We start from the raw sequence: 72089 nt of genomic DNA, 5'->3' as shown, positions 1-72089 counted from the left end.
ACTGTTAAACAATAGAATACCAACTGAAATTTATTAAATATTTTGGATGTTTTCTCACATTTTCAAATATATTGATTTCCTGCTCTGTTTTACCTGCATTGTGCCATATATTTCATGTTATAGCAGTCTCCAATGATGACCCTGCACATGTTATTTGTTTTAAGAACACTTTCACAACAGATTTGACATAATGTAAAGAAGGTACCAATGGGAGATTTCTAAGGATAGCTACCACACTCGACTGAAGGTTTAAGAATCTGAAGTGCCTTCCAAAATCTGAGAGGGAGGAGGTGTGGAGCATGCTTTCAGATCTCTTTAAAGAGCAACACTCTGATGCAGAAACTACAGAACCAGAACCATCAAAAAAGAAAATCAACCTTCTGCTGGTGGCATCTGACTCAGATGATGAAAATGAACTTGCGTCAGTCCTCTCTGCTTTGGATCGTTATCAAGCAGAACCCGTCATCAGTCTGGATGCATGTCTTCTGGAATGGTGGTTGAAGCATGAAGGGACATATGAATCTTTAGCGTATCTGGCACATAAATATCTTGCGATGCTGGCTACAACAGTGCCATGTGAATGCCTGTTCTCACTTTCAGGTGACATTGTAAACAATACATGGGCAGCATTATCTCCTGCAAATTGTAACCAAACTTATTTGTCTGAGCAATTGGCTGAAGTAGGACTGAGTGGACTTGTAGGTTCTAAAGTTTTACATTGTTTTATTTTTGAATGCAGTTATTTTTTGTACATAATTCTATATTTGTAAGTCCAACTTTCATTATAAAGAGGTTGCACTACAGTACTTGTATTAGGTGAACCGAAATATACTATTTCTTTTGTTTTTTACAGTGCAAGTATTTGTAATCAAAAATATAAAGTTAGCACTGTACACTTTGTATTCTGTGTTGTAACTGAAATCAGTACATATGAAAATGTAGAAAACATCCACAAATAGTTAAATAATGGTATTCTATTATTAACAGTGCAATTAATTGCTTGACAGCGCTAATATGTATAGAAAATTTGTCAGGTCGGATCACATACATATATTTTCCAGGTGCCCAAAAGTTGACATTGAAAAGTATGTGTTCAGATTAGATAAAATATTTGGAGCCCATACATTTTCAAAGTGATGCATATTAAAATGAGCTAGCACAGACTTTGCAGATTGTCCAATTATCTCCTCACTTTCTTGGTTACTTTATCAAGCAGTTAGTGACCCTGGTGCAATCTTACAAATTAGGCCACAGAATTAAGCAACCACCATTAGCCTCAGGTCCTGGATCAAATTCCAGTTTAGGTAATCACACTCTGCTGCCCCTTCCTCAGTTTCACTTTGGATGCAATGTTCATTACTTCCTGTCTTCATTTGACCATATAAAGTGTTGCAACAGTCCTCACCATGGTTGTACTGTTTGATTATGCAGATTGGATGAAGAAAGCACTTCAACAACACAAGCACTCAATTAATCACCCTGCTATATCCACATTATATTTACATATATATACATACACACTATAATCTATGAATCTATCTGGGAAGTATGTGAGGTCTTTCTAGTGAAAGGCAATATGGGTAAATCTTCAGCTGATGTAAATCCGGGTCAATGGAGCTGGTGTAAATGTAAGTCACTATCTTTATTATAGCCTCATTCAGCTTAGAACTTAAGCACATGCTTTATTTTAAGCATGTGGGCAGTTCCAATGGGACTATTTACTGGCTTAAAATGAAGCACGTGCTTACGTGCTTTGCTAGAATAGAGTCCTCCTACTGTGCAAATGTGACAAGTATTTATGCAAGGTATTTGCAGTTTCCTTCTGGGCCATTTCAAGAGTCAGCATTTCACAGATTTTAGGGTGAAAGCCAGTCCTCTTGGAATGACATTTAATGAAAATGGATGGATTTTTACTTCAAAAACACCAATTTTGAGTGCTCTTATGTCCTGAATATAAATACACGACATTGTTTCATCAGCTCACACACAAGCCTTCAGGTCTCTAGCTGACTAAGCCAAAACCCTATCCTCACCTGAATCAGACTATTTATTTTCTTCAATGCTAAGGCTTAAAATTGACTTATTGCCCCCAAACCCTCTTCAGATGCTATGCTGTTTCATGGCCCTTTTAAACTCTTCTGAGGAGAGTTTAAAACAATGCTCCTATAGAAGCACTGTTCAGGCCCTGATGTCTAGTAGCATTTGATTCCTCCCCTTATTTGTATTCTTGTCAGTGTCACATTTAATGCCACGGAGTGCACTTTTAAGGTAATAACAGGCCTGAAGTTTATGAAATAAAAGATTGATATCAGCTTCATAAAACTCCGGGGAAGCAATATCTTTCCTACATCTTGCCATTCCCTTAACTGCAGGCACCTTCACACAGTGTGGATGGAGAGAAGTGTTTTTAAAAAAGGAGATATCTCCAGACAGCCATGGGGTTTTAGAACCTAGTGTGGCATTAATTTCTTTATCGCTTTAATGCAAAGAAGTTACAGTTACTGCTTTCTGTATTTCACAGGTGGATTTCTTTCAAAGGCCTGGGAATACTTTATTTAAATGCCACTAGATTCTTAAATGCTTATGCTGTGTAACCAGTGGTTCATTGTTACCACCTCTTAAGAGGCCAGCCCAGGAAGTCATCATCCATCACTGCAGATGATGGAAGGGGAGGATGCACAAGATAATGAGCAGCCCTATATGTCTGGGTTTTCATGAGCACACCCATCACAATGTCATCTGAGCACCTTTTGCAAAATATAAGTGATGAGAACTGCATGATCTCAGTGATCTTTCTAGACATGGGTCACAGTTGCTAAATATAGAGCCAGGTCCAAATATTCAGGCTCAGGGTGTGTTTTGACCCATTAATAGACCTAGATCTATCTCTAGATTTCACAATCAACTCTGAGTGCTGATTCAAACCTCCCTCAGGATGGAGGGAGATGTTTGGATCTAGGATTTTTGGGGGGGGTCCATCATTAGTCTATTCTAGTTCTACCAGATTAGCCATAGAGATTCACCCACCAAGATTCTCAGCTGCATCCAAACTCCCCTGGGTATGGCCGGAGAGTGGGGGGATACAGGCATTGCTCTCCTAACCCACTTTTCTGCCCCCGAAGGCTGTAGAGGCCAGGGCCCCGTTCTCACTCCTGCCAGCTGTAACAGCTCCCTAGGGAATGTTACCAGCCAAGAACTGGACCAGCGCTGAATATTCTAGCTACACTCTCTCTTTGGCTGCTCTTCTTGTATACAGAATATATGTGTGTGTGTGTGTGTGTGTGTGTGTGTGTAAAGCTTTACTGACATTATGTCACCTGAGGATTCTCCCACATCAGGGAAGTCTCCAGATGCCTTATTAGGGCATCTTTAGAGTCCATTTGCACCACCACAGCAGTGCAATAAGGACTATGCTGGGGCCAAAGATCTGTCCCTAAAGACTCTCATTTTAGCTGAACCATTTCATCCTTCCCCATCTGTCACCACACTCATTTTAGAAAGCTAGAGGACTGACATAGGCACATTTAAGCTTAGGGAAATCTTTTTTATAATCTTGCTTAGTTCGTGTCTTACCTTTCGTAAGAGATCTTAAACAGACAAAAAAGCCATTGTATTTCAGCCCTCTGAAAATAGTGGGAGTTTTCTTATTTTTTAAATGCTGGCAATTTTGGTAAAGTCGCTTAACTGAACAGACAAAATGGGGAGCGGGGGAAGAATCCTGGGGATGGATTTTACAGCGCTAGAACATACGGGTAATTCCACCAATTTGTCAGTGTTTGAAAAAAGCAACTGGGAAGTAACAGACATTTCACAAAGGACTGGTTGATAATAAAGGCCCAAATCTCTCTGCCCATATTTTCAGAACAACATGCAGTCAACTTTTGTGAGCACATCATGCCCAGTACAGGCCAAAGCCATGGCCTAATGAGTTCAGAGGGAGTTCCTCCTTAGAGTTCACAGGGCTGTGGATCAGAAATGTTCACCTAACATTGAGTTTCTACACATGCATATTCAGAGTAGAGCCCATCAGGAATTTCTTGACAAAAATGTTTCTGCATTTAAAAATGCCAATCTGTTGAAGTTGAAACTTCTTGCAGGAAAGGGGTACATGCTAATTAATTTTTCAACTAAATGAAGTTTTGTAGTTATTAAAATGGAATATTTCAGATACATCAACTTTTTTGAGGGAGGGGGTTTGGTTCACCAAAATTTGGTATTTTCATCCCATTTGTGATGGGAATGTTTGTTGATATCTCAAAAATTTTCATCGGACAGGAGAAATGGTTCCCACCCATCCCTAATTCAGATCCTGGCACACAGATATTGCAGTGGTGGATGACAGTACAACAGCAACCTAAGATGGTAGAGAAATGTATGACTTGCACATCAAGTGTTGAAAAGGCACAGTGCGATGAGTGCAAAAGAGCATGCTTTCATGCTTTTTGAGTTCACATGCAACAGCGGGAGACTTGCCAAAGTAAAAGTTCATGGCTTCATAGATATTAGAGCACAGTAATCTAGTCTGAACTCTTGGCCATAGAATTGCACCCATTAATTCCCGTGCTGAGCCCACTAACCTGCAGGATTTGCTACAGGTACCAAGGAACAATGAACTAATGAGAATGACTAACAAGCAGTGTGAGAAATGCCTTTCATCCCAAACGATCCCACAGCACTTTGCGAAGAAGAATCACTACATCCACCCCTGACTTGTATCCATCTCTGGAGTGTCATGATGTGGTTTACCGACCCCTGCCTAAGACTAAAGGAGTAATGCAGCAGCATTGGACCAAGAAGGCCCCACCCCCCCCCCAGCAACTGCAGAGCATATAGCAAACCAAGGGCCTGCTTAAAAAGGAGACTGACAGGCAAGCAGGGGGAGAATGAAGGTGAAACTGGCTGCAGGCAGCAGCTTCTGGGACAGAGGGATCTACAGGGAGAGGGTCTGGCCTAGGGAGGGGGACCCAACTGGGAGGCCAAGGGCCTGACCCCCTTTTCTCTCCCCATCTTCTCCCTGACAAGGGGGAGACAAGTGGACACTGGAAAGTGAGGGAAGATCCAAGGGACTGTTTGAACTCTTGAGAGTATGGGAGCAACCCTCTGCTGAGAGAGAAGCCGAGCACATAGACCATACCCCAACCTGGGAAGAGAACGGTGGGAGGAAGCCGAGCTTTTGTACCAGCGAGAGGGAACCAGCTAGGACAAGTGGAAAGGGAGGGCCCATCTCCCTCTACCCTTCACCCTCCTACAGCAGATGTGGAGAACCCAGGGAACAGTGGAGTGTAACTCAGCCACCAGGTCTTCAGGCTGCCTGGCAAGGCCATCCCAAGACTCTGACTATTGAGCCACAGCCTGCCGGCCCCAAGTGAACCCCATTACAGGTGTTAAGCAGAAGTTCTTTAGCAGCACAGGTTTCAGGACTTGGAGTATGTGATGGGGTGCTCCAGTCACCAATGGGCTGGCATCTCCTCCTGATCACTCTGGGGATTAGCTCTTGACCCCATTCCCTAGGTGCTAAGTTTCTAATCTGCCAGGGGGTGCCCTCCCCCAGTTCTGCCCAGGCCCTGCCCCCACTCCATCTCTTCCCCCAAGGCCCCACCCCCATCCTGCTTCTTTCCACCCTCACCCTTCATAATGCTATCTAGCTTTTTATAGCATGTTTCAGCGGTAGATCTCACACACTTTACAAAGATCAGTCCCATTATCCCCAATTTACACACAGGTAAACTGAGGCCTAGAGATGACATGACTTGCCCAAGATAACCCAGCAGGCCAGGAATAGAATCCAGGGCTTCTGAATCCCATTCCCGTGCTCTGTCCCCTAGGTGGCACTGTTACTTGTCACCATGGGAAAGAGAAGCGGGACAATAGTAGAAACATGGTGTGAGAGTTTATCAATTTATTTTTTGACTCTGCCCAGAGCATGTCTAGAAGACACTATGGTGAAAATATTGGTTACCTGTCCACATTAACTATTCCATCATTGTTACACTGGTGGTAGTGCAATAGCATGCAGTTTTCACAGAAATACCAATGCAGACAAGGGACACATTACTTGCATTATCTAGGACTAAGGTGGTCATCTTTAGTTCAAGGCCAGATTTATGTATATGAAGAACCAGGATTTTAGTTATGCCCCTGCAGATGTTTGTTATTAATAACAAAGATCATATTGGTTCCTTTTGGCCTGGAATCTGTGAATCTACAATTGACTTAGTGATTGCATCTGCAAGCTGATTCGTTGCCAAATGATGGCACAGCTGGTTGGCGAGGGTGTTTTAAGTGAGGTGCCACATGGCAGCCAGCAGACGTCCATGGAAATGCTGGAAACTGGTTCCCATATGTAACTGGAGACTGGCTAATAAACAAAGACAACTTCACTTCATGCTGATGGCCTGGCTTTATTCTACTAATGGAAGAAAGAAATCCATCGTGCTGTTGAGTTATTTATATTTATTTATTGATGGAGGATGGCTGAAAAGACACCAGTACTGTGAGAGGATAGGAAATTGTCTCTTGGTAAAGATTAAAACCGTGATTTGGGATATTGCATCTGTTCCTGGAACTGGTCTAATTAAAAAAATTCAATTAAAGATCTACAAAAAAGATCTATGTGTCTAGTCATCAGTCATACATTATTAAAATAGTTCAGTAGGCCGTTTGCAGTACTTCTGTCCTTGTGCTGGTTACTTTAAAGAGGACAAAGTCAAGGACCTTAGGCATTTTGTAAAGGAAAGTTTGTGAAACCTAGTATCGACAGATTTGTTTTCATAATAATTTCTTTTGTTCATTAAAGATTTTTAAAAAAATTCTCATAACTAGCAAATGGACCAAACCCCTGAATCTGAACTCCTTGAATTTCAAAATTCCTGGATCCTAAAGTTTAGATTCTGTATTGCATCAAGAATTGAAAGGAGCCTAATTTTTCAGGTTCAGATATGGCAAAATCTCATTGAAGCACCATCTCTCAATAGATTTTGACTCAACGTGGCAGACGTCACAGGAGATCAAGTTGCTCCTAAACATATCTGCCATGCTACATTTCCAGGCAAGATTTTCACTATGGGGGGGGGGAAGGGGAGGAGAATGTTGCATCCTGAAACCTAACCTTGATTTGGCCCCAATCCTGAACCCTCTAGCCAGCCTGCACTTAATCTGGTTCTGATGCATCTTCCTCAGGTCACTTTTAGTTTAAATATTCCACACACCGTGTCTAACCAAAATGTAAAAGGTTAAATACTATGGTGATGAGCACCATAGAAATGTATACATATAAAATAATTCCTTAAGTAACAGTCCTATAGAATGTATTCAAAAGTGATTTTAAAAAAAGAGAGAAAAGTTCCGATCATCCTATGAGTTTTAATGAACTATTTATGTCTCAGCCACAGAATTCCATCGGATAGCATGGAATGATTAACATGGTCTATTACATTCTTTAGGTTTTAAAAGTCATTTCTATAAAATGCCATCTGTTTCATCTCTATCAAGTTCTATAAGATTTTTCCATAAAGATTAAAAAAAAATCAAACGTGCTAGAGCCAGAAAGTGAAAGTAATTAAAAAGGCCAAGATGATTGACATTTAAAACGTAAAGCAGCAGCACAAATGCTGAAGTGTAAGTTAGATTTTAAAGATTCTTCCAGCTTTGCTAATCTACGGTATTATATGGAACATGACAGAATGTTTCTTTAAAAAAAAAATTGTTTTAACCTGCCTGTTCCTTTTTCTTTGATCCCACTCTCTGATCCCATCTGTTGCCTGTTTTAGGGAACTTCAGTCCTTTAAAATGATCTTCTCTTAGATACTGAATTCAAAAAGCATCTGTTGAGTAGGGGAAGTAAGCAAGGCCAGTTGGAAAATGCTAACTTTTCATGGGAAAATACTTTTAAAAAGAAATATCTTGTGAACATTTTTCAGTTTTTTAATGGGGAAAAAGAAGAAGAAGAAGCCAAAAGCCCAAAACAAATTCAGATTTTGAAAACCATTTTTGCCAAAGCTTTTCAGGTTTTGGTTTCTGAAAACTGGAAACTTTCAACTAAAATTAATATTTCTGATTTGGTTAAACAAAAAAGCTATTTTTCATAGAAAAAATATTTTTACCAAAACATTCAGACATCTGCAGACTGAAGTACATTAGAGTTCTTTGTCTTTGGACTAGAGAAATGTTTATGGACTGTCTGTTCTGATTATTTATTTAAGGTTATATTATTATTATGTTTGCACCAAAGGCCTCTGTCAGGAACAAGTCCCTTTTGCTAGTTGCTGTACATTGGGAAGTCGCAGCCTTGCTCTTTGTGGTGAGCACATCGCTCTTCACATTAATGCTAGGGGAGCTTGTGTGAAACAAATAGTTTCTCTTGTTTTTATCTTTACATCCACTTCACAGCACATACACTGGAGCCTTCTCTAAGTTGCAGGAGCATCTCTCTGCTCTGACTGGCATTCATAGCCCTGCTCTGCTGTGTGAGGAGTGACAACTCTCCAGCCACCTCCTGCATCTTAACATAAAGAAGAACCATTAGGAGAAACATTTGGACGCTAGCACACCACAGCCAGACACTGGAGATCTAGAGAACTGGAACACCTATACAGTCAAAGAATTTTCAGCCCAGTGACCCTATATCCTCCCCACACCTGATTTTCACTGGGTTGAGGAAGTAGACCACCATGTATTAGGACAGATCCAAAAGCCAGGTACTTGAAGCCAGTGAGTTCACACTTAAGGACACAAGCCCTTGCAGTATCAAAGCTGAATGGCTGCTCAGTCTAGCCCATAGAGACCATCTTTGCCCTGAAACACTTGCAATCTAGGTATGGGGTGGAATGAGTTTGGGAGAGGAAGAGAGACAAGGATGGAAGGCTCATTTCAGGATTTTGTTTCCATTATTTAGACTGTGGTGTATAAAGAAGATGATTCAAGCAAAGCTGAGATATCCTTTGGACCATAGAAACTGGAGATACAGTGGGGAGAGGGGAGAAAGATCTGAGCCATGGACTCTAATACCATGCTTTGGTCAATTAAAAAAAACTGTATAGATTAAAATAAGGATTATTTTTTTAGCAGTAAAAAGACTCACTATCTATTATTGTCATCCGGTGATAGCCAGAAGCCATCATGCCAGATGTCTTTTCTTTTACAGTATTTAGTGAAATTAAACTGTCAGTCTTCATTTCACCGATGTATCATGCTGCACTTAACAGAGTTTGAATTCAAAGTAATTCTCTTGGCATTGCAGTCTCATTTTGGATTGGAATCTTTTGATGCTACCTAGGATACTGCATGTGAAACATCAGGGCAAATGATGGCTGGCAAGTGACACAGGATTATTTTTTGGCCAAGAAATACTCCCATTAGAAAGATGGAAAATCATCCAGCTCCTAAAGCTCTGTTTTCTCATTACAGAAGGAGAGAAAGCCAGACTGCTCAAAGATTAAGCCTCAGCCAGAAATGAGAGAGAATTTTACACGGGGGCAAATTCATCCCTGGTGTCTCTCCATAAAACTCAGCAGAGTAATGCCCAAGATAACTTTGGCCCATTGTGTCTTCTTAAAAAAGGCAACAGAAAATAAGGGTTTAGATTGTCCGGGAGTATAAACTCCCTTCCCTAAATCTACCATACATTTAGCGGCACTGATGCAGTAGGGTAATAGTGACACAAAATGTTACTTAATTCTCTGATCCAGGAACAGGGTGACTCAAGCAACTGGTAACTGGATATGGATCTTAATGTCTGGAGATAGATTTAGACAAGTGTATCCCCACAGTCCAAGTTAGGGAGATCTTTAATCTGAATGGTTTGCAATTTACTTGGGAAGAAATAAAACACTTAAGCCAAACACTGTAGGGAAAAGGTCTTCTGTGTTAAACTCCCAGTTGGCATAGAACTCATCACACTGAAATGGACACTATCACTCTTAGCTCAGAACTGGCCACAGCTTCCATCACTACTCTCCACATTCCACACACATTACAAAAAACCCTTTGAAGGGCATTAAGACTGATAGGTTGTTGGTTCAAATCCTGTACAGGTCGGTACTGACTATTAATCATTACTGTCTAATGACTTCTTGGCAAACCACAAAATGTGTTATTAGTCAAAAACTCATTCCACATCATTTCAAGTGTAAATAGTGGACTCACCACTGGCGTGTCCCTTGTGGCAATGCATGGCACAGCTGGCCCTCCTCCTCCTCCAGAAATCCCTTGTCAGGGATTTCTCTGGTCCTGCCTCTTCTCATTATTTGGCCCTCCAGCCAGATCACTGACAGTCTCCCCACCACACCCTTCTGGGGTAACAAAATCCAACAAATAACTGTCCAGTGTGTGCACAAAAGGTCTTCAGCCCCATGGTCTTCACACCCTTCTCTGAGTCATCCTTATCCCCTTCTCATGAGCTTCACACTAGGACCCTCCAGCAAGCCTGAGATCCTGTGGGTCCTGCAGGACCTGCTGCCATAATAGGGAGAGTGGGTAAAATCTTTGTTGCAGGCGGGATCAGGTGGCCAAAAACCCAGACTGCGGTAATTTGCGGAAAAGCACTAAATCTCTCGTCAATTTGTCATAAATAGAATTTCAGCAATGTAAAGCAAGCTTTTCTTTTTTGTAAATAAAGGGTTTTATACTTAAATTTAAGCAAGGGATAGAAAGAGATTTGATGTCTATTATAACAGGAGTTAAAAAAAATTCATGGTTTAAGCAAGATTTGTTTTATTCTCTTAGTGGTAAAAATTGTGTCTGAATTTCATATATCTATATTTTAACTAGCTTTTTTCAGTAGCATGCGAGAATCTGTTTCTCCTGCAGGATTTGCACGACGTATGGTTTTTGCAGGTGGGAATAGGATAAAAATGCAAGAAAGAATGTGGGAGTGGGTTTTGGGGGGTGGGATGGAAGCAGGGCTAAAAAAAAATAGTCCCCCGGAGGGCTCTACTTCACACCACCTTACCAGAGGCTGGTAAAGGAACACAGGGCTGTCATCTACAGTGGATTTCAGTCCAGGGACTTTAGGACAGGCAGTCAGTGTTCACTCTGCCAGACTTCTTGCTGCTGCCTAGCTAGACTTGTTCCTGTCGACATGCCTCTCTAAGTTCACCTTTCTCTCAGGGCCAGGACTCGCACGGCTCCTCCCTGGAATCCCCAGTAAGTTCCAAACCAAAATCAGGCTTCACTTTGCATCCCTTCTCCACTTCAGGGGTCTCTCCCTGAAAGTCCAGATGCTGCCCTATAACCAGGGCTCCCCAACAGACCCTGCTCTAGCCACTCCATGTCTCTCCTGGCCTCTTGCCAGACTTTGCTACTTAGGAGAGGATTCCCCAACTCTCCCCCAGGGCTTCGTCCTTGACGTTGTCAGTCTCTTCACTTTCTAGCCTTAGACAATGACTGCAGAGCTTCTCCCTACTGCCCTTGTCTGCTCCACATCTCCTGCCTGTATAGCAGCCACACAGCTTCTCTTCCAGCTGGGACTCATCTTTAATCAGGGCTGGCCTACCCTCCAGATGCAGCCCAGTGGGTTAATTGGCCTCTCAAGCCCACATGAACCCCTTTGAAGCCAGAATGGTATATATACCCCATCACACCAAGATTCCTGCTCTACTAATTTTTAAAGGCCAGTGTCACACACTGGGGTCTAAGGGGATTGAGCACTGTGCATGGGGGGAAATGTTTCTTCTCTATTCTCTGAAGCATAAGGATTGATAACCCTTGTAAATGTTCTCTTTGCTAGTGCAATTGCTGGTGGTATTCATACTCATCAAAGTGTCTAATCCTTTTCCGAGTTTTCTGCCTCCATATTATTCTCAGTTCACAGGTTAATTTTAGATGACACTCAGTGACTGCCAGCTCCATCCCTAAGCTCTCCAAAGCTCTCCAGCAGTCACCAGTCCATCGGGATTCCAGCGGGAGGCTGCCTATGCCCTATAGAAATTCGGGTATAACTAGTACTACTGCTTGTTCAGCCAGGAGGTAATAACACTGCTACTATGTCTGTTACTTTTGGCTTTCCCTCGGCGTCACACACACACAAAACCCTAAAACCATGGTTTCGTATGTGACATATTTAACCAGTGGCTTTCCACTGACTTCACTGGGCTTAAGATCAGGTCTCAGGGGACCAGAGACAATACTAATGTACAGTAGAGAATCATCCTGCACTGAGAGAGGAATGGATTAAGGGGCAGATTTTCAAAGTGTCTTACAGGTTTAGGAGCACGAACCTTATAGACTTAGAATGGGACTTCTCTTCCTCCACAGACTTTAAGGCCAGAAGGGACCAACATGATCATCTAGTCTGACCTCCTGCACGTTGCAGGCCGCAGAACCTTATCCACCCACTCTTGTAATAGGCCCATAACCTCAAGCTGGGTTACTGAAGTTCTTAAATCTTGATTTAAGGACATCTATCAAGGTTCCTTCCCCACTCTGAACTGTAGGGTACAGATGTGGGGACCTGCATGAAAGATCCCCTAAGCTTATTCTTACCACCTTAGATTAAAAAATTCCTTAAGGTACAAACTTTGCCTTGTCCTTGAACCCTATGCTGCCACCACCAAGCATGTTAAACAAAGAACAGGGAGAGAGCCCACTTGGAGATGTCTTCCCCCCCAAAATATCCCCCCAAGCCCTACACCCCCTTTCCTGGGGAAGGCTTGATAAAAATCCTCACCAATTTGCATAGGCGAACACAGACCCAAACCCTTGGATCTTAAGAACAATGAAAAAGCAATCAGGATCTTAAAAGAAGAATTTTAACTGAAGAAAAAGTAAAAGAATCACCTCTGTAAAATCAGGATGGTAAATACCTTACAGGGTAATCAGATTCAAAACATAGAGAATCCCTCTAGGCAAAAACTGAAGTTACAAAAAGACACAAAAACAGGAATATACATTCCATTCAGCACAGCTTATTTACCAGCCATTTAAACAAAAGGAAATCTAATGTATTTCTAACTAGATTACTTGCTAACAAGTTCTAATACTCCATTCCTGTTCTGTTCCCGACAAAAGCATCACACAGACAGACAGACCCTTTGTTCACCCCCCCGCCCCCGACTCCAGCTTTGAAAGTATCTTGTCTCCTCATTGGTCATTTTGGTCAGGTGCCAGTGAGGTTATCTTAGCTTCTTAAACCTTTACAGGTGAAAGGGTTTTGCCTCTGGCCAAGAGGGATTTTATAGTTCTGTATACAGAAAGGTGGTTACCCTTCCCTTTATATTTATGACAACATTGAATTACAGAGAATCCACCATTTACTCTAGTTCAAACTAACAAGTGACCAGAACCCCTTGCTATAGAAGACAAACATCCCTTCCCCACCAGGGTCTCTGCCAATCTGACCTGGAGTAAGATTTCCTCCCTGATACGACAGTCAGTTAGGGCCTGGGCATGTGAGTGAGAGCAGACACCCAGGAAAGAATTATGTGTTGTAACTCAGAACCCTCACCATCTAGTGTCCCATCTCGAGCCACTGAAGATATTTGCTAATAGCTGACACAGATGGATTGTATGCCATTGTAGGTAGTCCCTTCATAAGCTTACCAAGTTCAATCTTGAAGACGGTTAGGTGTTTTTCTCCCACAACTCCTCTTGGAAGGCTGTTCCAGAACTTCACTCCTCTGATGATTAGAAACCTTTGTCTAATTTCAAGCCTAAACTTGTTGATGGCCAGTTTATATCCATTTGTTCTTGTGCCAGCATTGACCCTTAACTTAAACAACTCCCTTCCTTCCCTTGTGTTTATCTCTCTGGTGTATCCCTTGGGGCTTTGACCATCTCCCCCTAAACTGGTCTCTTGCATCTCTCACATCTACAGTATCTTATTTATATTAGTCCACTTTTCTGATTGCACAGTAATACTTAACTCTGATATAGCCCCTTTCATCCAAAGCACTTCACAAAGGAAGATAAATAGTATCATCCTCGTATAGATGGGAAAATGGAGACACAGACATGGGACACACAAAGGTCACACAAAAGACCAATGGTCACAAAAAACCCCATGAAAAAGTGAAGAAGAAAAGCCAGCTCACGTGACTTCCCATCCAGTGACCACCACACTGCCTTCCCACACTGGTTGCTTAATATTGCATCTAACATTGGCCCTCACTATCTTCTCCTCTTGTATATCTATGCCAGTGTTATTTGGTGCATCTCATTCACATTAATGGAAATTGCACACGCATCAGGAGAAAACATCTAAACAATGTGGGTGGCACCAGATTTGTTTGTATGGCTGGGAGTTCATATAAATCAGCATTGTGACAGGAAGAAGGGAGTTAACAGATGAGCCTGCACTCTGATCACTCGGACACCCATTAGTTCCCCTGGAGAAAGTTGATTGGGGTCACTAAAGGTAATTAGCTAAGCAGGATACAAAGATATTGACCTTTCACTTATGACCTGAGCTCAGGTGATCAGGTAAATAATCATGTACATCTTAGAAAGAGTTAAGGTACTTGCCAAATTAGTGCAAATGAAATTAAAAGCTATAATGCAAGTAGGAATAAACAAAGAAACTTAAAGATTGTTTTAAAATGAGCTTTTCAGGGAGCCTGAAGCCTAGTATTTGGCTTGAGGCCAGTGTTAGTTAGCATAAGGCCACAACAAACATAATAAAACTTAGCATTACTAAGTAATCTTGCCTCAGAAGTATATATCTTATATACTGCCTCACAGTATATATCTTGTGATAAACTTTCCAGATTGAAAAGGCTTTATCTGGCCAGACCCCTTTACTGTATTGTATGGAGAATCTTCTATCTGTGCCAATTGTTTGAACCCCCAAATGGGTAGCAGGAATGGCAGATATGAACAAGAGGCTTAAACAAATAGAGTTTCAGAAATAGGTGGCGATAAGGAATACAAGCATAAAAGGCAATCAAACCTGACCCACAGCAGGATTTACGGATAGCAGGATGGTGACAACCTTAACACTCGCACCTTAAGGATGAGCTTAATATATGATGCAGATTCTGCTGTTCTTGTTTTTTCTAGTTCTGTGACTTTTGCTTATATGGAGTGTGGTATTAATAATACACAGAGTGTGTGTGTGTGTGTGTGTCTCATTAATCATCTTAATTAATCTCTAAGTAGCTAGAACGAAGATGTTATTAGTGATAAACGCATTTTGCACCCCAAATTAATCTTAAGGCTACAAGGAGCTGGAATATTCATGTAAAGCCACCAGTATCCATCCACCTCACGAAGTGCTTCTTTGCCTCCCCTGGCCATAAGGGACATAGACACAGTCAAAACCAATTAGTATAAATATGCCAATGAATGTGTGCAATTTGCTTTCTGTGGTGTTCTAGCCAGGAGGTACCTCAGTGCATTTAACGGGAAAGCTTCTACTGCTGTTGTCTGTGGGGTCAGATTGCCAGAGCCCTGCCTCAGCCTTTTACTCCCCTTCTGATCCCTGCTTAGATTGGATGCGTCTACACAGCAATTAAACACCCACAGCTGGCCCATGTCAGCTGACTCGGACTTGCAGGGCTGTAACATTGTTGTGTAGACACTCAGGCTGGAGTCTGGGCTCTGGGACGCTCCCTCCCACCCAACAGATCCCAGAGCCCAAGCACCAGCCCAAGCCTGAACATGTACATAGCAATTTTCAGCCCCATGAGCTTGAGTCACCTGATGCAGGCCAGCTGTGCCGTGGTTTCATTCCATGGTAGACATAGACATAGACATTTCATTCCATGGTAGACAAACCCATGATGACTTCCGCCCAATAGGGTTCGGAGAGAGGGCCTAGTACACCTCTGTGTTGGCAAGTGGGAGGCAGTGCTTAAAGCATGTGTGTGGTGGGGAGACCCAGACCCAGCTAAATCAATAAAAATCAAGCCAGGTCACTGAGGGGGTGCACTTAAACTCGATGCACACCCTTACGATGCACACCCTTACTTTTTTTCAGACCCAGGGGAGGGGGGGAGTGGAGATGGTGGTGAGGAGTGGGAGGGGCTATGACTCCACCACAAGTTGCCATAATAAAGGGGGAAGTAATTTACTCCCCACCAGAGCAATGGGGGAATAGGGAAGTAATTGTGACTCTCAGAATCACAGCTAATTGTCTAGTGCTGGTGCTGATGCTGATGCTGGTGCAGTGTAGCTACACACCACACCTTACTCAGGGCAGGTAGCAAAGCTACAGTTTGGCCCTGTTTGAAGAGCAGTGCCTCTTCTGTGTACCAACAAACACCACAGACCACTGCAGTTTGCCATGCTGTTAATCCAGCAATATTCAGAATTAAATTTACTTTTGGTGCGGGAAAAATAATCCAGAAAGCTCTGTTAGAAAACGGGTCACCAAAAAAAGGAGCCCATCCTCTAATTTATCGTTTCAGATCCATCCAGCACCCGAGACTGTAAGGCACTGGGTGCTCCCAAGAGACCAAGATTTTGCTTTTGGACATCGCCATTTTTGGTGCCCAATTTGAAATACTTTAAAGGGGGCTGATTGTCAGAGGTTAGGTGCTCAGCCCTTTCTGAAAATAATGCTGCCTTAAGCTGTCTTTATTTGGGCACCAAAAATGGAGACAATGCAACACTTTAAAAAATCTTGGCTGAAGGGAGTTAAGGACATTCAGGACCTTTCAGAAGCATTGAACAGCACATAAGATGAGTCAGTGGTGAGGAGATCTGGTCAAAAAACACTGTTTCCTCTTTGGCCCAATATTTGGGACCTTGAAGTGTTGTTTCCACTGAGATAAGAAATTGGTGACATAAGTCAGACACATTTTGTGTGACTTACAAAAAATGCCCACAAAGTCCTGCTTCCCTGAACATAGTAGTAACAAGCAACAGCTGGTATGCTTCTTCAGAAATCCCCAACTCTGCCACTCAAGCAAGCTCTGTGTCCAAGAAGCTATGACCCCCTGTTTCCTCTCAGGGTCGCGCTCAACAGCTCCTTCTCCTGGCTTTCCCACAAAGCCTGAAGCCACTAGCCACTGTCTCTGCAACCAGGGAAAGCCTTCAGTCCATACACCTCAGCTCTGACTTGCCATGCAACCAAGTGTCACAACTGGTAGCCCTCACTGTCCACAGTGTCTGTATTACATAGAGGGACTTAATTGCTCCTGCTATTGAGCCTGAAATGGAGTACATGGCACCTCCATTGATTTAACAATTTCTGGGACTTCCAACTTTCATTTATCCCATTAATACTGCACTGCCACTGACTTCTTACAGTTACAAGAAGTGGCCTGTTTTATGCAGACTTGCTCCCCATTCTTGTGAGTGAGAGAGTGACATTAAGAGTGAGGGAGAGAGAAATTTGTCCAGAGAGAGAAAAGAATTGGAGGTTGTGGAGAGAAGTGTTTGCATAAAAAGGGCAGGTAGCACTGCAGCTGTTTACCAAATAAATAAGTAATAAACAAATGACTGGGGAATTAAGAGGTTTCAATCTGAACTAATTCCCACACTAAAATTGTTATTTATGAATTAATTTTAACTAACCCGATCTGCTATGGCATATGTGTTTATAAATGACTCTTGGCTTGTTTTCCAAGCCAGAGCACAAACATTTTCACGTGCTCCAATTAAGCATCTGCATTCATTCATATTTCTTCCTAACCATATGCAGGAACAAAAAGTGGGGGAATGAAACACAATTCCTCAGCTCAGTCAATCAGTGCTGACAGTCAACAATTGAAAAAAGAAGCTGTCTCCAAGTTTGGATTGAATTAGTACCTATCAATGAAAGGCATTTGATTAGCTGTGAGCCATTGTTAATATTACCATTATCATACCATTGTTTCAGTCTATTGTTACACAGGAAGTTTCCTTCTGTTCACCCTAAATCAGGGAGCTCAAACTCAAATCACCATGAGGGCCATATGAGGACTAGTACATTGGCCCAAGGGCCGCATCACTGAAACCTTTTCATACAACGATACAAAAGCCCCCCCCCCAACTCCGGCCCCGCCCCACTCCACCCCTTCAATGAGGCCCTGCCCCTGCCCCGCCTCTTCCCACCCCTTCCATGCCCCCATTCCACCCCCTTCCTCAAATCCCCAACCTGGCCCCGCCTCTTCTCCATCTCCTCCCATGAGCGTGCCACATCCCCGCTCCTCCCCCCTCCCTCCGGGAAAGTCCTAAGTGCCGCCAAACAACTGTTTGGTGGCTGGAAGTGCTGGGAGGTAGGCAGACGAGCGGGAACGCGGCGCGTTGGGATGGGGGAGAGGTGGAGGGGCAGGGGGTGAGGGGATCTTGGCTGCTGGTGGAGTCAGTGCCGCATGTTGCAAGTTGCAATGGGGGAGGTTTAGATTGGATATTAGGAAAAACTTTTTCACTAAGAGGGTGGTAAAACACTGGAATGCGTTACCTAGGGAGGTGGTAGAATCTCCTTCCTTAGAGGTTTTTAAGGTCAGGCTTGACAAAGCCCTGGCTGGGATGATTTAACTGGGACTTGGTCCTGCTTTGAGCAGGGGGTTGGACTAGATGACCTTCTGGGGTCCCTTCCAACCCTGATATTCTATGATTCTATGATTCTATGTTTGAGACCCCTGCTCTAAATTGTTCTGTTTGCCTTCATTCTGTTGGCCAAGAGTTTTAAAAGTCACTTAAAGCCGCCCTAGGTATGTGTCAGCACTTTTCAAAAATCTGGCCCCTTTAAGGCATCTCAAGTGTGGCACCCAAAATCACTAGTCACTTTTGAAATTGTTTACCAGTACTTTCAGATACATTCCTTCACATAATACAAGAACCAGGGGTCACCCAATGAAATTAATAGGCATCAGGTTTAAAACAAACATAAGGAAGTACTTCACACAGTGCATTCTGGAACTTGTTGCCAGTGGATGTTGTGAAGGCCAAAATCATAACTGGGTTATGATCAGTTTTAGATATTGGATAAGTTCATGGAAGATAGGTCCATCAATGGCTATTCGGCAAAATGGTCAGCAACCCCATGCTCTAGGTATCCCTAAATCTCTGACTGTCAGAAGCTGGGACTGGATGACAGGGGATGGACCACTCAATAATTGCCCAGTTCTGTTCATTCCCTCTGAAGCATCTGGCACCAGCCATTGTCAGAGACAGGAAACTGGCCTAGATGGACCATTCGTCTGACCCATATGATTGTTCTTATATTCCATACCACACTCCAAACTGTTCTTGCCCCTTCTCCACCCTTTAGCTGATGGTGACTGCATTCAGACATATCCTATTGCTCCATGGCCAAAGATCTGATTTACTCATACATGGACCATCTCTATTCAGGAATGTATTTCCTGGTGAAATGTAAACGTAAGCATTAAGACTCTTACCCCAATGGATTATACTAAATGGCTTTTCTCCACGGGGCTGAACATACAGAACAGTCTCTTGTGATCTGACTTCTCTTTGAGTAGAAAGTGAAGCTAGTGGCAGATTTAGGTTTGCTGCCGGCCTGAGGCCCTGATTCAGAAAAGCAGCTAGATTCAGGCAAACAGAATCACATGTGTGAGTCCCATAGAATATGAATGGACTAAAGCATAAGTGCTTGCCTGCATCAAGTTTAAGCCCTGATGGTACCTCTGTTTGAAGGATTTGATCCTGCAAGCCACTGAAGTTGATGGCAATTTTGCCATCAACTTCAGTGGCAGCAGATTACATCCCCAACTGTACACTCCATACCATACCCCTCAAGTTCTTCCTGTTTTGTGATGGGCAGCCCCAGCCCTTTAACAGATGCTGAAAATCATAGGGGCAAAGGCTCTACAGACTTACTGGGATGAATTCCCCTAGTGTATTTCTCCTATTGTTTGAAATGTCTGTGCTCTCAGTAATTATTGCTTGACACCTTGCACATACACTCAGACATCCCAATAAACTAGCTGTTTCTAAAATGATAAACAAATGAATAAACTGCAGAGAGGATATTTGCAGTTAATTATTTACTTCTGGGGTTTTTTTTTATAATTTGTCTTTTGATTGCTAAGGCAATAGCAGCAAGCAACCACTTACTCCAGTCCAGCCTTAAGCACGGCTCGATGCTTGTGTGTAATTAGCAGAGGCCATATGTGCCCCAGATTATGCAGCTATATAATTGCATGTCTTGCCTTTTTTCTTTTTTAGATGCACTTTGGGATTCTGTGCTAATCCTTTCTGGTCAGTGCTCCCGAACTCAGAACTTTCTTTAGTGAAAGGGGCAGGGAAGATGTTCACCTTGACTGCAGTATTTGAAAGAGTCCATTTGGGATGACAGCTAAAGAAATTATAGAGGTTGTTAAATCAGAATGCAGTCCTTTCCCCCTGGAATGCAAAAAGACATAGCAACAATCCCAGGAAAGTGATATGCCCTGAATGTAAGGACACAGGGTCAGGTTTGAATGAACATTTCAAGGTGGTGTTGCTCCAGCTTCTCTTGTGACACGGGCATGCCTCAGAAAGGAGGATACAGTAGCTCCCATTCTACCCAGGACACACTCTGAGTTCCTGTGAATTCACATTTTTAGAAGCTTCTGGCTGAGTTTTAATGATCTCTTAAATGGGTGGAGTTTATAACCACAGGGACAAAAAATGTCTATATTTGATAAGAGGCATTTGTCATGAATGAAAACAACAGCCTATGCAATCACAGAACTGATTGGTGTCCTGATATTTAAACCACAGAGCATGACTTTTGGTTGTTGTTAAATAAAGGGTGAAATTCAAAGCTATGCGGAGGGCCAGCACTAGAACTATTCATTACTTAACTCCCATTTAAGCCCCGTTTTGAGGACTGGAGTGAGACACATCTGCACAGGCCTTGTTCTGGCCCTCTACACAGGGTGCTTTCCACCTAGAGTGAATTAAACCCAATCAAGGCAAAGACAAACTGAGCTGCCTTCAGCTCCCTGGAAAGAGTTTTTGCAGGCTGTCAAGGAAGGCAAAGGTTGCCCTGCTGCTGCCCATGTGTTCTGTGGATTAACGAAGGTACTCTGGTCTTCAGTGCTGTCAGTCCAACTATTTCACTAAAGCTAGGGACAGACTCGGGACTCTCCTCCTAGCATTGGCCAAAGTGGCCTTTGATTAGTCTGGAGGAGGAAGAGGTTCTTGTGACTGTAGGGAAAATCTTGCTTTGCCTCAAACATGCACACATCCTGCCCGAGTTCCATTAGGTGGCATCCACCGCCCCCCTTACGACTTTTTTTGGAGCGGGAGCTGGGGAAAGAAACTGTGCAGGGTTCTCTGATGGGTCTTCCCCATTGCCATGCTGCTATTATACCTTATCCCCTCCATTCCTGCTTTCTTCCAATGTCCTCCATAATGAGGGGACTCCTGTTTTTTGGGGGGGTTGCTCACTCTCCCCAGAAGGAGGTCATTGTTGTTCTGTGTTATGGCCCATTCGGGGGTCCTGCCACTTTCAACTAGCGGTCAAAAAGTTCTGAGGCTGCACTAATTACAGAGATCTTCTTAGGAACCTCCAAATTGGCCTTTTGTAAATCCAGGAGGAAGAAGCTTAGTCCTGGGGAGTCTGTCTGTGACTGTGGGGCCATTTTCCTTGCACTCATCTGGGCAGAATGCCACTAGGAGGCATCCACTGACTCCCTTGATCACTTCTCAGATCAGTGGCCACCCATGATCCAGGGCTCTCTGGTCAGCATCCCTCTCTGAGACCCTAGTAGTGACCGTTTGATCTCACTAACTTTCTCTGCACTTTTTGATTTTTAAATTTAACCCAATTACTTTTCTGCCTCTGGCCCGGTCCTGGGTGTGAGCCAATGTCATCCTTTGGGTGGTCCTCTCACCAATGACTGGTGGTCAAGTAGGCCAATCGCTTCCATAAGCACTACCTAGAAATTTAAATATAATACACATACAAGCACACATTACATACAGATAACGTAACATTCTATAGTTATGAAGCCCAAATGATAAAGCAAAAAATATCATGACAATTTTATCGTTCCGAATCTTCCAAAAGTTTCACCTGTGCTCCTACTGCCACGTGTTTTTAGTAGATTTAGGAAAACTTATCACAAGTCTATGGAAAAAAATATGTTAATGCTCCATGGCCTTTTCTCAAATGTTAATATATCCTCTGTTGGGAGATGACATCTTTTCCTTGCCATTGATTAACTCAATGATCTAATAGTTCTGGTTGATCACAACATTATTTGTAAAAAAGAAAAGGAGTACTTGTGGCACCTTAGAGACTAACAAATTTATTTGAGCATAAGCTTTTGTGAGCTACAGCTCACTTCATCGGATGCAACCGAATGCTTTTCCACCGAATGCATCCAATGAAGTGAGCTGTAGCTCACAAAAGCTTATGCTCAAATAAATTTGTTAGTCTCTAAGGTGCCACAAATACTCCTTTTCTTTTTTGCGAATACAGATTAACACGGCTGCTACTCTGAAACATTATTTGTATTACAGTTGTGCAGAGTTCCCAACTCAATTTCTGTCCCCACTGTGGTAGGTGCTGTACAAACACAATGAAAGACAGCCCCTGCCCAAAAGGCCTTGTAAACTAAACTGACGAAACAGATGAAGAGCAGGAGGGGAAACAATTGTCCAGAGACTTGCCGAAGGCCACACACAGAGAACAGATGAGTTGAGGAGCTAGGAATAGAATGCTGGTTTCCTGACTATCCGTTCAATGCTAACAACGCTGCCTCTCCATCTGTAAGCATCTGCAACTGCTACTATGATCCCTGACTACTAAGACGATGCCTTTTATCCTAGGTGCACTCCTTGAGGTCTTATTTCCCTCCACTTACGCCAATGTAAGTCTAGTGACTTCAATAGAATTACTCCTATTTTACATCAGCGTGAGATCTGAATCAGATCCTTGGTGCATCTGCTCTCTACGGGAGGGGATGTGCTCACACATTATGCATCCTGAGCCCCGAATTTGTCTAACAAGGATTTTCTCCTCCTGAATGGAAATAATTTTAATGTCGTCTTGGAAAATTATCCTTTTTACAGCCCGCTGGCACATTCTTGTGAAGAGAAATGTATATCCAGCTTCACGAAAGTATAAATTAGGGACATTAACTCCCTGCCTTATGAGCCGGCCCTGCATCTAGGCATCAAAGCATGTCAGTGCTATATAAAATACCAATGGAGAGAACAAGTTCTGCCTTAAAGTAACAGCCAGGATCTGACTTAGACTGAGAGGAGGAAATTTCATGTCTAGGCAGGACACTGTCCTGAATTCACACCCCTGCATTTTGACAGTTGGGGTCTCAGAGCAGTGTGTGGTCTTAACTATGCTATGCTGCCATGGTTAAAAAAAATATAGGGCAAGTTAATCAGTCTGCAGCAGTGAAGCTCTTCTGGGGCCAGACTTCCTCTTGTGCAAAGCCTAAATGAATGGCTTTTTGTTAGGGGTTTGCCTCATGGGATTAGACAGGGGATCCTCCTCTCTCCCAGCTTCATGGTGCACCCTGGAAACGCTCTGCAGTTGTTAATGGGGCCCCAGGGCTGCAGGAGTAGATGCAGGCTTTGTGTTCCCCCCCCGCCCCGCCATGGGCTATTCGCCAGTGGATCTGTATAGCATGTAGTCAGTGACCACATCCTCCTCTGTCTCCTGGGTATCTGCCCCTGCCCCCCGCCCCTGCCCCCCACAACATTGCCACAAAGAGGAGCATCGCGGTGGGACAAAGCAAGATGCTGATCACCTTCTGTAAGATCTGTAAGATCTGTGAGTGAACTTTTGATAGGAATTCTAGGCTAGATTCTTGCCTACTGCTGAGGATCCTACAGTACAAGTACAAGTGCTCATGGGCATGCAAAGGAGGGGAAAAAGTCCCTGGAGCCACTCTGTGCGAGACTCATCTCCAGACTCATCAACCTGAAGGCTGCTCTAGTTTATGCCAGCCCAGAGGGCAGAAACTGCATCTGGGGAATGATGCTGCAAAGAGGGCATTCCTCTAGCCACACACACTCTACATCAGCAACAGGGAGAGAAGTGATGCAAGAATTTCTTCCCCAGCTCTATTTCCCCTTGCACTGGATGAGGGAGTGGGAAGGGGGAATCCTACCACCCTTGAAAATCTGTCCAATCCATTGCCATGCTGGCTGCTAAGCCATTCAAAGCCCCTTCCATTTCCTTTCCACCCTCTGATGCCACGTTCAGCACCTCTAACAGCGCTGGCATTTTATGAACAATTCAGTCAGTCGCTTACACCTTCACTTCCTCCTTGATTCCTCTCCACGGTCTCTCGCTGTGTCCATGAAGGTGGAAGCCATGTGGCCATCCTCCTTTGCCATTATTGTTTCCTTTCGGCTCTTGCTGCATGTACGATGTGTTAACACCTTCACTGGATGGGGTGTTTTTGTTCTTCTTTGCCTTCCTGCAGGTCTCACTGCGCATTCTTTTTAGTGTTATTGGTCTGTGTCTGGTGTGTTCAGAGTCTAATCTCTAACCCAGACATTAAAGGTGGGGGTTTCAAAGGGATTTACAAGGAGTTAAACATCCAGTTGCAATGGGGATGGAGGGGACTCCTTTGAAAATCTCCTTTGAGAAATAATCTCTAGCCTTCACATAGACCTTTTATCTAGAGATCTGAAAGCACTTTACAAAGGAGGGATTGTTATTCCCATTGTATGGTAGGGAAAACAAGTGACTTCCTCCAATCACCGATCAGAGCAGCCTCCGTCCCAATAGAACCCAGGGCTCCTGGTGCCTTCCCGGCCCTCTGACTACTAAGTAACACTGCTACCAGTCAAAAAATGATGCCCAAAGTATCCCTAACTCTGCCATAGCAGGAACCAGCCCTCTTGACTGTCTACAGTGCATTTGGTGGTAAGAGGGGGCTCCCTACTCACTCTCAAGTCTTCCCCAAGAGAAACATAACGCTAAATGCTGAGATTTTCAAAGTCAACTAGGGGCTGTGGAGGCGCGATTTCAATTAATATTAATGGGAAGCTGGTATCAACATCTCCTATGCACTTTTGAAAATCTCAGGCAAAATGTGATGAGACTCTCCCACAAAATTGTCGGCAGAATTTCTTCCCATGTTTTAAATGATCTTGCTGGATTGTTCCTTGGATTATTAAATCCTGGTCTTAAAAGTTTTTAAGTGGATTTGGTATTTGTGAAAGTTGTTGCTCTGACAATGCTGGAGACTGAGGTTAGAGGTGGGTGAGACAGACCTACTCCAGAACAGTGAATAGCCCAGTGTTTGGAGTGCTCATCTGGGAGACTCAGATTCAAGTTGCTGTGTCTCCCACATCCCAAGTGAGTGCCCTAACCACAAAGCTATTGGGTATTCTTCGGTCTCTCTCCCGCTCCTTGATCAGAAATGCCATCCTGGGCCCAAGAAACCTTCCCTATGAATTGTTTGTTGAAACTGACCCTTTCACAGGAAAAATTGCAGTTTCGACAAAGTGGCATTTTTCGACAAAAAAACATTTTGTGGAAAGATTCTCAACCAGCTCTAACTAAGGTCTTCTTGATATCATGAAAGATTCAGATCCATATTTTGCAAGTGTCTAATACCACTATAATGGGTCCTGAATCATAGACCGCAGCAATACAAGCTTCCCCAGCTGTCCCCATCCATGCATCCCAGCTCACAACTGGAGGGACCATCTCTACCAGTGGAAAGACAGTTCCGTCTCCCTAGTCCTACAGGGAAAACTTCACCTCTGTCCCGAGATCCAGCATGAAGCCTGTACATCACTTAAATTCTATTGAAGCCGTCACAAATGGCTAACATGGGAGTTAAATAGAACTGGTTGAGAATTTTCCATCTGAATGATTTTTTTTTGTTTTTGAATAAAAATGCAGTTTCTGAAAAATCCAAATTTTTATAGGGAAATTTTGATTTTGCTAAAATTTTTTTAAATTTTCCTTCATGAAAACTGAAACAAAATATTTAATGTTGTGTCAGTTTGACCCAAATCTAAATATTTTGATCTGTTGAACTGATGCAAAATGTTCAAAACATCAAACAAAATTTTCCTGTGGTCGTCCTATGGGCCAGGTGCCATATATTTTTAGCCATCTGTATCTCTACCGTTGATCAGTAGAAGACTTCATTCTCTAGAACAGTAAATCTGGAACCTTTCTCTCACACTAAAAGTCCCCTTCATCTCCCAAGAAGCAGCACAATCTGCCTTCTGAATACGCAGCATGGTGTATCATGGGAGTCGCAAGGCTAAAGGTGCATCATGGGAGATGTAGTCCAGCCTGGGAACCAGCCAATAGGTAATAATGGGGGCATCGGACATCTGAACTACAACTCCCATGGGACAATGTGGCACCATAGGTGAATAAAGTTTAACATTGAATTTACTCAAAACTCCACATTTCGAGTCAGTTCAACAAACTGAAATGAAATGTTTTGATTCAGGAATATTGAAATATTTTTTCAGCAAAATTTCAAACAAAATGTTTCACCATTTACGAATCAATTTTTTTGGAGTTTTTCATTTTATGAAAAAGTTTATAATTTTTTTAAACTTTTCGTCCTGATTTGGGAAGAAAGCAAATGCTGAAATATCAGAACTTGCTGCAGGATGGAAGTTCTGATTGTTTCTCCGTTCTAAAGGGCACACAGGCCTTGTGTCTGATCTCTACATAGGGGTGAAGTTCAACTACAGTCATTTTTGGCCTCTTTGATGGGGCTGTCACTTAGCACCTATTGTGATGCAAGATGATGGTGTAGATAAGGCAGTGCACTGAAGATCTACCGCCAACTTTGACACCATCTTGCTGTATGATCACAGGCAAGTGAATTTATCTATCTGTGCTTCTAGCTTGCTGTCTCTTATGACACATTTACACAGGCTATAACAAATAAGGTCCTTGGGCCAGAGTTTCAAAGGTATTTCAGTGCCTAAAGATGAAGATAGGTGCCTATTGTGATTCTGAAAATTGTCTAACCAGGTTAGAGGTACCTAATTCCTATTGATTTCAAAAATCTGGCCCCTCATTTCAGCTTGGACTTCTAAAAATTATTGTAACATGAACAATAAATAATAAAAGCAATTGTGAAAAGGAGGCTTTTCAGACTTGGGCACCTCTCTAAGAACCTGACTAACACCATCAGCTTATTACAAGTAGGCCACCAAACAGCTGAATATTCCAGCCCTTGTAATAACATGCAGACACTCCTTTTTCAGAATGGGACCGCTTGCAAATGTCTCTTACTAGTGATTTATGTGCTACCAATCTTACTGCCATTGAAGACAATGGCAAAACTCCCATAAGAATCTTCCTTTGTGAGCACAGATGAATACTGTACATTAGAAAGAGGCTCAGAGTCAGGAACACGGGTGGTAGAAATCCACCATATACTGCTTATTGAAAAAAAAGAGAAATAATTATTTGTAGTGCTCTGCAAGGAAAACGCTGATATAACTCAGTAAGCCATAGACTAGGGCCTACTTATTACACATATATTAAGATCGATACAGGGATATTAAAGCATTTCCATCTAATATAGGAGACACACATAGTAATATAATTGAAATATATTTTCTGTCCATATGAGTAAGAAATAGAGAATTTCAATCACATAAGCCACAGAATGATGTTGTCACCATTAATTATCCAGCAAATGGGATTATTATTTTCTATTTAAGTGCCTTTTGTGTGTGTGCGCATGCACACATGCACTAGTGAAAGGTTTCAGATTTACAACTCGGGAGAATGAAGCCCTTTATTGAGCCACAGAACTGGAAGAGACAGCTGATGGCACAGCAGGATTCTCCCAAACTGCACTTTTCCTTAACCCTGTTATGGATGGACCATTTTTAGGGATGAGAGGTTAGTACCATCACATTGACCCTTTCAAATCTTTAGCCTCAACAAGGTTAACAGTTATATCAATGGTGATGGCTTTTCATGAAGTGAGTCTGTGTCCACTAGAAACTGGACTGAACCAGTAACATTTCACATAGACCATCAGACAGCTGTCTGGGGTAAGGACTTGCAATCATTACTGACGTGGGCTGGATTTGGATAGCAACCTAGAAATTTGCTGAATCCAGAACTAGGATTATTAAAGCCTGTGCCATGGGTATCACATTAATTTCATAAGTTTTTCCCCAGTGGAAGAGGCCACTGACTATCCACATACTGATCCCCTTAATGTTATTTTTTTATTATCCTTTTCCTGAACTTCATCAAGGCCCAGTTGCACCACCTTAAGATGTAGGAAGTAATGATCAAAACTGAACTCTTTTTACTCTCTATTAAGGGCTGTGCATATGACTAAAAAGATGAACTCCCTGTATAGTGAAGGGGCTAAAGGACAACACTTGACTAACCTAAGCATCCCCAAGCTGTGGCGGTGTTTGAAATCTAAACCAAGATTCAGATTGATTGACTTTTCTCTTGGGCATGGAGTGGATTGAGATATGGCATACCATGGCATCTCAGGAGATGTCCGGCACGGAAGTGACAACACAAGAGAACAGAGGCCGCAAGTTGTATCAGCCTGTGGTGCCCGCGCTCCAGCAAATTCAGGGCCCAGGGGGCCCAGCTCCACCAATGTTCGGAGCCAGATCTCTCCTCTGGCCCTGCCTGCTGACCCCACACACCGCCCCGGAGCGTCTTTGCTTGCCCTGAACAGTGGGCAGCTACCCTGCCACTCCGCACTGCGCTCCCTCGCCAGCCACTGCCGGTTACAAGGGAGTGGTGCCAGGGGCAGGCTGAGGTGGCTGCTGCACCTGTGAAAGGAGGAGGCACATGGCAGCCCCTCACTTCCCCACCAGGTGACTCCAAATTGACTCCGGGGCGGGTGGGGGCTTATCCTGGCTGGATCTCCTGAGCAGCAGCCTGGGGTAGCTTGGATGAGTGTCATGCTTGGGGACGCTGGGGAGGGCGAGGGCCCCCCCTCATTCTCTCCTCCCCTGAAGCTCACTGCTCCTGGTGAGGAGAGGGATGGGGGGAGTCCTCCTCTCTGGCCTCCCGCCCCAGCCCTGGGGCAGACTTCCTGCTGCACCCCAAACTCCTCATCCCTGGCCCAGCCCCATGCCCCACACCCCCTCCCACACCCTAACCCTCTGTCCCAGCCCAGAGCCCACACCCAGCATCCAATCTCCTTTCCAGAGCCCACACCCAGCCTCCAAATCTCCTCCTGCAACCAGCACCCCAAACCTCCTCCCTCACTCTTTCCTGCACCTCAACCCCCTACCCCAGCACCCAAACTTCCTCCCAGAGCCTGCACCCTGCACCCCAACCCCCTGCCCCAACCCAGAGCCTGCACCCAGCACCCAAATTCCATCCCAGAGCCCACACCTTCCCACACCCAAACTTCCTCCCAGAGCCTACACCCCAAACCCCCTCCTGCACCCAAACTCCCTCCCAGAGCCTTAGGCAGGTGTGTGTGGTGGGGCGCAGGACTTGGACCTGTTCTAGGCAAAATTATACAAACCTGCCGCCCCTGCAAGAGAACAGAGGTCAACCTTAAAAGGCCGAGGTTTCAATCAGCAATCAAGTTTGCCATAACTTCTACAATGTTAGGGACACGCCTCAAGAAGCACATGCATTACTTTAACTCCATAGTATTTGGAAAAGTAAAAGAACTCTGCTGCAATTTTAAAATTCTCTCTCTCTCTCTCTCCATTGTAGCAGTATCTGTATGCTCTATGGAAGTTCTAGATGCAGGTGTTTTCCTGTACACCACCTTATCCAGGGTGTGGAATAGCCATTTTACAAAGAATCCAGACACCTAAACTCTGGAGAGCCAATACAAAAGTTTCATAAGGCTAAATATGAGTTTGTTTTTCAAACGGGAAATGTAGGTTAGTGGTTAGAGTGGGGGCAGGAAACCAGGACTCCTGGATTTTCTCAGGGTTGTTCCACTGACTCACTGTCATATGACTTAACCTCCATGTGCCTGTTTACTCCTCTGTAAAATGGATATAATAGGCACATCCTTCAAAGAGACAGCGGGTGGGGAAGAGATCAGAGACTGAGGCTGTGTCTACACTACAGTTTATGTCGGTATAACTTATGTTACGGAGGGATGTGAATAAACCACCCCCCATAGCAACATAAGTTACACCGACATAAGCGCTCTTGTGCACAACGCTAGGTCAGCGAGCTTCCCCCTCCGACACAGCTTTTGCCATTTGCAGAGGTCGTTTTCGCTGCATCAGTACAGCTATGCCACTGCAGCACTGTATGTGTGCCCCAAAATAATTCTGGAAAAGTGCAACGAGGCCTGGAGGCTTGTCTACACTTACAGTGCTTAGTGAAGAATCTACCAAAGTCGACAAGGGAGATTCTCCCATCGGTATAGGTAATCCATCTCCCGAGAGAGGGTAGCTATCTCAACAGGAGAAGCCCTCCCATTGGCATAGTGCTGTCTATACCTGGGGTTAGATCAGTATAACTACATTGCTCAGGGGTGTGTAGTTATACCAACATAGTTTGGTAGTGTACACCATGCCTTAGTTGTATAATGCTACAGAAGAAATTAAATTATGAATGTCTTAACCACCATTTAGCCAGTGGACATTGGAGTCCTCTCAGATGTAGGGAACTAACTAAAACAAAGCCTATTTTAATTATGCCTACAGGCTCAATTAAAGAAAAAGGGGAACCGTAGGAATCAAAATTCTGTACTATTTCTCTTTGTGAGGCTGAAACTTTTGTCAACATAAACCTAGAATCAGAAAGGCAGCATAGATCCCTGGCTGAAGAAATGTACTGAAGCACATCAAAGATACGGAACCTACCTATACATAATGACTTTGGAAGATTACAAAGAGAGAGAGACCTGCCTGCTGCAGAGACATGAGGGGTGGATGTAGAGCATTTTGCCCTTGAAAGGCAATTGACTAAGGAACTTGTTAAGATCCTTGATGAGAGCAAAAGGGGGAAAACATTAAGCACATTTTCCTCTTGAGATATGTTCAGTATTAGTCTGTTTTTTCTGTTCATTTGTAAAGCCGTGTTTTCTGGCTTGAAATTGAACCCCAGCTGGCATCAGCATGCTGTGCAGTCAACTGTGGCATCTACTGTGCTTACACTTAAACCACTGTGATAACGCATGCATGCTCTATGCTTTCAATTGTACCTAATCAACAGGAAGTTACTGTTGTAGCCTCAGCCAATTATCCACAGAACTAAATACACTATAGAGCACATGTGAACACAGAGCTCGGCAAAGGCCAGGGACTGAGAATATCTACTACATATGCAATATCAAGGCTTGACACGTAGGAGGTGGCAAAACAATAATAATGAAAATATTAGTTGGCAATTCTTTAGGACTTTACATCCAAGCGTCTCAAACACTGGGCAAAATCCTGAAGCACTTACTCCTGCAAATTTCCCATTTACTTCAGTGGGAGATATAGACACTCAGCACTTCTAAAATTCAATCTGTTTATTTATGTGTATAAACATTCATTTATGTGGCTAATAGTCAGGTTGACTACTTTCCATCAACCCTTTTTTTTTCCAATGAAAAATGGCCTTTTATTCAAAAGAAAAATTTTAGACAGAAACTTTCCTCTTTTTCAAGAAAAGGATCTAAAAAAATTATTTGGGAGTTTTGAAAACTGATTTTTTTTGTTTAAAAAAACTGAAAAAAATTTGCATTAAAATAATATCTGCCATTTTTCAAACACCGCTAGACACCAATGTTTGGAATTTTTTGCCTATAGGTACACAGGGCAACTGTAGGAGAGACTAAGTAGAACTTATGACTTCTGGCCCTTTATCCTGTGCAAAAGATCATTACGCTTCTCCTGGACAAGTATGAGCATGCATGACTCCCAATAGTGTCCTTAGATGTTATGAACAAATATGGGGGAGAAGTTGTTATATACCGCAGTGATGATGAGAGCAGCAATTGCCCAGACAAAGAAATATTATAGGCAGCAGTAGACAGATAGATACTATTATACAAGTAGAAGAGAGCTGTTAGTGACAACAATTATATTGAACCTGAGAAATGTGTATCTAATGTTAGCAATGAACATGTCAGTTTCACTTTCCTGGGAGATGTATCTCTGCCCCACCAAGCCATGACACATGATTAGATGTGAGCCTAAGATTGACAAGGTTTGGGGTTAAAACAAAGCTTTAGAAGGCACTGCATTGTCTTGTTTTTTCTGCACTGTGGAATTGTTGCACAGGCAGGCACAGAGTCATAGAAATCAGAGGAGAAGATTCTTTAGCTCATCTCTCTCATCCCAGTGCTTGGCTATTCCTTCCAGTATATTTTCCAGAATAATATTAAAAGAGTCAGCAAGGCTCACACCACTTCTGCTCTTGGGAGATCACTGTTCAGAATCATGGATGTCATTGCTGGAAGGTTTTGCTTGATATTCAGTTCAATTTCTCTTGGCTCAATTTCATCCCAGTATGGAGTCAACAAGGAAGAAAAGAAAAGAAAAGAAAAAAGAAAAGAAAAGAAAAGAAAAGAAAAGAAAAGAAAAGAAAAGAGTAAGTGGGGGGGGATGAAGAGACATTGTACAAAAAGGAGAACAGTGTGAGGTTATCACAAATCTTTGAGCAATAAGGGACTGCCTCAGTGGCAGCCCAGAATCAATAGCAAATTTCCCTCTTAATTCTGAGTGCTATCTGTAGTGAAATGTGTCTTTTGATGCTTGTTTCATTAATCTTTATGGATTTAATCCCTTCTTAGGTTGTTAATTTCAAATTGATATTTAATCCATTTTAAAATCAATTTCTACCCATGTTAACTTACGTGGCAACACTTCAGTTTCAAACGTGTTCCACTGAAGGAAGACACACATACAAAAACACATACAAAAAATATTAATGCTGCCTTCTACCAAAGCCACATCCTTTCTCTTGTTGTTGTTGTTTTTGGACACTCCACCTTTACTGTGTTTTCTGGTGTTGCTTCCTCTAGAGACCTGAGATTGTTGGATAGAATTTTTAAAACCACCAGTAGGTAATAGTGAATGGTGTGAAGAATTTTTTTTCCAGTGAATACATTAGCAATTTGAATATTTGTATATGTATATATGTGTGTGTGTGCCCACATGCACATGTGAATATGCACAGACACATGAGTGTATTCTGTGTATATAGAAATATATGTATGTGTGAATAAATGCATATACAGATAGAGCTGGGTGATGGGTATCCTCTTGGCCAAGACTGGAGAGTGAATGATTAGGTTCTTTCTGGGGGTGCCTGGCTTTGGTGGGGAAACGGTGGGTGGTAGGAGTTTTATGTGAATACAGGAGGGTGATTTTTAAAGGACCATCATGCTTTTGGTTCACATCATTTTTGCTGCTTCGATCGCTTACTCTTTAACTTAATGATCTTTTCCACTGTCTGTCCCACTTACTATATATTGATTCCACACCAAGGTCCTGATTCAGCAAACTACTTAAGCACATGCTTAAGCCCATTCCTAGTCAGCAAAGAAATCAAGCATGCACTTAACTTTAAGTGTGTGCTTAAGTCCCAGTTAAGGACATATCTAACATTAAGCACTTACTTACATATTTTGCAGAGTCAGGGCCTAAGATCAGTCTTGTTGACTTGGAAAATGGCCAAAGATCTTCACAGGAAAAGATTGTAAACCAACAGAAAACCAAGACAAATTTACTATTTCCATGAAAATTATTGAAGCACTTTGATAGTGCTTTTGGCCTTGGAAATCAGTGGAAAGATTCACATTGCTACTGCTTCAGTGGGTGCTGGATTGGAGCCTTTAAATGTAAAACGAAAGAAATAGGTTTAAAAAAGAAACCACTAAGTCTCTGGAGAATAGATCAGGTGAAGACAGACAAGGAGCAATGAAAGATTGCCTGCACTGCCCAGCCTCGCCTTGGATGGATTCCCCATGCACATGTCCTGCTTTCTGACTTACTCTTTCAGTCTTGATCTTTCTGCTGGGACTATAAAAGATGTTAATTCGTACCCTCTGTGTTTGCGGAGATGTGGGCCTTTTGACACTGGGATCTGATAGAGACTCACCAACTCATTTCACAAAGGACAAAGGAGGGAATGACTCCTGGTCACTACAGACACACGTATTACTTGCTCCCTGTGGCTGCAAGGTGGGGAGCTCTGGGAATCTTGGCTTTGTTTTTTTCATGTTGTCTGAGATGCTTAGTGTTCCATCCATGCTGTTGTTGTTGGCTGAGTGTGCTTGGTTATAATGGAACATGCAGGATCTTCCTTTCAGATGTTATTAGAAAGTACAAAAGGCCATAGTGCATAGAGGTAAGTGTGTTTCTTCAAAAGACACAAGAATACAGACTACAACGCTGAATATTCATGTGCCAGATTGCTTGATAGTTACCACTTATTATCACTCACTTTTACGATCAAACCCTTGCCTCCCACATGGCCTTAAGAGAAATCAGTGAAGTCATTTACTGCACATGGACGAGAGATAGAGCTGAGCTGCAAAATCCAAATTGGGGCTTCTTCAACATTTGGGAAGTTTATGGATCTGAAGGTTTTGATTCAGCCCCATTATAAAGACATGGCCCATCTATGACATTCAGATCCAAATTCTAATTTTTGCATTACAATAGAGACTAGAGGCCCATTAAATGCGCAGAAACACATTATGTAGAAGACAGTCCCATCCCCAGAGAGCTTACAGTCTAAACAAAGGCAGACAAAGAAGCCCCATTTTACAAAGTGGAAATTGAGGCACACAGGTTAAATGATTTGCCTAAGGTCACACAAGGTGTCTGTGGCAAAGGTAGGAACGGAATACAGATCTCCCAGGTACCTTACCCACAAATCCGTATTTCCTCACATTTCACAAAAGAAGACTGTCAGCATCTGTTCAATTGCTGTTATGTTTCTGCAGGTGCTTGGAATTTTAGATGAGAATTTAGGTTTTTAACCCATAGTCAGCACCAGATGATATCTCAAGAAGATATAACCAACTAAACAGATGTTATCAAGAAAAAGAGAAGGGATTACTCTAAGGGCCGATTGCCTCTTTCAATGGGAAGTCTGCCTTTAGGGATTGCTATTATATCACATGCAGCATACCAGTAGCAGGGTGGTTTGAGCAGTAGTGGGTGAGCAGAAAGGCCAGCAGTAGCAATAGGCTTCCATGGAATAATGAGATAATGCTGTAGCAGCATTTCAACCCTTTGGGCGGGGATGGGAAGAAGGCAAGCTAAGAGACAGGCAGAGGAGCTACAGAATTATTTACTGTCCAGGGAATAAGAGGCCTTTTCTTAAACAGGCAGTGGAGCAGAACAGGCTGACTAAATTACAACCTTAGCCCCCAGCAGCAATCAAAGAACAAAAGAGGAAAAAAGGAAATGGAAAAAAACAGAGACAGAAATTTATGAAAAGCAGGTAACAACATGGGGAAGACAGCCAGGAACTCAAGAAAAGAAAATCGGAAGATAAACAAATTTAAAGGGAACCGAGAACAAGATAAAAAAGGAGAAGTCCTGGATACATACAAATGAAGGGTATTTTTATAAATATTGTGAAAATGGGACTGTGCAGCTGGAGGAAATGGAATTATGCAGGGAAATTCCCACCGATAGTTTTTTATTTAAATTCAGCTTATATTCAAACAAAAGCATCTTCAAACCCTTCTGACCTCAGGGGACCAGCCAATGCACTCCAAATCTAGGATCTGGCTGGGGATTTGTATTGTGGTGGCTAAAAAAGAAACAAGGAGAAGTACAGACAACAGGGATAAAACCACCACAAAGTTCCTTTCTTAACTGAGTATCAGAGAGGTAGCCGTGTTAGTCTGTATTCACAAAAACAACGAGGGGTCCGGTGGCACCTTAAAGACGAACCGATTTATTTGGGAATAAATGATGCCAGACTCTTCGCTTTTTTCTTAACTGACGAACTTAAATGTTTCCATAAAAGTTTGGTTCAACATTTAGTTAAATTGCACCTCTATTAGGTGGCCATGTGTCATTGATATATGGTCTCTTAAGAGATCTTTTGATCTGATCCAAATCTTGAGCTCCTTATTCAATTTTTACCCAACCCTGGGTTGCTATTGTAATAATATTACTACAGCTGCTTCTAATAATGTCTAATAATCAGCAGCTGCCCAAAGTCTTTCTAAAAGAGATGCTATAACTCAAACAGAAATTATGGATTTGATGCAGGAATTACTGGATACAATTGTCTGTCATGCCGGAGATGAGACTGGATGATCAGAATGGTCCCTTCTGGCCTTAGGAATCTATGGGAATTCTTTCAATGTGTGGATGCACTTGACCTTCTATTGAACAGGCTTTGGAAGTCTAGGGAGTGTGGCTGGATAGATCTGGACTCTTTGATTCCACTGCCATCACTTAGTTCCACTCCAACAACTGAATCTATTGAGACCTGTTATCTATAGTTAGTGGCTCCAGGGGAAAAAAGGTAACAAAATTGACAGTAAACACAGAGGGCCATACAATTCTCACCACCACCTAAGAGAATTTCCAAATACTGCTAGATTCATGGTCAACTCAGCTCCCTTCTACCTATCAGCCATCTCTGTAAGAAAAAGGAAGCAACTAGATGCTACTATATTTTGTCCCGTTGGATGCCAATCCCCAACAAGAAGCCTTGAAAAGGCTCCTAGCTATTTCCAATAAAGAAAATCTTTGAATATTTTCCATATCTTTATTTCTGTATATTTAGAATTAGCAGAAACTGGGAATGAAAAGCACACCAGCAAAAACTAGCAGAATGTATTCCCTACAGTTGTTAGCATCTGCCTAGTTTAAAAAAGAAAGATCCCGCTGCTTTCCAGACCAGAACTTTGGAACAATCAATCTCTGAAGAATCCATGCCAATTTTTACATACAATGACATTCACACTGGGACTGAACACTCAGTTGGGGGTAGTTCATGCTATTTTATTTATTCTTCACATGATTAAAAATACATCCAGCACAGACCTGCTCTGGGCACATGTACAGAAATGATAAAACATGACACAAAATTGACTAAGAATCAACTCAAATAAATTCCTTCACATCTGCAAATGAAACTCAACCTTTTCAAGTGACCAGCATCCAGCAAAAGCCTGAGTGAATAGATAAGGTTTGCAACATGCCCTGAAAGTTTAAAAAAACAAAACAAACAAACAAGCTTTGTCACACAGAGAGCGAGAAAATTTGATCACTGAAGGCCCTCTGATTGGAATAATTAGCATAATGAACAGAACCATTAAAGAGGAAAGATGGCCTCGTGGTTCTATTCTATCCTATATAGATTTTTATACTGAGCTCATCACCTTATTATCTGAACACCTTCCTGCTCATTAAACAACATGACTTATATCCATTACATGTTTTGTTTTCTCAATAAAGTACTGGAATAGATTCTGAAATACTGCTGCAGTGCTACATGGAAGTTGTACTTTGGATGTCTCAGGGTCTCATTCTCCTTTATAATTGAGGCTGCCTGGCTGGACTACACCTCCTATGATGCACCATGGTTTCCTCTCTCATGAGAGGAGACCATGCATCATGGCAGTTTGTATGACTATGGTGCATGATGGGAGATGAAGTCAGCTGGGGAGAACAGCCTAAAGAACTGTATCTCTCATCATTTACAATTGTAAGCTTTTCAGGGCAGGGTCTGTCTCTCCCTTGGACCAATATTGATCAGGGCCTCTAGGAGCTACATTAATATCAGTACTAACAGATAATCTACCACATACAAATGAGTTTGAACCAGCTTTGTGTGCACTCTTCCTCATAACTTTAACCATAAATCACACGACCACGTCAGGACATTAGTATTTCCAAGTAATCTCCAAAGCTGCTAACCAAAACACCAATGTCTGGGATAAATCATGCCAGGTTTCCTTTCCTAAGACCCTTTAGGTCTGGGCAAAGGCCCAGAGGCTTACTTTAACGTGTGGGACGTATTTCCTAGTGATTGATTGCTTCCTCAATAAATTAGGAAAATGCTTCTCCACTGGAACCAATGACTTAGTGAGAAGCTCTTGAAGCAGTAAATCCACTCCCCTGTCATTTTCTGGACAGTAATGGTATTGCTGTAATCATGGAAATATACGGGGCTACCCTTTGCATAGATAAGGAGGACTTGTGGCACTTTAGAGACCAACAAATTTATTTGAGCATAAGCTTACATCCTCCTTTAATGCAGAAGCTGCAATTGCTAAAGCAGCAGTTTGTGATGTGACGGGGAAAGAGTTTCTCACTCATGATTATCCATTACACCCATCTGGGACTTGAGCGCTGCCAGCTTTCCCTGAGCTTGGGAAACTACAGAGGTAATGCTGCCCAGGTTGCACCGAGATTCATTAGGAGATTCGCAACTCCTTTCAGCTCTTTTGGAAATTCGAGGTGCTTGTAACAAGTGTTTCTGAAATCCTCTGTTCTTCCCATGCTGAGACCACTAGAAACAAATTTAGCGAGGATGATGCAGCTATTATTGTATTTGGAGAGCGAGGTACCACAGACTGGAGAGGAACTGTCTTTTTGTTCTATTTGCACAGCACCTGGAATAACAGAATCCTGTTTCATGATTATGGCTCCTAGGTACTACAGTCAAACCATTAATAAATAATAATGTAGGGCATCAGATGGATGCCAGATGCATAGTTTGAGGACACCTGAAAAATTATCATCATATCAGCAAAGGGGATGAAAAAAAACCCAACACATTGGCAACAAAATTGCAAAGCATCAAAAAAAAACAAAAAACCTCATGTCCCCTCCTTGTGTTCCTGCCAAGGCAAAACTTACTGGGACAGATCCTCAGGTGGTGTAAATCAGTTGATATCAGTGGAGCTATACTCAGTCCCACCAGCTGAGAGATAAGGCCCATTGTCATCACTCCTACTGAGGTAGTACCTGCAGTTGCCAGTCAGGACTGGGCTCCTGTTATGTTAGATGATCTACAAGCACATAGGAAGCCACTGCATCCAAGATTTTTAAATCTATGATGAGGACACTGTGTTTTCATTTTCACCAGCATGAGGAAGCTATTGTCCCTTGGAAAAAAAAGGCCAAAATAATCTTGTATTCATTAAAAATCGAAATATACAGGGAAATGAATACAGTTTTAATCATCCTTATGTATAGGAATTAAGTCTGAATGAATCTGAGTGACTTTTAGTTCTTACGAAGGAGGCTGGCCTACGACAGTCCTGTCAAGTGAAACCCTCTAATTTCTCCCAGTCCCCACTCTGGAACAGGTACAGAACAGGATCTTTCTGTGCAAGCTTCCTGACAATCCCCTGCATGACCTGAAGGGACTTCCTCTAATAACTCCATTTTTAAGATCCCTCCCAGTCCTACAATTCTATGATTCTGTATTCAGCCTAAAAGTTCCCTTTCTTAATTTCACCACACTAAATAATTCCTCTATAAACTGTCCATGATCCAGTCCCCATAAAGATTAATATGTTCAAGAGTAGAGTTTTGAGTGTCTCAGGAGAAGATCTCTAATGCATACAATACACGTGGCCTTAGTCATCCACTAGTACCATACACTAATGTGCCTTGTGCTGCTTTTGTGACTAGTGCAATAAAGGAAACAAAATACACTGATTCTGCCTGTAGTGCAATGCCACTGATATATCTCACGCCAAGGGTTTGGTTTGGTTTGGTCCTTTGAAACATTTTAATCCATTTAGTTATTTTCTGCCATCCCCTTTTTCTTTTGCCTGAGAGAATAGCCCAAATCAATACGCAGGTCTGAATCCCCCACAAAATTTGAAGGATTTCTGATCCAAACTTCAATAAGACCTAAATCTCACATTTCATTTTTGTTTTTTTATTTGTATAAGTAAGTTCCTTGTCCCTCATGGTTGCAGGGGAGAGTTTGAAAATGTGAACTATAAGGGTTCACGAGGCAAAAGGCAAATAAAAATAACTCTAAATATACTTTTTTAACATTTCAGATTTTTAAGACAGTCTTGTTATTTGGGGGGGGGGGCAGACTCCTTATTTTTGAACAGTTGGCGTGGGCAATGCTGAAACCTGTGCTTCCAAACACCCATAAACTTCAGGGAAGTTTTACCAGCTGTAGATTGTAGTGATATGTTTATGAAAGACTGTAATTTGGAGACACTCCCTCATAAGTAGGGTGACCAGATGCCACGATTTTATAGGGACAGCCCAAATATTCAGGGCTTTGTCTTTTATAGGTGCCTATTACCTCTGACCCCCATCCTGATTTTTCACACTTGCTATCTAGTCACCCTACTCATAAGGGACAGTGTTGTGAGTGTGGGAATTGGAGAGGTTCCCTGGAGGCAAGGATTGGGAACACTGCATGGCTGTGTGCAGCAGCTCACTACAGAAGCTCTCTAGTTGGTTTTATTAAAGTTTTATTCCTTTCTCATTCATTGGTTTGTTATTTAATGAACACCCCGATCATTTCGTGGGTCAGACGTTTGTACCTTGGGTTCATCTCTTTAATGGACTGAGCAAAACTGTTGGATGCTAATCAGGAGTGGCAGAAGTGCCCTAAAAGTAGGGAGGGGGCCAGGTTCCTGAACCATTCTTCCGCCCTCTGAGGCCCCTGCCCTCACACTGCCCATTCACCACTGAGGCCCTTCCCTTGCACCGCCCCTTCCCCTGAGGCGCCGTTCCCATGCCACCCTTTCCCCCCCCAAACCCTGCCCCCCTGCTCACTCCTCTTCACCCCCTCCCCCCATTGCTCGCCCTTACGGTCAGTAAAAAGTGCGCCCTCCCCCACCCCATTCCATGCCCCTGATGCAAATGATCCAGCTCCTCAGACTTTGGTCAGCTCCCATCTCCAATCAGCCCATATTGCCAGCTTCCATTGCCCTCTTGTTCAATTTTCAAACAAGCTTCTCAATGCTTTCTCCCATGCTGCTCTTTCTTTATGCTTGGGAGGAGCTCCCTGTAAACATCTGCAAAGTCATCTCATGGTCCACCTTCAAATCCCTCCTCAAAACTCTCTTGTGCCACAATGCCTACAGAAAACACGACAATGGCGAGGCTGCTGGTGTCCTGAGACCACACTGACCAATACTGTCTCATTGTGTCCTTGTGCTCCCCATCTGGCTCTATCTATCTGTTATCTCTTGTCTTATACTTAGAATGTAAGCTTTTGGGGGCAGGGACTGTCTTTTTTTCTGTATTTGTACAACATCTAGCACAATGGATCCCCGGTCTATGACTGGGGCTCCTAGGCACTACAGTAATATCAATAAATTATGATTATTTTTATTACTTACTCCTATGATCTTTGTGTGGAGAAGCAAAAAGATGCATGTTAGGATATAGATATTCAGGCCTGTCTGTAAAGGCCTAGACTCTAAGAATTTAGGTGTATTCTTATCACTTGGCTAGTTCTAGAGGTATAAAAGAAATAATCAAAGTCACTGTCTGCCAGCGTAAGGTCCTTCTCTTACTGTGACAGTCTGAGGCCCTGTTCTTAGGCTGAGATCTCTGGCTAAACAACAGAGGCAGCCATAAGCTGGGAAGCGACTGGTCACCTCCTCACATTCCCAACTAGTCACATTGAAATAAGGTGCAATTGGGCTGTTAGGAATACAGTCCTGTCCTGATCATGCCTATCGCCTCCAGAGAAAGGGAAGTGCCTAAAAAATGTAAAAGGAAACTTAGTTTGATAGCATCCTGTCTGGCAAGAACTCACTTATCAATAGCTGGGATGTGAAATCCTCACTTCTGTATTGTTTTGTCATTATAGTTCCCACTTTGCTATTGTTTGTCTGTATAATCTCTGTCCGGTTCTGTGATTGTTCCTGTCTGCTGTATAATTAATTTTGCTGGGTGTAAACTAATTAAGGTGGTGGGATATAATTGGTTAAATAATCATGTTACAATATGTTAGGATTGGTTAGTTAAATTCAGGAAAATGACTGGTTAAGGTATAGCTAAGTAGAACTCAAGTTTTACTATATAGGCTGCAGTCAATCAGGAAGTGGGTGGGTGGGTGAAATGGGAACAGGGAATGGGGGTGGGGAAATTGGAATCATATTTAGCTAAAGGGGGAAATGGGAACAGGGACACAGGTAAGCCTCTGTGGTGTCAGAGCTGAGAAGGGGGACACTAAGGAAGGAAACTGGAATCATGCTTGCTGGAAGTTCATCCCAATAAACATCGAATTGTTTGCACCTTTGGACTTCGGGTATTGTTGCTCTCTCTTCATGTGAGAAGGACCAGGGAAGTAAGTGGGTGAAGGAATAAGCCCCCTCACAATGCATGTGGAACTGACCCTAAGAAGAAATAATGGAAACGCCTTTGTTTCTGTACTGATGTGTCAATTTAACTTAGAGTTCACCTGGAAGCAAATATATTAAAGAGAGAGAGAGAGAGATAAACCTGTCCACAGTTGCCAAAGGGAACCCAGGCAAACATCAGCTCAACCAGAAGTCCAACCAAGTGTGTCCCAGGTGATGGATTATAATGCAAGTCTATCCTGCAGAGCAAATTCATTTGCCCATTGATTGCTTTTCACTCCCTTCTACACACATTCTGCTTCCCCCCCGGAACAATCACTAACAATAATAACATGCAGCAACAGAAACAAATACATATTACTGGGGGGGTGAATGTGAGTTATAAGTGCAGTTGGGATTCCTTATGTATCCATCATACACCAATATCACCACCAGGCTCCTCCAACAGCAAACAGGTGCACTAGCATCTGTTGATGTTACAGTCAATGTGATCTGTAGTCAATTTCATCATTGCTAAGGCTGATTTGTTTTCCCTCTAACATAAAACCAAACACCCTTTCCCTATAAACACTTGGAGAATCTTTGGTCTCATTCAGCATGATAATTCCTATATGACTCACTGTCTACAATTCACTGTAGTACTGATGACATACCTGCAGTAAAGAGATCCTCAATGCCCTAGAACTCTGTCTGATGGCGCTGGAATACTGCCGTATGCACACTAGAGCTGGTTGAAACTCAAACTTTCCATTCTGGGGGAAATTACAAAATTTTGTTCTGATGTGGGATGAAAGGAAATTTTGAGAAACTGAAATTTTGAAATTTCCCAGAAAACAAAAATTGTTGGGGGAAAAATATGAAATTTCAAAATGCTCTTGTCAAAGAACTTCACTTTGATAAGACTAAAATGTGTCATTTTATAGTACCCTGAAATGCTATAGACATAGTGATGGCATTTAAATGAAGCAGTCTGATAACTTTTCATCAAAAATTTGATGGTGAATATGTTCTTGTGAAACATTTCCATTCAGTTGGAACAGCATTTTCCAGCGGTAAATGGTTCCACTGGAAAATCTTCAACTAGCTGTAATACATACACTCTTGTAGGCCTCCAAGAATTGAATGTAGTTCTGATGAGGGATAGGTCATATACCTGGCCCAACTTCAGAGCCAGAGCCATAGTGGGATGGAACAGGAGACATTTTTGTTCTGTCTTGGTGCTTGCAGTGGAAGTCCAAAGTTATACACTTTTATGTAAGATAGATAGATAGATAGATAACTTAAAAGTGTATACACACACAAACACACTTTTGAGAGAATAAAAATGAACTCATTGTAGGGCAAATATCTCAGATCAGTAAATGTTTCAGGCCTTAGGAGAGTCAGGAGCTGAAATGAAAGAGGAATGCTTGACCAGACTCACAAGCTTTTTAGGGATTGATCTTGTGTTGTACACTGCTCCAGAAAAAAAAAACAGGAATCCTGACAAACGTTGCTTTCATCCCAGCATTGGCTATCAAACTGAGAAGCTTGAGTGGGTAGCAACTTCGTAAGCCTATGGTAGAAGGCTTAACTCATCACAGCCCTCAAGGCTGGGCATAGAGTAGCAGGATCTTCCTGCTGATGGTCGCTCTGGTCCCTACTGTTATTTGCTTCTCCTCATGACTCAGCCCTCTGGCCTGGTCATTTACAGTCCTCCTCCACCTTCCTGGGGTAACAGAAAGTCCAACAAATAACTGTCCAAAGTCCTCAGAAAAGGTCTTCAGATCCAACACTGCCCCATAGTCCACACCCTTCTCTTAGGGCTTTCAGTCAGAGATTCATAGATTCCAAGGCCAGAAGGGACCATTGTAATCATCTAGCTTAACCTCCTGTATAAGACAGGCTAGAGAACTTCCCCCAAAATAATTCCTAGAGCAGATCATTTAGAAAAAACATTTAATCTTGATTGGAAAATTGTCAGTGATGGAGAATCCACCACAACCCTTGTTAATTTGTTCCACTAGTTAATCACTCTTGCTGTTAAAAAATTACAGCTTATTTCCACTCTGAATTTGTCTAGCTTCAGCCCATCAGATCATGTTATATCTTTCTTTATCTGTTAGTTTGAAGAGCCAATTATTAAATATTTATTCCATATGTAGATACTTACAGATCCCTTAACCATCTCTTTGTTAAGGTAAATAGATTGAGCTGTTTGAGTCTATCACTATCTGGAATGTTTTCTAATCCTTTAATCATTCTCATGGCTCTTCTGTGAACCCCCTCCAATTTATCACTCAGATCCCCAGACCTCAAACACTTGGGCTAAAAGGAGAATCTCCTCCAGTGCTGCCACAACAAAGCGTCAATGACATAAAGCTGAGCATTTTTTACTTCATCCACAAAAAGTAAGTAATTCTCTCTCTCTCCCACACACATATACACTGGCCTGGAACCATGGTTGGTTGCTGTGTCCACACTGCCACCTCCGGCAAAGTGGGGAACAGCAGCTTATAAGTCCTGTGGGTTCAAGCACCACTGGATGTCCCGCCCACAGAGGTCTTGACTGGCGGAGCCTACTGTGTTCCTTGATTGGCCCAGGCACACTATTTAAGGGCTAGGCAAAACATCTGCAGACTGCCTTTGCAGCTAGGGGGATCCCTGGTTGGCTGCTGCAAACAGATTTTGCTGGGCACTCCTGATCTCTTGCTTTTCTCCTGGCCCCAGACCTACTTCTGAGATCTAGCTTCATTTCTTGTTCCTGGTCCCTGGACCACTGCTCCGCTTCTGACTCTTGACCCTGCCTCAATTCCTGGTCCCCTGCTCCACACCGGACCTGCTTTGCCTTGCTCATGTTCCACTTCAGCTGACTTGGCTCCAACCCAGTGCAGCTCATCAACCTTGACTCCAACCTGACAGTGTGATATTAGTACAGGCTGCTGTTTCTGGCCTCAACCCTATAGACTGAACTCAGACCACGTCCCCCTCCAATCCTGGCCTGGATCTGTGCCCTGTACCTGGCATCTTGATACACACTACAATATATTCTCTTATTATCTGCATATTTTCTCCTGTACATAGTGAGGCCAGGCAGTGGCTTGATATATATCAGAGAACATGACACCATTCCCAAGAAGGATTACACTGAAGTGCAGGGATCACTCACATTCCGTGTTCACTTATCACATATTTCCTTGGGTAATGCCAAGTCAGTCAATATACATCTTGCACCCTAGCAAACAGATAGATCATGCTGCACTCTATAGAGCACACACGGAGGTTACTTTTCCTATGAAAAATGAGGATCATGTGCACCAGTCTGTTTATTAATAGCACACCCAGTGCCCTGTGTGACTGAGCAATAATAAAGTGTTATTTAAAAGCGAAGTGCAAACTTTGTAATGAATTATAATGTTTTCAAAGCATGTATAACAAAAATGATAAACGGACACTACCACATTGATCTCAGGGATGGGTTGTATGCAGCTCAGAGCGGAAGTTAGAAACACCCAAGAGCCAGGAACACCTTACAAGTCTTTTTTTTTTTGGCTGCTATCTGATTTGTGCATCAACTTCACCAGGGCAAGGGTACACTTCCTTGTAAGTTCACACTCCATTCCATTCCTAACGGTAGGTCTATTTTTTTCTCAAGGGCTAGTGTGTTAGCCCCAAAATCTTGGCCAACATCTAATTTATTATAATTCCCCCATCTAATTTCTCCTTGTGTGGATATGGTATTCATTGACTCTTCTCCTAAACTGGTATACAGCATAACTACTGATTAGCTACTGTGCTCCTGCCCAGCAGTGACTGCATTTTAGAGGTGAGTGAAGTGGTAGGTGACTTGTGTGCACGGTTTTGTCTAATACTTTGGGATCCTTCTTCATGAAAATTATGGGTCACTCCAATTATAGTCACTGGAAAAAGCCTTTTATAAATAAATGCAATATAGTATTGTGAACCACAGAGACTTGCCTACAGTCAACACAAGAACACAGGACTTCTGGTTTCCAGTTCCCAACTCCAACCACTTGACCATGCTGCTTTGACAGGAAAATTTCCTTACATATTTTGCATGGAAACAATGTACTGCACTTTTTATATGTAAATTGCAGAGAGGATGGGCATAAATGTTGCAGAAAATGTTCATTAATCAGGCCCCAAGTACCTATTCTTCAAAGAGCTTGCCGACAATGTTCTCTGAATAGCCAATCTTCTCCAAAGTCTCTCCTACTAAAGATCTTGAAAAATGTTTCTCTTATGGACAGTTTTCCCTGTAGATTTTCCTATTATTGTTGTTTTTTACATGCATTGGTATCGGTTTCTCCAACCTGTGAGCAGGCAAGAGCATAATAATCAGGTAGATAAGTTAGATTCTCAGGGAACCAGAATACGTGTGATTCTTTATCCTCTGATAACATATTGTTCTTGCAATTTTTTTTCCTTTTTCTGGTTATTGAAAAGTCATCTGCTTGCTTTTCAAATGCAGGCTTATTGAAATGTATATTTATCAAGTGCGCCATCCCCTAGTGATTTTCCTGTAGACTCTTCTATATTTTTCTTATTGTACACAAAAAGCGGCAATAAAAGAACATTAAGATTACTAAGTCATGCACTAAAAATATATTAGGAAATGCCAGAATTCAGGTTGCCTGTGCAACTTTAATTCAGGGCCCCAATGTGTATGCATTATGCTACAGTCTTTAACTACATGATCACACACTATTTTTCCCACAGGACCTCTCCCCATTCAGTTGACAGAGAAATCACAACATTATCAGGCACTTAAATACACACAGGCTTGGGAAGAATTAGATTTAATTATTAAATGTTGGTAACTGTTGATTTTACCACACACACACAAATAATGAAAGAATGTTTCCATTGACAATAATCAAAATTTACACAGATAGGCAAAATAAGAAAAAACAACACTTGAGAGCATAATTTAATTTAAAGCTATTTACTTTGTACATTTTGTTATGTGATATTGTCAATTTGTATATTAACGGTCGTAAAGCTTTAACTTTTTGAATATCAATGTCTGTCAAATAATTATTTTCTGACTTTCTCCTTTGTCAGGCCCCTATAACGTCCCAAAACTGTGGACATTTAAATTGATAAAAAAAATTAAAAATGCTGAAACCCTATAATTTCACAGAACTGAAAACTGAAATGGATAAAAATTGAAAAAAGCTTACAAATAAACATTGATAATATCTATCAAAATTATTAAAAAACAAAAATTGAATTCTGCCAAGCCTAACATTCAATAAGCTGTATTTAAAAAGCAAGTAGAACCACTGCTTCCCTCCCCAACTCCCAGACTGCGTCTTCTTTTGCAGTCAGCTCTAGCCCCAGTCTCCACTCCCCAGACTCCTTTTCCCAGTCTGCTCCCCCAGGTGCACCGGCAATGCCCTAAGCCTGTTTTTTTTCCCCTCCTTATTCATCCTCCATGCTGTTTCGGTGCCTGCAGTGGAGGGGAAGGAGGAGTCTCACTGAGACCACAGAAGAGACAGGCTCCCTGCTCTTGGATCCAGGGCATGGTCCCACCATGGGCCGGAGCAACAATAATAGGGAACATCTGGCTTCGCCACATAGCCTGAGGCTGGAGAGAGCACACACAGTCACTCTGGGAACAGTGCATGCACAGTCCAGTCACATGTAGGAGCTGTGTGGATGGAGCACGCGCAGCCAGGTCAGAGGCTCAAGGATGCTCAGAGAGAACAGAATCATCGGAGGTTTTATCTGTTGGACTCTAGCAGATCTCTACTGAGTATGTGTAAACTGAGATTTTTTTCAAAAGCTTGTAACTTGGCCCAATTGGGGGCAGAACGAAGGCAAAAGGCTCATGCACGATACAAAGGCCACTCCCTTGTTAACCTTACTCCAGAGCTTTCCAAAGAAAAAGTCACTGGAATTTTTTTAACAATGAAAAAACATTTTCCTCTGGCCTTATTCTCAGAAACTGTCACACCATTTTATCTGAAATTTTCCACAACAATTCAGCCTGCGGCAGACACAGAACATATCAGCCCAAATGGTTTGTCTGGTGAAGTTAAAAGCAATTGAAAACAGACTCTTCTAACAGGAAGTGTTGGGCAACCTTAACAGGCCATGCAAACTAGGCCCACCTATAATTATTATTAATCATGTTTAGTTCAGTAGTGTCTAAGGACCAACCAAGAATGGGACCCCACTGTACTAGGCCTGCACAAACACGGAGTATTAGACCATCTCTGTTTCAAAGAGCATACAGTGTAGACAAGAGAGATGCATGGTGGGGGAAGGAGTAGAACACATAAGCGGCGTGAGCAACGTGATCATATTACCACGATTTGCGGGAGGGGGTTGACTTTGGAGGGGATCCGCTAAATGGAAAGAAAAGGGAAGGGAAAGGTGGTGAGAGGCAGGGCTGGGGATGAACTGGGATGAAGCAAATGCAAGGAAAGGGGAGGGAGAGAGTTAGAGCAAACCACCAATCATCTCAACATAAGAACGTCTAGTCACAGCTGTAGAAGTTCTCTGACTGTCTGAAGATCCCTGCTTTGACTGCTTCTGCTCCTATCGTCTGGAGTCTCTGACTGGCTCCTCCCTGAAGTTTTTTCCCTGCAGAGGTATGAGGAAGCACCACACAGGACCTAGAGATCCCAGAGTGGTCCCCCAGTGGGCTGGTAGGGATCCTGTGGAGAGGAGGTACCCCCAGCTGGGCTCCATTTTATCCCTGAATCCCAGTGCCACAGTATCTGCTTTGGCTGCATCTATGGCTGCAATTCTCCAAAGTTGCACATAATTTTAGGTGAGCCAATCTTTAGTCTGATATTGATACAGAGGTAGACTAACAGTAATTAATGTGGTTTATTGCAGTTTTACTGATAGTGCCCACTAGAGGGAAGAGTTGTAACATGATGGCTTAGTGCATGTGATCCAGTCTCCCTCTAGTGGCTGACCCAATCAGCTGTAACAGTCTGCTACTTACTGACAGCTGATGGAGTTACTCCTTTAGCTCAGTTAGTAGGAGCTTGTGTTTTTGTCAATGAAGGTTCTGGTCTCCATATCATAGGTATGTCTGGGGCCATAATCTCATTATAGGTTTCAGAGTAGCAGCCGTGTTAGTCTGTATTTGCAAAAAGAAAAGGAGTACTTGTGGCACCTTAGAGACTAACAAATTTATTAGAGCATAAGCTTTCGTGAACTACAGCTCACTTCGAGCTGTAGCTCACGAAAGCTTATGCTCTAATAAATTTGTTAGTCTCTAAGGTGTCACAAGTACTCCTTTTCTTTTTGCGAATCTCATTATAGTCACACTTAGAAAAGGTTTCAGGAATATCTTCATTGCCAATGGGGGAAGTCAGAAAGAAGGGAATTTCCACAGGGTTTCTGCTTTCTAAAGTACAGGCTTTAAAACTTGTGGCTGTAACTTATGTTGATGCCTTCTTTAAGCAGAGAAGGACTCAAGTCACAAAGTTCAGCTTTGGCTCACTATACCAATCCAAGGGGTTGGCATAGTCCATTAGAGCTGGCCCCTCTTGCTTTGAAGATCCATAACCCAACTTCTCCATGGTTCAGGGTTGTTCAGATCCAGGATTTTGGTTAAGTGCCATCCCTCGTTTGAAGCAAACTTTGGTGTTATTGAGGAGAACTGACTGTGTCTGTGTATACTTCCACTGACTTAATGCTCAGGGAGTAGGCGTTGTGTACATACACAGGTCTAGAATCATTTGGTCAATATTTCCTTGATTAATGTCAACAATCACTTCAATCCAGGTAAGCCGCTTGCTCCTTGCTTGACAACCTTGCTACATCCTCTAATTCTGCTCAGGGATTGAACTAGGGGGAAATGTTAGTGGCACTCTTCCAAGCTCCACCCACTCGAGGAACCATACACAGTAGGTTGCGGACAAGTTCAAAATATGATCAGATGTGCTCTGCTGGGTTGTGCTGGAGCATATTACATGCTACCTCAGTCTTCATGGCAGGGACCATGCATTTGTATTTGTTTTTGTAAAGCACCTCACACACTTCTCTGTAAAGATAATAAAGGACAAGAAAATGCCCTTTGTAGATAAGTCACTCACTTTATATGCATCTTATCTACAGGCTGTTAGCGTCTGAGAGAACACAACCAAACATTGGAAGTTGTGCCACTCATTTAATGACAAACGCTATAATGAGGTTTCTGAAGCAGTAGCTTCTTGCTAAGTGAATGTAAATCACACCATGTTGTATCATTCCGATTAGCTCAGTTTGTGGAAGGTCTAACATTGTTCTCTAATACAAAGAAAGAATCCAGGCCTTGGAAGTCTCTGTGCTTACATAATTCTGTACAGGCTATCATGAGATATTTGCCAGACCCAGAGGCAAGCACATGCAGTCAAGCTACAGTGGGAATGCCCAGATACCATGGTGATGGGTACTTAGCTAGCTAGATCCCTCTTTAAAACCTGCCTTTGCCATGATGCCTACAAACACAACCATATGAGATTTGTTAAACTGGTGGCCACTACAATTCTTGAGATGACTGTGATTATGATTTATGCATATGCACCTGTCTTTACTTTTATCCTGCTAACTCCTCCCCACACCTTTGTCTGTATATTTACCTATTGCACATTGTCAAAATCCTAGACTGCAAACTTTCCAAGGCAGGGACTGTCTTTGTGTTACTTGTTTGTACAGTGTCTAGCACCATGAGGCCCTTTGTACTGGGGTCCTTGGGTCTTTCACTGCCATAGTAATACCCCACTCTTCCAAAGGGGAAACTGAGATTAAGTGACTTGTGCAAGATCACAGTGAAAGTCTGGGTCAGAGCTGGGAACAGAGGCAAGATCCCCTTGTGCCCCATTCTGTGCGTTCAGATACTGATAATGATCAGGGCTGTGGATCAGTGATGGGGAGTTGGATAGTGACAAAGTTGGAAATAAATCCCATGACTCCTAACTAGCTCTCTAAGGTACTACATGACCCCTATTACCCTAGTATCTGAGCACCTCCTAATTTTTTATGTATGTATCTTCACTATACCCCTGTAAGGTACTGCAGTGCTATTATCCCTGTTTTACAGATGGGAAACTTGAACATAGAGATGCTGCATGAATCACCTAACGTACAGGAAGCCTATACAGGAGCAAGGACTTGAACCAGGGTTTAAGCTACTGCCCTAAATATGGACCATCCTTCCTCTCTAATTGCCACTTCCTTGCTCTAATCACTAGACCCTACTCCTTTATATTTACCATGGTGACCTTATTTAGGCACTCCCTAAATGGGTAGAGGTTTTCATTACAAGAGGTTTAATTTGATCTCCAGGTAGATATTTCCACAAGCTCCCATATCTCTTATGTTCTAATGTTCTTATCTCATGCTCACAATTTCCAGTTTGCAGTATTCTTCTTCTGGCTTAATTTCCTCTCTGAGTTCCCCTTAGCCCTTGAGATTTCTGATTGAATGAGATCTCCTTAGTTTTAAGATTACCTGTCAGGGTTTTATCAACAGAGACCTTTCAATTTCTAGCACTTTCTTATTTCATGGATTTTGCCCTTAGATGCGATAAGATTCAGATTGGAATTTTTCAACAAGGGAAACAGCTGATTTTTATTACTGCAATTCATAGTCTTGCTGACAATTACAAATATTGAAGAAGAACTAGTAAGAGACACGATAGTTGTTGGTACAAGACACACCAATTGATCAGCACAGCTTCAGTTAGGCCCAGCTCCCACACTAGAAAAAGCTATAGAAAAAATGAGAATGCAAGAAACCATAAAGAAACACCAATATAACTTCCATGCTAGAAGCATATGGGAGAATGCATCAGACAATATTTACACAGTAAAAAGAAAAGACCCAATAAGACTAAATTTACAACATAACAGTGCACAACTAGAGAGTGGGAGACCAAAGAACCTTAAAAGAAGGAAAGCTTAGGAAAGCTGTGGAAGATGTGGCAAGATACCAACACAGCTGGCAACAATGTCCAACTAAGGAATGTAGGAGGATATCATAAAAATGGGACTATTTCATAGTAGCAGGCATGTCACCTAGAGTGATTGAAACAATCCAAGAGGGAGTATTATCAGATGACAATGAGACCATGTGTCTGGGGACAGTGTCCTCAGTAGAACAGACAACACCTTGATCCACAAGCATGAAATTAAAAACAGTCATAATTTTAAATTTAAAATTGATATGGAGGCAGCGGTCATGCAACTGCAAGAAAAGATTATAACTGATCCCGGGATGAAGATCTGCAAATACAAAATAAGATTCTACATGGGGCTAATAACAATATATTGGATGTTTGTGGCCAGTTCCTTGGGAAATTGGAGGAAGGATGGAATGCTCTTCAAGAAATAATATATGTAAGATATGGACTGACAATTCCTTTTCTAGGGTTGCCAGCAATACATGGATTATACCTAGCAATGAAACTGTAATGCAGTAGCAGCAAAAAGTAAACTATACAGGAGAGGTTTCCACATATCTTCACAGGGCTATGACCCCTGTCAGGGCAGTACAAAATAAAACCGATGCCATCAATGATTCCCTTCACTCTCACAGCTCCTCACCACATCTTTATGCCCTTGCTAGGGAAAGTAAAAGATTAATTAAAGAGAATGGAAGACCTGAGGGTTATTTTCCAGATAGAAGAACCCACTGGGTGGGTATATGGGTAAGGTTGTAATTCCAAAGCCCAATGGCAAAACTCTGGATTTGTGCCGACTTTACACACCTAAATGAAAACAGGTGCAGAGAAAGACACATGCTTCCTGCAATTGACTAGATGTTAGCGCAGTCATCAGAAAGCTAAGTCCTCTCAAAGTTAGATGATGCTGCAGGCCACGGGCAAATCCTTCTTGCTAAAGACTCTATACCGATACCTATATTTATCACCCCATTTGGAAAGTACTGTTTCAATCATCTTTCATTTGGCATATCTTCAGCACGAGCACATTTTCCAAATAGAATCTCCCAGATTGTGTCAGTTTTGCCTGGCATCCTTTGCCATGCAGCTGATGAGTAGGTTTATGGCAGAGATAAGAAATGAACATGATAAGCGACTACATGCCGTTTTGAGATGCTTCCAACAGGCCGACTTTACTCTGAATGAGAAATCTGAATTTGGAAAAGAGCAGATAAAATGTGTAGGACACATTATTAGCAAGCAGGGAATTCAGCCAGACTCAAATGAACTGAAGGCATACTTGCCTTACCTGAACCCAGAGATGTTTTTGCTGTAAGAAGATTCCTGAGCATGACAAATCACTTTGGGAAATTCTTACCAAATGTAGTCATTTTACAAATCCTTTAAAAGATCTCCTGAATAGTCACAATATACGGATCTATGGGAACACACAAAACACAACATATTTAATAAACTATAAAAATGACTGACATCCCCACCTGTTTTGACACAATATTGGGTGAACTATCCCACAACAGCAGCGACGTATCTTCATATGGTTTTGAAGCAGTGCTTACATAAAAGGAGCCAGAGGGAGACCAGAGACCTGTTGTGGTCATATCAAGAAGATCTAGAGGTATGTTCACATGAAAAAGGAAGTTCCAGCAGTCATTTGGGCCTGTGAATGGCTCAAAACATACCTGTTTGGCATGAATTTTAACACAGAAACAGACCACAAGCCCTTAGTTACATTACTGGGTTCAAAACCACTAGACCAGAGGTTCTTAAACTGTGGTCCACGGACCCCATTCAGGTGGTCCACAGATAGTTCCCTTTAAGGTGCGCACCTGGGCAGCCGCACACGAGACAATGAAAGACCACCCACCGAATTAGTGGAGCTGCGTAGTTGTGGCTCCACTAATTAGGTGCCTGGATCCTGGAGAAGACGCACATGCAAGGTGAAGTGGTGGCCTTCGAGGGAATAAGGTGTAAGTAGGAGGGGGCATTGGGATGAGAAGGGGGGTGGGGAGAATTTGGGACTTGCAGGGCTGCAGCAGTCAGAGAATGAGGCAACTTTCCCCAGCTCCAGGGCTACAGCTGCCGAGGAGAGATGGCCCTCCTTCCCAGCCTCAGCTCTGTGGCTGCTGTGGCGGGCGAGAGACCCCCTCCTTCCCAGCCCCAGCTCAGGGGGGGAGAGAGGGAGAGACCGCCCCTCCTTGCTACCCCAGCTCGGGGGCTGCCACAGTGGGGGAGAAAGGGCACATCCATTGCAGTAGAAAGGTAAGACTACTGATATTAAAATATGAGTTGTGTGCTTTCATTTGTAGAACAAAGAAGTTAATTATTATTAAGTTTTTTATATAGCATTTTTATCCAAAACGCTTTCCAACAATTAGCTAACTGTACGAACAACATTTGGAAAGATCATTAAGTGGTCTGCTGAGACCCTCAGCATTTTCAAGAGGTCCATGAAAAAAAGGTTTGAGAACCACTGCACTAGACGACCCTCTACCTAGGATTCTAAGTTTATGACTACAGCTAATGCAATTTCTTTCGACATTGAGCACGTACCAGGGAAAACACTCACAGCTGCAGATATTCTCCTTAGATCCCCAACTGAGCAGCCACCAGCAAAAGAAAAAAGGCTTTAGAGAAAAAGTTGTCACCATCCATATTGATCTTGTTCTGGCAGCAATTTCAACATCTGCCACCAGACTTCAGCAAATTAGAGATGAATCAGACTTGCCAAAAACTGACTCAACTTTGACAGAGGGTGGGATCAAAAGAGACAACTTCCAACAGATCTACTAACCTGTTGGCAGGACTGAAAACCTTCACATGGCTGATTGCCTGCTTTTGAAAGGACAGCACATTCTTGTCCCTATAATGCTTCAGAAAGAGATACTCCTCCAAAATCCACAAAGGACACCAAGGTATAAACAAGTGCAAGGCATGAGCCCAACAATCCATATGGCGGCCCAGTCTCAGTGGGTAAATTTGGACCTTAGTAGAGGGCCACAAGGTATGTAGTTTTGGCAAAATTCAATTTCTTTAAAAATTATTTTGACAGATAATATTGATATTTAAGCATTTTTTCTATTTTTATCAATTTAAATTTTCAGTTGTTTGATTTTAGGAGGCAGACAATAATTAGTTAAGGATGTGCATTGAGATTCAAAATGTAAAAGTTTTAAAACCATTAAATATACAAAATAAATATCCTTAAGTCAAACTCTAATTAGTTCTCAAGCAGATTTTTCTTACTTTACCTATCTAAATTTGGATTGTTATCCATTTTCATCAGTTTGTGTGTGTACAGTGAAATTGCTGTTTACTGACATGTATCAATTAAAAATCTAATCCTTCCAAGCCTAGAAATATGTAACAAAGGGTAGTGGGGAAGTCACCAGAAACATTACTCGCTACAAAGCCACCTGACAGATACTGGTGGCAAGTAGCCACAGATTTGTTTTTCTGGAAAGGACACAAATACATTATTGTAGCTGATTACTTCTCTGGATATAATGACTTGGTTATACTTACACAGACTTCACTGGAACAAATCATCCAGAAATCAAAGTCAATATTTGCAATAATGGAGTTCCTGAAGTCATTATACAGTATCTGATAACGGGCCTCAATTTAGTGCTGAAACATTCCTAGCATTTGCACAGGACCTTGATTTTGAACATTGGACTACTTTAACCCCAGCGCAACAGGAAAATAAAGCAAGCAGTGCCAACTTTTAAAAAAATTCCACAAAAATCAGTCAATTCCTGGCATATCAGTCAACACCGCTTGCATCTGGACTGTCTCCAACAGACTGTCAGATGGGAAAACAACTAAGAATGCCTTTACCTGTCACACCAATACAGCTTAAACCTAAGTGGCCTGATCTGAAGGAATTTTGAAAACAGGACACCAAAATAAAAATTCCGCAACAAAATTTCATTGTTCAGCACAGGACAAGAGTACTCCCTGAACTGAAACTAGGGAATAATGTTTGGCTCAAAAGCATGTAGACATTTGGAACTGTTTGAAAGGTGGCAGAAACTCCCACACCCTAGCGAGTGGAAACTCCAGAAGGACTCCACTGGAGGAATCACATTCATCTTCAATATTTCCAACAAAAAGAAGAGAGGATCTGGGATCTGCAGGTACTCTGTCAGGAAGCAAACCCCCTTCACAGGGAATTCCATGCACAATTTCAACAGAAGTGAGAACATGGCCTGGAAGACTGATCAGACCCCCTCGAAGATTTGGTCTTTCGAATACTGCTCAGGACTATTTAAATGAAATTGATAAAGAGACTATGATGGGGTATACAAACACCACACTGGAGAAGAAGGGATTAAGGAGCCACTCTGGGCCCAGCAGCCTCATCCTTCCACACCTGCAAAAACTGCACAATCTGGAGGTGGAGCTTAAAAAGTGAAGCAGACAGTGAAAGGGAGCAGACCTTTGCTCTGAGCTCTCTTGAAGGAGCACCCCAGGAACTCTTGTTGCCGGAGGCCTGGCAATGTTGACCTAACCAAGCATGCAAAGGAGGGATTGGTGATCGTTTCTGAAGGTCAAAAATCTTATTTTGTGTTCAGTTTTTTAATTTACCCTGTGGGGAAAAGAGGACTGCGCATGCTGTCTGGAGTGGCTCACGAATGTGAGTGCCTATCTCAGGGCAAACTGTTAGAAAACAGGGCACCCATCTCTCACAAGCACCCTTTCTGCTTGCATGTGTCTTCAGTCTTTAAACAATCCTAGCACTGGTATCAGGCCTTACCCCAGGGCTTCCCCCCTGGAGGCAATGGTTTTGCCCTCTTGATCTGTTCTGGCCCCAGCTGGGATTCTTAACAGTTCTGGCGCAATATCACTGTCCAATTCTAGGCCATTTCCCCAGTGGCCTATGGGGGGGACCCAGGCCCACCCACTACTCTGGGTTCCACGCCCCAGACCCTAAGAATAGCAGCCATATGCTGCCATGTCCCTTTAGCAAAACTGCTTTCAGTTCCCTGGGCCACTTCCCCACAGCCTTCACCGATGCTTTACCCTTAGCTCAGGGCCTTTCCGTGTTCAGGCCCAGCAGCCATCCAGGATCTCTTTCCCGCTCTCCCAGTCCCTGTTAGCACTGAGCTGTCTGCAGTGCTGCACTTCCCTTTGGCCAGCCGGGGCACCAACTGCACTCCTCTGACTCCAGCAAAGAACTGTTTCTGGCTCTTTAGTTTCTTTTTATATGGCCTGGGCTCTCATTGGCTGCTTCCTGCAGCCTCTCTGATTAGCTAACCCTCCGCAGTCTCTCTAGGCTGCTTGAAGGATTTAGCTGGGACGGGCGTGGCAGGTCCCTGATGCATCCAGCTTAGTCCACCCTGTCACACACCCCAAACTGGTGGTGTGTTCTGTAATTAGATTTCACCAACCCAGTAACAAATCTGAATTCCTGGATCACTATCCCATTCTTATCATGGAGTCACAGATAGTCACCTTAGACTCTCCAGTCATCTTGCGACCCAGACAAATTTGACTTTGTGATAAAAGGTCACCTAACCAAAAATCACACAACATCAGGTTGCTCCCAGTCCCAAGAGACCAGTCACTTATCTCAGATCAATTGGTACTCTAGATCTCACACCAAAGACAATGCTGGCAACTAATTCTAAAGTAAACTAACTAAAAGTTTATTAGCTAAGAAAAGGAAGTGTGTTATTGAGAGGTTAAAGCAGGTAAAATATATGCACAGGTGAGTCACAGTTTGTCATTCCAAATGGTGGCAGTGATGTAACAAACTGCCGATTACCCAAAAGCCTTTTCAAGGTACCCAGATTGTTTTGGGGGATCTCTACTTTGCCTGTGGTACACTTCCCTCTAAAAGTCCAAACAGTCCAGAGATGTAGGATCTTTCCTTGAATCCATACTTATAGCTTCTTCTCACAGAAAACAAGCTGACAGTGTCACTACCCACATGGGCTTTTCCTTTGATGACGGTGAATGAGGAATGCATTTTGAGTCTTTGACCTCTTGTCATCACACACAATGACCATTTGCTTTGAAATCAGCATTTTTCTGTTCATTTGCATTCCACAAGGCTTCTTTCTCATGTGATGGATTATTTAGTTACAGGGGTATACACTATGTAAATGTTTGCTACTACATTGTAACAGGATACAGATAAATGAAAACAATGCAGGTTAGAACCCATTAGTTTTCATTAAGTTTAAACACCATTTACACTCTTATACATTTAACAATCACTTTGATCTACACTAACACACAAGTGAATTGGCCTGGGGCTTCAGTCTGAGCTGGCACCTGGTCTGCCAGTGTCACAGGGACTCTGGTACCAAGTGATCCAGGGAGGCAGTTGCTTTGCACCCAAAGGTGCAGAACTTAGTTGCCCAGCACTGAGCCCTAGATCAGAGCCTGGTGGAGAGGGAGGGCCCAGGCTCCCCTACCAAACCCTCAAGAGGGGACTATGACAGAAGACTATCAGTGGGGAACTCAATATGGAAAGGCCCCGAATGCACAAGAGTCCAGACCCTAAGTCCCTGACCTAAGGAGAAATACCTTGAAGCCCTTGAGGCATCTGAAGATTTCCTCATTATTGGACTTGATCTGGCTGGAAGGCTGAGTCACATAAAAGGGACAGACCACCTCAGGGTAGACCTATAGAAAAAACGGGATATCCAAAAGAGAGAAGTACAACCTCCTGCACCTCTGCCTGATCACTAGGTGACACTGGCAATGAGGGCTTCTCTTCATAGGGACATAATAGTGCAAACCGTTTTAAGAAATTAGACATTCATTTTAACTGTTTTGTGTACATACATTGGTTTATCATTTAAGATTTAATCTTTTATGATAAGGAAAGGGCATCTGGAGTGCTTGTAGCATTTCTGGTCCTCAGTTACAAGAGAGGACGAGGATCTGTTCCAGTGGGGAGTTTAATAAACGTAGGAACTTTCTGGTTGGCGAGTTCTGTAGTTCCTGTTCAAAGCATGGCTCTTTGTGTTTATGTCCTCACAATACACCATTTACTGCACCAAGGATAAACAAGGCCAATGGCTAAGGTATTTGCTTTTGCAGGTTGGCTGTCTAATCAGCAGAGAGTAGCTACAGTCAGAACCATACCTGGTAGCCAGCTCGCAGAAAGGTGGCTCTGCTCGCAATCTCACCCATGGATCTGGTTACCAATAAAGAGGAATATATTGCTTGAAATCCCAATTTGAGCAATATGAAAAGAGTTAGGCACCTTTTCAGATATGTTTTTCCAACTAATACTCATGCGTGGCTTAAAATTATCCTGGCAGAAAAACAATTGCAGCCGCTTTTAAACTAATGATACAATCCCATGGATAATTTCCCCTAAATAGCTCAGAGATGTGACTGAATGAATCATATGTCATTGCAGGAAGCAATTTCCTTCAATGAGTTCTACCTGCTGGATATCACAATGCATTACAGATAGAGTAAAAGCTTTCATTTGAAATGAGACTCTGAACCTGGCTTTGGAGAAAAACCTAAACCCTGAGGATGAGACAGCTATGAATATATTTTGAACTTTCCCATGGCATTTGTGTTCCAAATGTCTCTGCCCGTGCCAGGCAACTTACTTTGAGAAGTAATCCCGTGACATAAGTGACTTTCAACAATTCTTCCCAGGTTACGGTGCCCCTTAATGTGGGGTTTGCTCTTCCTGATGCGTTGCTTAGCATCTTACAAATGCCTTAACAATGTTCCTCAAAGCTGTGGTTCTTTTTAGCTCTTCAATATGCTACAGCCTTAGTGAACTTCTGTAAAGAAAAAAAAGCTGTACCTATTTATAAGCCAAATCCTAACTATCAGGGAGTTGCACTGAATTAGAAAACACACGGTCCAGCTGTGTGCCAGTTTCCTATGCCTCGAAGAACACGTATGCACTGCAGCTCGTGCACAGTGCTGCAGCCCGGATAAGATTAATACCTACTATGGTTATGGCCACAGTAGGGGTCTGATCTAAAGCTCCTTACAGTCAGTGGAATGGCTCCCATTGACTTCAATGGGCTTTGGATCAGGCCCTAGAAGAGCAATAAATACAACATGATTGCTGGGAAATGTATCGCAGCAAGAGTTGCTGACACCCATTCGCCACAGTTTACTGTCTTCTTGTACTGTCCAGAATGTATTTTTCTAGGTTTCACTTTAAAACAAGGTTTCAAATAGTATTGGAGCAATCTACCTTAGAGCCACTGACCAACTTCCTTTTGCATTGTTGGGTTTGGAATTGACGAACTTTGCAGTATTGAGAGGCTGGGAGGCAAAGCATTTGACTTTAGAATGTTCTCCCCATTCACACAAGACAAAGTCCATCAATGGCATTTTATTGTGCTTCTGGCAGATGAGAGCTTCTTAAATCAAGGCCCCGAGACTCCACAGCAAGAGGCAAAACTCGACTTTTTTTTTTTTGATCCTGTCTACATTGCATCAGCATGAGCACAGCATTGACTGAGTTCCCAAATGACTCTCACATAAAGCACTGGGCTGTGCGTAAATCCTGGGCTGAATTTTCTGGGGGAAAGCTCTTCTTTGGTTGTTCCAAAATCTTGCTTGGCAGTATGGAGGGGATAGCCCATCACAGCAGCCTTTCAGGAGAGGAAGGTGTGTTTCTTTCCTCAGAGAGAGAGAGAGAGAGAGAGAGAGAATTTAGGTAGTAGGGTTTGTTGATTAAAACATTTAACAATAAAATGTGCTTCTAGGCCTTTCCTTCAGGGGACAGCACTGGAGACTGAAGTCCTTTGACCATACACAGAATAGATATAAGAAGGGAAGTTCAGAGTCCACAACGCAGCCCTGCCAATATGCTTCAGACTTGCCCCAGATTGAATAGTCCCCTCCAAAGATGAGATGGCCATTGGATTTCCTCTCTATTCAGTCCATCTCCTTTCTGACACAATGAAGCTGATACGCCTCCTCTTAGGGAATGGTTTCAGTGGTGTGGTCTGGCAGACAGGGCACTGGATTAAGAGTGAGAAGATCTGAGTGCTAGCCCCAACTTGATGTCTGTCTCGCTGTGTGACCTTGGGCATGTCACCAATCTGTGTGTCCCCATTCTGTAATATGGGGATAATAATAATTTGTAAGTGCTGTATGATCTACAGATGGAAACCACTTCCTACTATAGATGCCACTTAGTATTAACGGATAGATGGAGATCACCAAACCTATTTGACATGGGCTACAGCCCAGTCCTCAGAGGGGAAAGACTCTTGTATCTAAACCTGGAACCCAGAACTACAAGGCTCAGTACTTCCCATCATCAACATCCCTTGAACCAGATTTGTTCTCCTTGCAACAGTGCTACAATGGTACAGCAAACTGAAAAGCAAAGAAGAGCTGAAATATTAAGTGAGATGGCCATTTAGAACACAAATAAACAAGGCACTCCCATTGTGTTTCCATCTGTTGAGGCTCAAGCAAATCTCACAAGTCAATAAATAGAGATAGATAGAACCACTGTCAGGTCTCAAGAGAGATCAGATGTCTTGGGACAGCTAAGGCCTTAGGTTCTGTAAATGTACCTTTTATACTGCACATTTCAGTGGCTCTGGGGAAAAACAAAAATGCACTCAGAGCAAGTCTGGGCATTCTCTGCCATACTAGCTTCTCTTCTGGCCTGTCTGTTTGAGTCACAAATAACAAGTCATTGATGTTGTGGTATCCAACTCCAGCAAGAAGAAACATGATAACAATTGCCCATCATTGTGTCTGTATAGATAAGATTAGCATTTATTTTAGATGACAATTTTTTTTGCCTGATGGGATATTTTTCCTGTGCTTTTTATTAAACTGATGGGCGATATTGCTTTAGATTAGGCACTGCATTGCTGACCTCAAATTTCTCATTTCAGATCCAAAGTGTCAGTCAACGGGACATGGATTCGTTTTCTTTTTTACTTACTTAGATGCAGATCAAGGTTGCAGTGTGGGGTAAACCAAAGAGGAATAAGCACTTGGGCTGATGGTGGGATTAATTTGGAGTCAGCAAGTGGAATAATGACATGTTGGGGAGTAAGTTGGAGGGGCATTCTGGGATGGTTCTATGGGGTCCATCTAGTGGGCTGAAAACCATTCTCCCAAATAAACCCATGGAATCTACTTTGCAATCTCCTTTGTGTGGCTCTTTTGCCATTAGGTGGGGATCAGGAGGCCTGGGGTCAAGTGGAGATTACATGAGGTCTGGTGTGTTCTAATGGCCTCTTTGGTTCTGCTGTCTTCAGATGTGATTTCCTGCCACCAGAACTTCCATTAGACTGGAACAGATTTGAAATTTCACTGTCAGAAAAACGGGAGCTTGAGTTAAATGCTGAAGCTGTGGCTAAAAGTAAAGGGAGTTTTGAGCTATGGGGTGATAAAGTAGCATCTGAGATGACACCCAGCTGAAGCCTGGAAATAGATGATTCAAGCTAAAATAATATTAGATCTTTCTTCTTCCCTTCCCCAACCTTCAGAAAAATATTCCAGACCTGACTGTTTCCCTGCATTGTGTATGATTTAACCGGGCTAAGGCTGGTTTTTCTCAGCTATTTGATCTTCATATGTCCTGCTCGCTCTTGACATTATTTACGATGATTGGTATGAATAGTTCTTGCAGAAAACACTTTTGTGGTTCTAAATTTTAAAAGAGATCTGGGAATGAGCCATATGGAAATGTTTCAAAACAATGTGTCTGGTTCCCAGTAAAACCAGCAAGACTGCCCAGCTCCTTTAGTCATGCAGATGATTTAACAAGAAGAAGGATTACACCTACTGGAGACTTCATTCAACCCACAAATTAAAATGTTCAAACTCCTTCCCAATCCCAAAACTCTCCCCCTAAGGCAGACTCGGGCCAGAATGGGCCTGATCCCACCAATAAGAGTTTTGCCATTGATTTCCAAGGGAGCAGAATCTAGCCCATAGAGCAGAGCCATGATCTCAACGTACCATGGCTAGCGTCAGACAATTATACTTCTTGTAATATATATTTCACTGAGCCTGATTCTGCCCTTTCTTAAATCTGTTTTTACATAGGTGTAACTCTCTGGATTTCAGTGAAGTTACACCAGTCTAAAAGAGGGCAGAATCAGGCTCAGAGTCTTATATATCACACATGAGCGCACATGTACTCAGTGCTGATAAGCCATTGCTCTGGCTCTCCAGATATCCAATAGGTATTTAACTCCATGGTGAGATTATTGCAGCCATTATCCATTGCTGGGCTTTCTGTACACTGTTTAATGATGAACATTTTTAGACTTGTGAAGCAAATGACTATGTGAAATGGTATACTCCCTGTTTATTTTAACTGGAAAGCACATTTCTGTCATTAACATTAGAAGACATTTAGCATCTGGTTTTTGTTTGGTTTTTTTAAAAAAAGGCTGCACATTATTCACACTTCTTGCAGCAAAACAATGTTTTGACCCAAAAGATCCCTATTTGCTATTTACTTGTGATCTGAAGAGATGCCGAAAAGAGAGACAGCTATCTAGCAAGTTCTCATGAGCTGTGAACATGGATTGGAATAATTTTAATGAAGATTGCTTGACTTTGGAAAGGATCATAGTAGTGGAAGAGAATCTTATTATTCTAATGATGAGTGGGATTTGGTGCTGCTAGGACATGTCATTCCAAAACAGCATTTAGAAGTGCTTAATTGCTACAGGCCCAGATACTCGAAGGTATTTAGGACCCTAGCTCCCATTTCAATGGTGATGAAAATTAGAGGAAGATAAAGAGATAGAGAGCGATATCGAGAGAGACACTTTGGCTTTTAAACTATTTTTGATAAAATCAGTACATAAAACACATTAAAAAATAAAGAAAAAAATAAATTCAAAACAAATTGCCATCCCTAGAAGTACAAGATGATTTCCAATAGCCTGCCTGTGATGGGCAGTTGCCCCTCACTGGCAGAAAAGGGGTTAAAAGCAGCCCTTGGGAGGCTGCACAGGAGGTAGCCAATCAGAGAGGGGCTGTGAGGAGCAGCCAATCAGGGCCCGGCTGGCCCATATAAGAAGGGCTGAAGAACAGAGCTGGTTCAGATACCCTCTGGAACTCAAGGAGAGAGGACTGGCTGCCTTGCAACCAGTATGAAGCTAACACTCTGGACAGACCAGTGCTGGCCAGGAACAGGGGAGCGAGAGAAGGCTCTTGACTGACCACTAAGACCAGTATGCTGAGGCCCTGAGGCCAGGGTAAAGAGGGTGCTGGGGCCACAGGGAAGCGGCCCAGGGAGATACAGAGGACTCAGAGGGGACGCGGCAAGTGGCAGCCATCTACAAGGTCCCTGAGCTGGGACCCAGAGTAATGGGTGGGCCCGGGTCCTCCCCGCTTCCTCACCACTGAAGAAGTAGCCAGACAACTGGCTGCAGTTGCCACTGAAGGAAGTGGCTGGACAGTGGACTGCAGGTCCCCCAGAAGCAGGGAGCACAGAGTGTGGCACAGTCGGAGGACTGTGTCCTGAAGAGGATGCTGCAGTCCTTGAAGTGATGTGGGTCCTGGAGCAGAGGTGACAGCGGATGAGACACAACCAGAAGAGGACGCAGAGCTAATTCCTGAGACAACCAGCAGGAGGCGCTGCAGTGGTGAGTCACACCACCACTGAATAAATTGATCTAAATTATGTATAAGGGTATATTATCAAAACCCCAAATGAAGGCAAAACACTATTAAAAAATGAAGAACATCAGCAACCCTAACACCAAATAATTTACACTGTCTACTTTTCAAAATGGCCATCTTTACTTGACCCAAACTACATTTCACGCATACCACATTTGTGAACTTCCACTTAACAATAAAAATAAATACAGTATGAGAAAAATCTAGGGGCAATAACCAAAAAAAAATATTCTAAAGTAAAACAAATAATGGCTGGAACCTGGAACAAGGAAGAAACCAGTGAAAAACAGTTTCCTCTGCATCACAAAAAGGACATGACATGCCATGGACACCTTTAGCAGCAAACAATGCACAAACACATTCATGGCAATAGTCCTAGGAAGAATTTTCCATTCCCATCCCCTTTGCAGTCGGAGACTTGTATATAGTTCACCAGCTGGGTGGATGGAGACCACCAACAGAAGCTGTCTTCTCTACACTGAATCAGGACAATCAACAAGCGTCCAAAAATGATAAGTGTTTGTATATGCTTGTAAATAATTATGTCCTAAGCCAGCGGTTCCCAAACTTGTTCCGCCGCTTGTGCAGGGAAAGGCCCTGGTGGGCTGGGCTGGTTTGTTTACCTGCTGCATCTGCAGGTTCAGCTGATCGCGGCTCCCATTGGCCTGGAGCTGTGAACTGTGGCCAATGGGAGCCGCGATCGGTCGAACCTGCAGACGCGGCAGGTAAACAAACAGGCCTGGCCCGCCAGGGGCTTTCCCTGCACAACCGGCAGAACAAGTTTGGGAACCACTGTTCTAAGCTATTAAAAGTAAATTCATAAGAGCCACTGAAGGTAACCAAACTGCCAGGCCTATCATCATCTTAATTCATGGCAGAAGCAACAGGCAAAGAAATAGAAACATTATTGGATAGCTTAAGGAGGCAACTCTCCAGACTGACAATACTGCCCCTAGGGTGGAATGATTTCACTTTGGATAAAAACCAAGAATCCCAGCAAATGGAGTGAAAACCAAGCTTGGCACCTGCTGCAATAAGGGAAGATACTAGACTTGTAGAAACGAGGAATCTTCATAGCAGAGTTAAAAACGAGGAGTTCAGCAAGCAGCCTTCTGAACTCTGGGCACCTAGCCTGCAGCCTCAGCTTAAAAACAATCTCCATGCATTTAAAAGACTTTGATAAAAAAACAGGTAACCCCTCAAAATTGAGGCATCCAGGATCGAGCAAAGTTCCGGATCAAAACCCAAGCCCCATACCTGGTGATGAAAAGCAAAGACCAGTTTCCTCTCAGGAATAGGCTTATCCATAGAAAACCACTGCTGTTGGAACCTGTAACTGAAAAGTAGTGACTCTGCTTGAAGGATCAATGAGACCTTGACCCCATTCCACAACACGCAAATACAAAATACTCTGCCTCAGCCAATGATGGCCATCCCATAAAAAGTCCAAAAATAACCTTCTGAATTCTTTCTAAAAAAGAGTGGAGCGTATTCCAAAACCATCCACTTATGCCACAACACAGAGGCATTTAAATTATTAATGACTGTCACCGCTCTTGATAAGAGAATCAAGGCAAATGCCACTTCTGCCTCGGCAACCTCCTCTCCAGCTCTTCCATAACTCCCTCCCAAAATTTGACCCAAAATATCATCCGGTCCCAGTGCCTTGAAGCCAGTTCAACTCCACAATAGTCCCCTTGGCAAAGTCGGGGAAGGGCGGGGGCAGAAAGTCACCCAAGTCCCTAGCAGGAGTGTGTCATTCTTCTCCCAATAAATGCAAGCTGAGGAAGCCTGCTCAAAAGAGTGCTGACGTTCAAGGTACTTCTCCATTTATAGCAGCGTGTAAAGTACAGACACTGCACGCCCAGCTAGCATAGGTATAAACAGCAGTGTAGATGGTGAGACACAGCTTCAGTGAGTAGAGTGGAGTGCCCCACACACATGAATCCCAAAGGTGTATACCCTACTTGGGCCTTCTACACACCCAAGTACACAGGTACAGGTACTCAAAAAGAGCCATATTTTTAATGTCCTTGCACATATTCCCATTCAGACAGCCACACGCAAAATTACTCATCAGAAAAAATAAGAAGGTAGAAATAAAACAAAACAAAAAACCTCAAACAAAAACACCAAAATGTCCTATATCCATTAATGCCCACCATTACCACTGGTCAGAGACAACCCTTTGGTCATCAGTCTTTCCAATCTACCCTGCTTCTGTTTGTCAAACTCAGACACAGAGACACAACTCATAGTGTATTGAACAGACAGCAAAAATAGATTAAGGTCAGGAATCCAGTCTGCTGCCTCTACCCCACATTTTCCTTTAGTCTCTTCCAGAAAGCTACCAACAGTGTCCAGGGTGTATCCCCCTGACTCAGGGAATTCAGGACCCAAAGAATCTGTGAGTCCCTTGTCCCCCACATTCAGCCTCAGTCACTACCAGCCTCGGAGAGGGGGGAAAGGAACTTCGCAGAGACAGGAGGGAGGGGGTTGCTGGGACTTAAGGGGCAAAACTAATACCTGAGAAGTCCCCATAACTCCAACCAAAGAACCACCACACCAGCACCCTCAAACATGTGCTCTGACTGCACAGCACCCTCAGAAATTCGCGCCTCCTCCGCCAGGCACTGCTATTTTTTACTCTGTTTTTTACTCATGCCAGAATCCACAGCCAAAGCCATGGACTCCGTAGCAACAGGCTCAGTCTCCATTTTGCCATCAGACTCAGGCCCAGAGTCCACTGATTCAGGAACCACAGAACCATCTCCCCCGGCTTGTAAATGGACCCCACCCTGTGCTTCACTCACAGAACCGCCCACCTTTCCACACACAGGGCCACCACTCTGTGGGGTAATCTGCCTCTTAGCTTAGGGCAGTGAGTGTGACCAAATGGGTCAGACTCCCACAACGAAAACAGGCCAAGTCCTCAGTGGCCGCAAACACACTGCAGTCACACTCACCAAACCTATGCTGGGGGGAATCTTTCAGAACCTTGGAAGCATTGTTTGGTGTCAGAAAAACCTGCCTGCGAAAGGACAGGACACGCCAAACCTCAGGGGTGTTACAGCCCAACTAAATCCGCCTAGGAGGGCTAATGATCTAACCTTAACTCGCCAGGTCTCTAGCCAACTGCTCATTTCCTAAAAAGAGGAGGGACATTAGAGAGAGTGACTTTAACAGCAGGTGTTGAGAGGGGCACTACAGGGGCAAAGCCACCCTGCTCACTGGTCCCTGCCACAACCGCCTGCTCAATAAGGCTAAGCATGACAACAAACACAATAGCCTTGTTTAGGAAGGAGGCATACCGCAGTTTTAAACCCAGTCACCTTCCCCATAGCTGCACCACATCCCTCCACAGAGGCAGGGTCTGGAGGCAATATCTGTAACCCATGGCCACAGATTAAACCCTCCAAAACTGCAACAAACGGGGCCCTTAGTCCTCCCAGGCTGGCCATCCCAGCCTAGGGGGGCAGACAGAAGCCTGCCCAAAGAACCCAACCATCATAGAAACCCTACCCAAAAACCCGGTATAGAAACCCTGAAACTAAATTCACAACAACCACAAAATGAAACAAACCCCTCAAACCCTGAACCCCTTTCTGCAAAACAGAAAGAAATACCAAGTGAACAGCAAAGCACACCCACTCTCCACCTCCCTCTCAAACACTCCCACAATCCTTAATAAGAGAGAGAGGGACAGAATGGGGGGGGGGAATCCACTATGGCAAAAGCTAACTCCATAGAAACCCTGGGAAATGAAGGACAAGGGTGAAACAAACACACACAACATTAAATATTTAAAATAGCAAAGCAAAAAACAGTTCATCTAATTTGTAACCCTGAACGACCCCACGAAAAAGAAACCAACGAGGTGCCGAGAGGATCTCAGCCGAGTATCGAGTGGGTTCCAAATTAAGCTCAGGAGACACCTTTCTTCCATGCACCTCTCTGAAGAATTTTCTTCTGTTGGATCTTGAAAAATACTCAGAAACTGAAATGAAAAGCAGAAAGGAGAGGCAGGGACCAGCAAAGAGTGTGGTGTAGATACATGTAGGTGGGGATTTCCCAAAGCACTCAGCATAGGCCCAACTCTGTTCCCATTGAAGTCATTTTGAATATCCCATCTGCTGTATACACTACATGATGACGAAGCTCACACAAATGATTTTCCCTATAAACTAACCCCAATGCTGCTGGTTGAGCTGGAGGAACTTTTCTTACGCCATCAAGGGCTCTTGTATTTTAACCCAACTGTCATAGGGAAAGTAAATCTCTCCCAAACTGGGAAGGGAGTGCAAAGACATGGACATTTTCAAATGGAGATGATAAATGCAAGCTCTAATAGGAGAAGTGCAAGTGACGGAACCTGTTCGTGGGGGGCCCAAATCCTGTAGGGATCAGACTCTAATGAAGAAACTGGGAATGCTTTGCAAGAGGCTTGAACTGGAGATATAAACTCCAGTAATAAAGCAGGCAAAACAGTGCGACTGAGGAACATTCACCTCCATCCAGGGAGGTCAAGGTGCTTTCAAAGGTGTGGCTCACTACCCTTAGTTGACACATGGAGAAAGTGAGGTGCAGAGAAGCTAAGCAACTTGCACACGGTCACAGCACAAGTCAGTAGCAGAGCCGGTAGCAGAGCCGCCTATCCTTCGGACTGCATTTTCTTTGCTGGAACGTAGAGGTTATTTAGCCTACCATCACTGCAAGAATATCCGCAGATGTTACTCTATGTGTTTGTTTCAGGTATTATTTCTAGGTCCCAAACATTATTCTTATTTTCTTTAGCTGGAGAGGCACTAAAGCCACTCTCAGAATACAAAACCGCACATTCCAGTTCTCCCCTTTTATTTTCTCCACTCCTCAGCTGCTTCCTTGACCTCTCACCTCCAATCTTTACTGGGCCCCACTGGACACTATCATCCACAGTAATATATGGCCTACATTCCCCAAGCAATGAACTCTCTGTACTGCTTCCTTACAATACCCATTCATCTGAAACCTGAGTTTCTCCATAATTGACTGTTGGCTGGAATGGCAAAGAACAGGCTGTGGTTATCAACATGGTCTCCTTGTTAACAAGGCTGATTGTTATCCAGTTCAGAGACTTCTGGTGCTTCCTGTATCCTCACATCTTTAATATCCTGTTACATTGTGCCAAGGGATAATATCTGCACATGTTAACAATATTCCTATTGTGAGTATGGAGGATTTGGTAACAATGGGTTTCGACTTGCTATTTTCTAGCTGTGATATATTAATACTGAAGCTATATATGTTATTATAACAAACAGTGTCATTTTTAATGTGGCAAATAACCATCACACATCGTTTTACAATGATTAACTTTTAAAGGAATTTAGATTGTACCCGGAGTGGAGAAAGGCACAATCAAGGAGATGCAGTTTAGTGAGGCGGAACGCATCCTTGTGGCTACACCATGGGAGACGTCCAAAGGGAATAGCAGCTAGATCCTAAATTGGTGTCATTCCACTGGCATCAATAGAGCTATGCTGATTTATACCACATGGGGATCTGGCCCTGTTATCATTCATTGATGCAAACAGCCCCCTTCCCTCCCATGGCTCCCAAAGCACTTCACTAGCTATGTACATTGTACAATGCCTTTGAAATGCAGCCATGCCTGGGAGAGAGAGGAGGATTCAACCATTGCACAGCAAGGACGGGGAAGGGGAAGCTTTAGCCCCTATTCATATACAAAAGTGACATGGGATTCAAAGAATCAGCTTGTCACTGGCTCTTGTGTGAATGCACCAAAGGGCAAGTGGGCAAGGGTGCCAGCTTCAGCTGTGGTCCCTGCCTTTCCAGAGCACAGAGACTGCTCCCTGCTGACATTCTCAAAAGCAGAGCCCAGATCATGGCCTCACCTTCTTGCTTATGGGTGGTGCAGCTGGCAGCTCCACCCACATTACCTGCCACAATCTGGCCTGCAGCAGTCACAGCATATTAAAGGGGTTATCTATAAGAACCACCCTTACCCATGTCCACTAAACTCATCTCCTCCAAGGAGATGAAAGGCTGAGCTAAGCTTGTGTAGATCTGAACCTGGCACATCAGCAAGTCTAGATACAGCAAACCCTGTAACTAGACACAGGGAGCCCACTGAGGGAGCTGGACAACTGCACCTAGCTTAGAGCCGCCCTGAGGGCTGGGGAGCCATAAAATTGACACAAAAGCTCCTTCACCCCACGCCAAGCGCAGCACCTGTTTCCAGCTGTGTTTTTGTATCACAGCGATTGAGGATCCATTGTGCTAGGCGTTGCACAAACACGGAGTGTGAGACAGCCCCTACCCGCAAAGACCTGACAGTCAGAAGGGATAAGATAGACAGAGCGCGGGAGGAGAGATGGACAGAGACTTGTTGAAGGTCCCACGGCAGGTCAGCGGCAGAGCTAGCAACACAACCCAGGTCTCCGGACTCCTAAATGGCCCATTAGGCCATACTACCTCCCAGCACTAAACAGATCGTCTCTCAAGTGAGCAAATAGATGCAACTCATCTGAGTGAGCAAAGGCATTTTCACATTTCAGCACCAACTGACAAGCAAAGGTTCCAGCTTTAACAAACCGGCCTCACTGTGGTGGGATTTTTTCCCCCTCCCTTATTTCTCTTTTGCCTACCAGGAAGAAAAGGAAATAACATTCATGCTATTGTGAGCAGGAAGTAAGTTTATAATGTTAGTCAACAAGGTGAGAGTGTGTTCTCTCTTGCTGTGATGAGTGAGCCCATTTGCAATGCGGACGCAGCTCAAACAGACAGTTGTTCTGGGCTTCTACGCCCACTTAAATGGATTTCTGTTTCCTTCTCTTGATGATACTGATAACTATAACCCACAAGCTACTACTATATTCTCATGCAAGCCTATCAGCCTACAGGCTGCCCCTGAGACACTAACAAGGGTCTTTCCTCCAAGCAGAGATGTCCTGTTGATTTTCAATATGAAAACCCGAATCAAGATGCAGGGGGTTTTTCGTATTACACAGCTTCTCTCTTCCTTGTTCGTATCTAAATTGTGCTTTAAGGACTGTCTGCTAGTTCTGCTATAGGCAGGTAATCAAGAAGCAAAATATGCTATTGAGATACAACCCCCAGAAAATCATTAGTGATCCATCTGTCAGGGTGATGTTGAGAAACTTATTCTGTTTGCTGGTGAGCAAATTTTCATTACGCACCTTTGAGAGTCCTACAGGGATTTCAGGACAGTTTGAGGAAGGCACTTTGGATAGCCACAGACATATCAGAAATATTCATCCAGCTCCATGCTACTGTAACAAACAAATATGAATTCCTAACTTGCAGCAAATATTACAAACATCCAACATTCACTTGCAGAACAAAATCCAGCCTCCCTTAAGAAAGAAGCTTTAAGTGATTATTTCTATCAAGGTACTTACCTGGCACTCATCACTGTAGGTTCTGAGCACTTCGCTACCATCAGTGGATTTTATCTGCAGAACACCCCTCTGAAATAGGGAAGTACTCTCTGCATTTTACAGAGATGGGACAGAGGCAGAGGGTAAATTAAGTGACTTGACCAAGGA

Source organism: Dermochelys coriacea, chromosome 7 (assembly GCF_009764565.3).
Source record: "Dermochelys coriacea isolate rDerCor1 chromosome 7, rDerCor1.pri.v4, whole genome shotgun sequence".
NCBI classification, from domain to species: Eukaryota; Metazoa; Chordata; order Testudines; family Dermochelyidae; genus Dermochelys; species Dermochelys coriacea.
This window is presented reverse-complemented; position numbering follows the sequence as displayed.